The sequence below is a fragment of the Herpailurus yagouaroundi genome, unplaced genomic scaffold (assembly GCF_014898765.1).
Source record: "Herpailurus yagouaroundi ecotype Mexico unplaced genomic scaffold, PumYag 188, whole genome shotgun sequence".
NCBI lineage: Eukaryota > Metazoa > Chordata > Mammalia > Carnivora > Felidae > Herpailurus > Herpailurus yagouaroundi.
This window is the reverse complement of record NW_024412419.1, coordinates 16,664,849-16,733,516: the sequence shown is the minus strand read 5'-3', so window position 1 is coordinate 16,733,516 and position 68,668 is coordinate 16,664,849. Positions and strand designations below refer to the sequence as shown.

Genomic DNA, 68,668 nt, shown 5'->3' with positions numbered 1-68,668 from the left:
CACTGGGTGTTGTATGGAAACCAATTTGACAATAAATTTCATATATAAATAAAAAAAATAAAAAAATAAAAAGCTAAAATCTAAGCTTTCCATCTAAGAATTCCATTTCACATTTAGGAAAAGTATTTCAAATAGTAAGTCACATGAACTTCCCTATTCTGTAATATAGTCAACTAAAAACATCCCAGATAAGTGAATTTTTAAGTCATATGAGATTCATATTTCTGGACTTGACTACATTTGTTGTTCTGGCTAGCTGCTTTCATACTCATAATGTAAACTTCTATGTACAGATAATATTACCAGTAAATTCATGATAAAAAGGTTATACTCCAAACACTGAAAATCTCAGCACACTGTGCAGATTTCTCCTTTGGAGATAAAGTAGATCAAGTTTTCTGACAAAGAATGACCAACATTGTGGCTAATAAAATTCCTGCTGCATGGTATACATTTAAGTCAACACATATTTTTGCTCGACATATTTGTTGAATGTTCACTATATACTGAGCCCTATATTAAGTATTAAAATTTGAGGTGATATTTTTTAAGTATTAGAGATTGATATGATAGTCTCTATCCTTAATAAACATAACTAGGTATACTAATAAATTATATGCATTCTTAGCACTATCTAGAGTGGGGTAGGGTAGGACCTCAATTAATAAATGTTTGCTGAATGAACAGTTAATTGAGTCTCTTTCTTTGGTTTAGGGTGATATTCACAATGTAAAGGAGGAGCCATTTTTATAATCAGGTAGATAATATCCAGCATGGAATTAGGGAACCTTCCCATAATGAGTTTAGTCTGGAGAACAAAGATATAGCAAGCAGATGGTCCTTTTTTTTTTTTTTTTTTTCCCTTGCATTTCTGATCCAAGCAGTCCAGAGATATTTACAGGAAAGCTTACTGGTGCAAAGTCTCCAAATAAAACTTTTATTGTTTCTTTTGTGCCTGCCCCAAAGGTCCAACTTAGTTCAGATTCCCAACAAAAATCTCTTAAGTGGGATATAATGAACAAATTGCAAACATTTTTGCTGACTTTGAGCTATCCCTGAAAATATCCATCACTACACTCTATAAAAAAGAGGAAACCCAGAGCACGTTTATAGTAAGCAAAAATCAGGAGGTCAACAACAGGGGCTACCATAGATACAGAGAAAAGGAACCCTTTTTCATTTTGAGAGTGTAAACTGATACAACGATTGGGAAAGCAATCTGATAATGTTTTCTGAAACTAAGTATGCCCACACTCCTACAACCCCGTTCATGGTCAAATACACTATAGAATGTTAACTTTAAATTAGGACTAAAATAGAACTGCATGATGAAAATCCCAAAGCATAAACAGAAAGTAAAATCCATGTTACATAAAATGAATCCTTTTTGTACAATGTAGTTCACTACCAAGCAGAGGATATTTACAGTGTCCCAAAATGACAAAGAAGTAACATCCATGCCTGCACTAATCCAGTACAGGAGCCACTATTTGCATGTGGCTATTTAAATTTAAACTAATTAAAATTTAAAAGTCAGCTCCACAATCCAGTAGTTACTATGGCTCAATAGCTTACACGTAGCTAGTGATCCTTGTAGTGGAAATACCAGAATAACATTTCCAACATCACAGAAAGTTCTATTGGATATTTCTGATCCCGAGTATACAAGAAACTCCTGCAAATCAGTAGGGGGTAGGGGGGAAACCCAATAGTAAACTAGGAAAAGGACATGTACAGGTTAACAAGAATTTTTTTTAATGCTCAAAAGTAGTAATAACACAACTAAAACCTAAAATACTGTATATCATTATTATACCATTAATACTAAAAAAAAAAAAAAATCAAAGTTGGGCAATGTCAAGTATTGATGAGAATGTGAAGGTACAGGAACAATCATGTAGAAGCGTACACTAGGGAAGCCATTCTGGAAAGCAATCTAACACTTCTCAAATATATGTATTCCTTCTCAGAAATCCTATTCATGACATATACTAAAAATTATCACCAAGATCCATCACTGGAACATGTAGGATTCATTAAAGAACTGTGGAAAAGGAAGAGGAAAAAGGACATATGAGGGAAGGGAGGCAGAGGGATAGAGATAGAGACAGGAAGAGAGATGGATACAGGTATCCATCATCCAAAATGATGACATTTGTCATCAGTGACAAAACTGAATGGCTTGGTTTTAACATCTGAAGAAAGAATTGATGATCAAAAGTCACTACTAGAAATTATCCAGAACACACAAAGAAGTTAAAACCATAGAAGGTGGTTTTTAAAAGAAAAAGGGTCTAGAATGAGAATATCCAATTTGTATCTAAATGAATTTCCTAAAGGAAGAGAGAATGGAGAAGAAATACTGGAAGAGAATATGGTGAGAATTTTTCAGACTTACAAATGACACCAATTTACAGATTCAAGAACACCAATGAATGTAGAAAATAACTGCAATGCAAATTAAGAAGTATTAGTATCCAAGGGTCACTGGGGTGGCTCAGTCAGTTAAGCATCTGACCCTTGATTCTGGCTCAGGTCTTGATCTCACGGGTTCATGAGACTGAGCCCCGCACTGGCCTGCACACTGACAGCAAGGAACTTTCCTGGGATTCTCTCTCTCTCCCTCTCTTTCTCTGCCCCTCCTCCCCTCGCACTCTCTCAAAATAAATGAGTAAGCTTTAAAAAAAAATGTATTAGTATCTAAAATCAATACAGAAAAGACAACAACCCAACTAGAAGGTGGGGGGCAGTGGGGGGAATAAAGGAACAGGGATTTTATTAAGGCAGTAGCATAAATAGGCAATAAGCCAAAGGTGTAACTAATTTATTATCTAAGAAATTGCCCACTAAAACAGTGGGAACACAGCCATGGTGAGAAGATGGAGAGTTGGGCCTTTGTGGCCACCATATCAAAAGAACTCGGGTGGTGAACATGACCTGCTGGTCAAGTGATTGGTTACTTAAAATGGGACTGAACAATTAAGTAAATATACTGAGAATTAGTGGAGGCCGGTATCTCATTACAATTATGAAAAAGGGGAAGGTATAATTAGAGTTCAGTAAAACTTGTGACTTTCAATATTTAGAGAAGATATATGTAGAAGTAGATATGAATGTATATGTAGACATATACATGTTAATACAAATATAACTACCAACTGAAAGGGGTAGAAACAAGACAGACAGTATAAATCAACACACAAAAGTCCAGATCTCAGTTTATAATTATTATTCACTAAAAGATAGCAGGACTCCTTGAAATGGCTGATTCTAAGGTTAAGGTACTCTATGGTAAGGAAGGGTTCAAAGTATTATGGGTACATATTAAAATAGAGCAATCAGTTCAAAGGAGTTCACACTGGCCATTCCTGTGACAATTTAAGGATCAAAATGCATAATGATAGTAATGGATTATAACTTTTAAAATAAAATAGAAATCCATGACTCATTACTGATATGAGTACAGGAATGAATAAGTTAATAATCTGTGTATCTAGAAGGAATGATGGAATTAGAAAATCATTTGGCAACCATTATAGTCATATTTGATTAAACAAGAATTAAGGATTCCAAAACTAGTAGGTGAATGATGAATAAGAGGCTATTTATACAACCTTATAAAATAATTACAACTACTCATTAATCAAACATAAAAATTACAGATAAATCTGGGAGACACTACCCTAGGAAAATGATATTAGGAAAATGATATAAGTTGACATCATCGGTAAGGGGACAAACTAATATTGTGTGCTTCCTCATAGAAGTACAGAAGAACAGAGCATCATTCCTATGGAATTCATGCCATGCCAAAATGCATACCAGAAATCTAATCACAAGAAAACATCAAACCCAAATTCAGAGTCATTCTACAAAAACTGGCCTGTGTTCTTCAAAATTCTCAAAGTCATGAATATCAAGAAAATTGAGAAAGCGCTCCAGAATGAAGAAGACTAAGAAACAGGACTACCAAAGGCGACACATGACTTAGATTTAATCCAAGATCAAAAAAAGAGCAATTATAAAGAACACCATTAGAATAATTGGCAAATTGTGAATGTAGGTCTATGGATTGGATTGTAGGGATTACATGTCCATTTCCTGATTTTATGCAGTGTCCTTGTTTACAGGAAATATACACTGAAGCATTAAAATTAACCATTTGAGAATAGGTTGCATATCTAAGTATATTTATATACATCCATATGCTATATACATACACACAAATCCATATATGTATGTACACATATACATACATACATATACAAACTCAGAAATACAGGGCAAGTATGGTAAATTGAGAAATCTGGGTGAAGATTTAAAAGGAAAAATTTGTAGAAGTATTTAATTTTAAAATTTCAAAATAAATTATGAGATTCATTTTACATCCAAATTAGTAAACATTACATACCTATCAATATTAAGTGTTGGTGAGCATATTAAGAAATACCAATTTTCATAAACTGCTAGTATAATTTTAAAAGTCTGTAAAATAGTCTGGCAGTAACTAGTAAAATTGAACATTGCCACACAGTATGGCTTGGCAGCTAGTCCTAGGAATAAACTCAAGACACTCTTGCATATGTGCAGAGACGTATACAAAAATGTCTTATGGCATCATTTGTAGAACACCAAAACTAGAAAAAATACCAATGTCCAAACAGAAAATTGTGGTATATCCATATAGTAGGGTATCATACAGCAATTAAAATGAATGAGCTCTTCGGCAAATGGTGCTGGGAGAACTGGACAGCAACATGCAGAAGAATGAAACTGGACCACTTTCTTACAACATAAACAAAAATGAACTCAAAATGGATGAAAGACCTAAATGTGAGACAGGAAAGTATCAAAACCCTAGAGGAGAAAACAGGCAACAACCTCTTTGACCTCAGCCACAGCAACTTCTTACTCAACCTGTCTCCAAAGGCAAGGGAAGTAAAGGCAAAAATGAACTATTGGGACCCCTCAAGATAAAGAGCTTCTGAACAGCAAAGGAAACAATCAACAAAATTAACAGGCGACTGATGGAATGAGGAAAGATATTTGAAAACAACATATTAAAGAGTTAGTATCCAAAATCTATAAAGAACTTATTAAACTCAACACCCAAAACCAAATAATCCAGTGAAGAAATGGACAGAAGACATGAATAGACACTTTTCCAAAGAAGACATCCAGATGGCTAACAGACACATGAAAAGATGCTCAACAGCACTCCTCATCAGGGAAATACAAATTAAAACCACAATGAGACACCACCTCACACCTGTCAGAATGGCTAAAATTAACAACTCAGGAAACAACAGATGTTGGCGAAGATGTGGAGAAAAAAGATCTCTTTTGCACTGCTGGTGGGAATGCAAACTGGTATAGCCACTCTAGAAAACAGTATGGAGGTTCCTCAAAAAATTAAAAACAGAACTACCCTACAACTCAGCAATTGCATGACTATTAATCCAAGGGATACAGGTGTGCTATTTCGAAGGGGCACATGCACTCCCATGTTTCTAGCAGCACTATCGACAACAGCCAAAGTATAGAAAGAGTCCAAATGTCCATCGATGAATGAATGGATAAAGAAGATGTGGTATACATGTATGTGTGTGTATATAAGCATATGTGTGTATATATATATGTATGTGTATATATGTATACACACACATATACGTACAATGGAGTATTAGCAATCAAGAATGAAATCTTGCCATTTTCAACTATATGGATGGAACTAGAGGGTATTATGCTAGGCGAAATTAGACAGAAAAAGTAAGTATCATATGACTTCACTCAAGAGGAGTTTAAGATACAAAACAGATGAACATAAGGGAACAGAAGCAAAAATAATATAAAAACGAGGAGGGGGACAAAACATAAGAGACTCTTAAATACAGAAAACAAACTGAGGGTTGCTGAAAGGGTTGTGCGTGGGGGGATGGGCTATGAGTAAGGGGAATTAGGGAGGACACTTGTTGGAAAGAGCACTGGGTGTTATACACAGGAGATGAATCACTGGAATCTACTCCTGAAATCATTATTGCACTATATGCTAACTAACTTGGTTGTAAATAAATAAATAACTTTTAAAGATAAATAAATAAACAAGTGCTTAAGAACAAAACAATGGGATTATGTCAAAGAACACAAGAGGCAAGTGAAAGAGGGTTCAACAGCCAAAGCCAGAACAATTAGAATAATAAAGTACACATCACTGGAATATAACCTACAGTATGAAGTAAATATCCATGAGTCCACACTTATAAAAAGGAATGATGAAATATTTAAAATGGGGGAGAAAGGACAAATATCTTCTACAGAAAAAAACCTTAAAAATTATAACACTTAATATATGAAATACACCTAGAAATGTCTATTTAAAGATGTACAAGATTCTTATGAAAATTATAAAATGTTTTTAAAAGATTTTAAAGAAGCTAAGTTTAAGAACATACCATATTCACAGACTTGAAAATTAAATATTATGAAGCTGTAATTCTTCTCTAAATGATCTAGAGATTGAATGAAATTTCAATAAATATCACAACAGTGTACTTTTATAGAAAATTAAAAAGCTAGGGGCGTCTGGGTGGCTCAGTCGGGTGCATCCCACTTCGGCTCGGGTCATGATCTCCAGGTTCCTGGGTTTGGGCCCCACATGGGGTTTTGTGCTGACAGCTCAGAGCCTGGAGCCTGCTTCAGGTTCTGTGTCTCCCTCTCTGCCCTACCCCTGTTCATGTTCTGTCTCTGCCTCTCAAAAATGAATAAATGTTAAAAAAAATTATTTTAAAAAAGAAAAGATTAAAAAGCTATCATTAAAATGTTTATGGAAATGCAAAAGCCAACAAGGGCTAAGGCAATCTTTAAAAAGCTAGTGAATACAGGCAGCTTTCAAGATTTAGTGTAAGGTTACAGTAATTAAATACAGTAGGGTCCTTAACTTTATGGTATTGTCAATGAAAGAAACACCAAGTCCAGAAACACATCCAGGATAGTAAACACTTGATTTATGTTCAAGAGGATTTATCAGTTCAAAAGAGCATGTACAACCTTTTTCAATAAATGCTATGAAGTCAAATGAATTTCTATATGTAAAAAGTGAATATTGACCACTTTCCCATAACTAACATCAAAAATTTTAAGTGAATTGTAAATTGAACTTAATAAAATTCTTCTAGGAAACTTTTTCATTAATTTGGGATATTTTAAGATTTCTTCAACAGGACACAAAAAGCACTAAATATAAAGGAAAATAAATGTAGAATTAAGAGCTTTGCAATAATCATAAAATATGTACAACCAGGGGCACCTGGGTGGTGCAGTCGGTTGGGCGTCCGACTTCAGCCAGGTCACGATCTCGCGGTCCATGAGTTCGAGCCCCGCGTCAGGCTCTGGGCTGATGGCTCGGAGCCTGGAGCCTGTTTCCGATTCTGTGTCTCCCTCTCTCTCTGCCCCTCCCCTGTTCATGCTCTGTCTCTCTCTGTCCCAAAAATAAATAAACGTTGAAAAAAAAAATATATGTACAACCATAAGAAGTTAAAAAAGAAAAGGATGACCAAAAGTGGAAGACAAAGGGCATGATTCAAAATATATAAAGAATTCCTGCAAATCAATAAGAAAATGTCTGCCTAATAAGAAAGTGGCCCAGAAAGAACAATGAACAATTCTTAATTTAGTGACCACTGGGCATATGAAAAGTTGTTCTACTTTATCAGAAATGGAAACCAAAACTACAGTCAGATACCTGTAACCACCCATAAAGGCAATGCTAAGTGTTGGTGAAGATGTGAAAAGGAATTCTTACTCACTAGTGGAAGAATAAACTGGTACAATGACTTTGGAAAACTTCTGGGACAATAATTACTGACCTACTGAAGCTAGAAATCTACATGTTCTATGAGCCATCAGTTTCTCTCTGAAATATATATCCAACTGAAATATATGCACAAAAGCATCAAGAGTAATGTTCAAGAATGTTCATAGCCATATTCTATGTAGCCATTCACTGAAACAGAAATCCAAATATCCATCAACAGTGGAATAATTACATATTCATACAACGGAATACCACACAGCAAGGAGAACTGCTGCACACCACAATGTAGATAACACTCACCAATGAAATTTTAAGAAGATATTGAATATAAAAAATACATATTGTATTAATTTATATTAAGGTCAATGAGCAAAAAAACTGAACTATGTTTAGGGATCCAGTTTAGGAGGCAAAAATAGGAAGAAAACCAGGAAGGCAATGATCACAGATATCATGACAAGGATATCGAGGATAATGCAGTTTTAATAATTACAAAGAGACAAGAGGGGCACCTGAGTAACTTGTTTAAGCATCTGACTCCTGGTTTGGGCTCAGGTCATGATGTCCTAGTTTGTGGGATCGAGTCCCGCTTTGGGCTCTACAATGACAGCACAGAGCCTGCTTGAGATTGTCTCTCTGTCCAGCTCTCTCTGCCCCTCCCCCACAAGAGCCAACACATGCATGTGTGCTCTCTCTCAAAATAAACAAACTTTAAAAAAAAAAATACAAATTATTCTCAGTGACTGGCTAGTGATTACATGGGTCTGTTTACTTTGTGATAATCCTTTAATACTGTACTTTGCTGTGTATGTGTTATCTTTCAATTTTGAAAAGTTTAATAACTCCAGATGGATTAAGATTTAAACTTAAAACTCAAACAATAAAAACTTTGCAAAGTGAAAAAAAAGCAGGGAAGGAACTTGGAATATACAATCCATGTGTGAGAGAGACTTTAATTACATGCCTAGGAAATTCAGTGCCTAAAACAGATACACCTGTTTAATTGTATGAAGTGTTAAAACTTTGTTGGCTTGTGTACACAATATTTGTAAACTGAGGTGATAAACAAGGGGTTAACATCTTACAATATACAAAGTGCAAGCATTAAAGTCAGAAAACTCAGAAAAATTCAGGATCAACACACATGTAAAGTTGTTCAAATTCTCTAGTAATCAGGAAATTAAAATAATCATTTGACCTTCAAATACAGGCAGAAATGTTTAAAATGCTATAAAATGTATTAATGGTAATGTAGGGAAAAAGGTATTCTCATACACAGTTTTTAAAAGCAATATAGTAACATCTATTCAAACATGTATTCGATTAAAAATATGTTATTTCACCCAGCAATCTCACTACTAAAAAGCTATCTCAGAGAAACAAAGTTACCCCTATATAATGATATACATCCACAGATATGTATCACAGTCATATTCAAGGTGGCAAAAAAATGTCTATCAAAAGAGAAGTTGCTGAAACAAAATTAAAATACATCTGTACTTTTTAAAATCACGCACCCATTTAACAGAACTGCATTACTTAGGTTTTTGATGTGCTAAGAAAAGTAACATGCAGAAAATTACACGTGATCTTTTTTCTAAAACATAACAAAAGCATGTACATTGTGTTTGTTTACATAATTATATTCATTCATTCACTGAATGATATGCACATGAAGAAAACCTAGACTTATGACCTACCTTGGGGCAGGAGTCAGAAATTCTATGGATGGAAAAATAAGGGGAACCCAAGCAAATGAAAATAAAGTGCAGGAAAAACAAAACATACCTAAGAATGAATAACATGGTCATATTTATTCATTTATATTAAATTTATATATATATATATACATATATATATGAGGCTTCTGTAGAATACAATGTTTCTTCAAAAAAATCTATCGTCTCTTTAGGCAGCTGAAATATATTTTTCCTTTAAAAAAAAAAGTCTTAAGTATTGAGAAAATAATCCTAAAAGAGGAGTAGAAATAAAGCTAAAAGGAATTTAAAACCACAGAAATGAATGCCACTAGATGGCAGTAAAACCCTCAAATTATGGAAATATTTTATCTGCTAGAAAAACTTGCTTTTATCTTCATCTCATAAAAGTATTCAAGTTATGTATATATAGATCACGAATAAAGTCCCTTAAAATATAGACTTTAACCCTTATTAATAAAAGAGGTTAACATTAATAATTACCTATATCCTAGGTCATCTATAAGTCATTTTCATTTTTTAAAACTCATGAATAATGCCCTCGAAAAAGTTGACAAAATATTTAATATGTATTCATCTCAAATCTATGTGTAAAATATTGAGGCAAACTGAAGGAATCATATTTATTGAGTTTTAAATCAAGTAGAACACAATGCAAACTAAACGGAACGTTTACAAATAAACTAGTACAGTGGCACATCTACTCTCTGGAATTCAGATAGCCAAAGGACTTAGCATCCCAAAACCAAATAAATGAATAAGCAAGCCATTAGGCAGATAAAATGTGTCAGACTTTTTCACTGAAATTCACTTTACTCATTACCAGGCCTCTACTCTTACTATACACCAAGAGCACTGAGGATTCTTTATAACATGGTTTATAAGTTATCCAGTTGTTCCAGTTACTACCTCAAGGCTTAGTGTATAAAACACAACTATTCTATTAAGTTTATGGGTCCTGAAGCTTAGGAATTTGGATATGAACATGATGGAGCTGGCTTGTCTCTGTACAATACCCATGGCTTCAGCAAGGAAAACTCAAATGGCTGGGGTCTGGAACTGTTGACAGGAGGCCCTACACATTGCCTCCCCACATGGCTTGGGTTTCCTTACAACCTGGATGTGGTATCTGGATTTCTTGCATGATGGTCCAAGACACCAGTTACAAGTGCTCCAGAAAATAAGGTGAAAGCTACGTTACTGTTTGTGAACTACCTTTTTAAGATCACACAGCATCACTTCTACTCTATGCTTTGGTCACAGCACTCATAAGCCTGCACAGATCCAAGGGAAGGATAATTATATTCCCCCTTCTTGATGGGAACAGCTAAGTCAAAGTAGATGAAAGCTTAGAAAATATTACCGAGATAATCTTTGGATAATAAAGTGTGACGCAGTTTGCCCTCTGGCCCCAGTTCATATCATTCCCATATGTAGAATATACTACACCCTCCCCCAAGACCTCCAAAGTCTCAATCCATTATGGCATCAGAACAGTCTCAGACCTCATCATCTAAATCAGGTCCAAGTGTAGATTAGGCTCCCAGAAGTAGTTCCCCAAGGACAATCCTCTTGATCTGAAGACCTATGAAACAAAGTGGCATGTTAGCCCACACACATCCAACATACCACTGTGGGGCAAGCATAGAACAACTTCTATAGGCACACTCATTCAAAACTAAGAATCAGAACACATGCAGTAATTGCTTGGAAATCTCTTGAATTTCCAAATTGCGTGGAAACTAAATCCTCAGTTCATTAGATAGATTTTCATGTTTTCCATACTATGGCAGTGGCAATTTTGCTAGATTTTCTTTAACATATATAACAAAGATTTCCAGTCTCCTTTCCTCCAGCTTTCAACATTTTCCTCAACTTCCTTAAAGCCCTCACTGACAGCCTCCTTGAGGACCTTCAGGCTTCCTTCCAGTTTCTGCCCACTCTTCAGTCCAAAAGCTATAGCAACATCTCATGTCTGGTACCAAAGTCTATTCCATTTATTATTTATTTCCATGTAACAACTTATTCTGAAACCCAGTGATAAAAATAATAATATTATGTCACAGATTCTATGAGACAGAAATTTGGAGAAAACATAGAAAAGTTGGCTTATCTGTGTTCCACAATGTCTGGGCCTTATCTAGGGAGACTCAAATGGTCCTACACTGGAACTATCAAAAAAAAAAAAAAAAAGGATCTAAACATAACCTGTTCATGTAGCTTCAGTTCCCTCAAAGCATGGAGGCCTCAAGGTAATTGGATTACTTACATGGCAATGCAGCATTAAGCATAACTATTCTAGTGAACAAGTCAGAGGTACATAGCCTAATATGTACCTCACAAATCAAGCACCATCACTTCTCCATACTCTTTAAAAAGAGTATGGAGACAGGAGATAGTGTTGTGGCCAAATTCAGAAACTAAAATCCTGTCAGTTTATCTAGAAATGAGTGATGAAAACAAAGTACTACAGACAATACACACAATGACAGGAGGGAACACGAATGCTTGTAACACATGTGTTTTTTCTGTCTCTCAAAATCCTATTAAAATAACATGGAAAAAAATAACATGGGAAAAAAAGCCACTTTGGGTTCCTCATGCACTGAACAAAGAAGAAGAGTTGTAGATATTGACTGAGGCGCCTGATCCAGCTTCTACTAGAGAACTAAGGTAGAAATTAAACAAGAGATGAGAAGACTATTCCCAGAATCCAAATGATTGCCTGTATTACCTTCAAGTGCTTCCTTATTGAATGGTAGAAGTTTAATGACAAACTAGGGAAGTCTTGTCTTGGCTGCAAAAGTAACTGCCCTATGATAAACAACTGGACACAAAACCTAGAGAACATATAAAACTGTTTGCAGGAGTTGCACAGCACCCATGGAAGGGCTACAATCCTTGAGAAAGGTAACATGCGTGATTCGTCCAAAATTATTTGAACCATGGGCAGGAAGTGAGGTCAAGCATGGAGCAGTTTTACTGAATTAAGGATGCAGAAATCAAAGGTCAAGGCTATTTATAGCAACTGGGATTTGTGTGCCACAGTTAGAGCCACAGAGGATGAAACTCAGAAGCCCGCATGGTAATTCTCCAGGTCCTCAGTGAACTCCTAGTCCACAAAGCTACAGGGCAAGACTCCATAGTTAGTGTAGCTATGTTAAGAGGTTGAAAGCTGAGAAGAGATTCTGGAGGCAACAGAGTGCTTGGGAGATTTTGCAGTTTGGGCCAAGCCAGAATAGAAGCACCCTGGAAAAACAACCCAGGCATTCAGCGGAGACCCCAGAAAAGTTATGCCATAGAAGATACAAAAAGCATGAAAACAAAATTAAATAGATGTGCCCTTAAACTAGATACTGATAAAATCCAAGTGATCCATTAGCAATTTAACCACCTACCAGAACAAAAAGTTTAAATCTTAAGAGGATAACATAATCCAAAACTACAATTTACATACACAGTGTCTTCCATGTAATTAAAAACCAGGGAAGAAAGAGGAAAAAGCGACAGATAACCAAGAGAAATTATTAAAGTAGACATTAATGATAAAAACTCTCAAACTTGGACTAGAAAATATCTTCCTCAACCAGATTAAAGGTTAAAACACCTATCACAAATATCATACTTAATGGTGTAAGACAGAAGGCCTTTCTCCTAACATGGATGAGACATGGATGCCTGCTTTCACCACTTCTCAACGTTATACTGGAGTACTCTCCGCCAAGAAAAAAAAAAGGGGGAAAGGATCCAAATGGAAAGGGAAAACTTAAATTTTACTTGCATACAACATTCTATATGCAGAAAATCCAAAGAACTATACTCATACACATATAAATTAGAATAAACAAGTACAGAAAGGTTACAGAATACAAGGTTAAAATTCAAAATCAATTGTGTTCGGGTAAACAATGAATTAGAGAATTAAATCAACAATATATTTCATGCAACAAAGGAAGAAAATATCTAGAAATAAAGAGTAAGAGTTTCAAGACTTGTGCACTAAAACTTACAAACATTGTAGATGGAAATTAAAGATAAACACACAGATATTCCCTGTTCATGGATTGGAAGATTCAATATTGTTAAGATAGCAAGTCTCCCCTAAAGAATCTATAGATTGAATCAACTGCTGTAAAATCTAGTTTTGTTTTTTTTAGAAATAAAAAATGATCATCACATTCATGTGGAAATGTAATAGACCCAAAACAGCAAAAGCAATCCGGAAAAAGAGAGAGAGAGAGAGAGAGAGAGAGAGAGAGAGAGAGAGAGAGAACTTACCCTTTGATTTCAAAAATATTCCAAAGCTATAGTAATCACAACAGTGAAGTACAGGCAAGAGACTAGTTCCATAGATCAACGGAAGAGAATTAAGAGTCCATAAATAAATCATTTTGGGTCAAGTGATTTTGCCAAAGGTTCCACAACAACTCAGTGAACACAGAATAGCCTTTTAAAATAAATGGTGATGCCAAGAAGAATAAATTACCTAGGGATAAATCTAACCAAAGATGTAAAAGATCTGTATGCTGAAAACTATAGAAAACTTATGAAGGAAATTGAAGAAGATATAAAGAAATGGAAAAACAGTCGGTGCTCGTGGATTGGAAGAATAAATATTGTCAAAATGTCAATACTACCCAAAGCTATCTACACATTCAATGCAATCCCAATCAAAAATTGCACCAGCATTCTTCTCAAAGCTAGAACAAGCAATCCTAAAATTCATATGGAACCACAAAAGGCCCCGAATAGCCAAAGTAATTTTGAAGAAGAAGACCAAAGTAGGAGGCATCACAATCCCAGGCTTTAGCCTCTACTACAAAGCTGTCATCATCAAGACAGCATGGTATTGGCACAAAAACAGACACATAGACCAATGGAATAGAATAGAAACCCCAGAACCAGACCCACAAACATATGGCCAACTCATCTTTGACAAAGCAGAAAAGAACATCCAATGGAAAAAAGACAGTCTCTTTAACAAATGGTGCTGGGAGAACTGGACAGCAACATGCGGAAGATTGAAACTAGACCACTTTCTCACACCATTCACAAAAATAAACTTAAAATGGATAAAGGACTTGAATGTGAGACAGGAAACCATCAAAACCCTAGAGGAGAAAGCAGGAAAAGACCTCTCTGACCTCAGCCGTAGCAATTTCTTACTTGACACATCCCCAAAGGCAAGGGAATTAAAAGCAAAAGTGAACTACTGGGACCTTATGAAGATAAAAAGCTTCTGCACAGCAAAGGAAACAACCAACAAAACTAAAAGGCAACCAACGGAATGGGAAAAGATATTTGCAAATGACATATCGGACAAAGGGCTAATATCCAAAATCTATAAAGAGCTCACCAAACTCCACACCCAAAAAACAAATAACCCAGTGAAGAAATGGGCACAAAACACGAATAGACACTTCTCTAAAGAAGACATCCGGATGGCCAAGAGGCACATGAAAAGATGCTCAACGTCGCTCCTCATCAGGGAAATACAAATCAAAACCACACTCATATCACCTCAGGCCGGTCAGAGTGGCCAAAATGAACAAATCAGGAGACTATAGATGCTGGAGAGGATGTGGAGAAACGGGAACCCTCTTGCACTGTTGGTAGGAATGCAAATTGGTGCAGCCACTCTGGAAAGCAGTGTGGAGGTTCCTCAGAAAATTAAAAATAGACCTACCCTATGACCCAGCAGTAGCACTGCTAGGAATTTACCCAAGGGATACAGGAGTACTGATGCATAGGGGCACTTGTATCCCAATGTTTACAGCAGCACTCTCAACAATAGCCAAATTATGGAAAGAGCCTAAATGTCCATCAACTGATGAATGGATAAAGAAATTGTGGTTTATATACACAATGGAGTACTACGTGGCAATGAGAAAGAATGAAATACGGTCCTTAGTAGCAAGATGGATGGAACTGGAGAGTGTTATGCTAAGTGAAATAAGCCACACAGAGAAAGACAGATACCATATGGTTTCACTCTTATGTGGATCCTGAGAAACTTAACAGAAACCCATGGGGGAGGGCAAGGAAAAAAAAAAAAAGAGGTTAGAGTGATAGAGAGCCAAAGCAGAAGAGACTCTTAAAAACTGAGAACAAACTGAGGGTTGATGGGGGGTGGGAGGGAGGGGAGGGTGGGTGATGGGTATTGAGGAGGGCACCTTTTGGGATGAGCACTGGGTGTTGTATGGAAACCAATTTGACAATAAATTTCATATATTGAAAAAATAAATAAAAATGGTGATGTAAAAACTGGAAATCCACCTGCAAAAAAATAAAGTTATATCCCACCTCATACCACATACAAAAATTAACTCAAAATAGATCAGAGACCTAAATATAAGTTAAGATTTTAAAACTCTTAGGAAAAACTTTTATAAATATTCGCCATCTTGGATTAGGTAATGACTTCCTATGTATGACACCAAAAGCAAATGCAAAACCAACAAAAATATGGATACACACTGGACTCCATCAAAATTAAATAATTTGTGTTTCAAAGGGAGATCAAAGTGAAAAGACAACCCAAAGTGGGGGAAAATATTTATAAACCATATACAGGATAAGGGGCCTGTATCCAGAAACAAACTCTTACTACTCAACAAGAAAGAGACAAAAAAAAATATTAATGGTAACAATTTTTGAAAACTTTTATTTAAGGAAGATATACAAATGGCTAAGAAGCACATGGAAAATACTCAATATCATTAGTGAAATACAAACTAAAACCAAAAGATACATTTTCACATCCACTAGGATGGCAAGAATGAAAATGACAGATGAAGAACCAAGAGATGGTTGTTTGAAAATATAAGCAAAACTGATAAATCTTTAGCCAGACTCATCAAGAAAAAAGAGAACTCAAATGAAATGATAAATGGAGAAATAACAAACTACACCACAGAAATAAAAGGTAAGACTATTATGCCAACAAATTGGACAACCTAGAAGAAATGGATAGATTCCTAGAAGCATAACCTTCCAAAATTGAATCAGGAAGCAACAGTAAATTTGAACAGACCAGTTACTAGCAATGAAATAGAATCAGTAGTCAAAAAATCTCCCAACAAACAAAATCCAGGACCAGACAGCTTCACAGGTGAATTCTACTAAACATTTACATGATTTAAAGGATTTAAATTTAAAGAAGAATCAGTACCCATTCCTCTCAAATATTCCAAAAAAACAGAAGAGGAAGAAAGCTTTCAAATTCATTCTAGCAGGGCAACATTACCCTGAGACCAAACCAAACACAAACACTACAAAAAAAGAAAACTACAGGTCAATATCTGTGATAAACATAAAAAATTCCTCAACAAAATATTAGCAAACCAAATATAATACATTAAACAAAATCATTCACATCAAGTGCAATTTATTCCAGATATGCAAAGGTAGCTCAATATTCATAAATATATTCAAAATGATATACCACATTAAGAAGAGAAAAATCTCAACAGATTCAGAAAAAACATGTGATAAAGTACAACATCCATTCATGATAAAAAAATGTTCCACAAAGTCGATGTAGAATGAACACACCTCAACATAATAAAGGCCATATATGAAACATGCACAGCTAACATCATATTCAATGGTGAAAACTGGGACCCTTTCCTCTAAGATCATGAACAAGGATGGTCACTCTCACCATTTTTATTTGACATAGAAGTCTGTGCACAGCATTTAGACAAGAAAAAGAAAAAGCATCCAAATTGGTAATGAAGAAGTAAAACTTTACTATTTGCAGATTATATTAAAATGTGTATAAGAAACCCCTAAAGACTCCAGGAAAAAAAAAAACTACTAGAACTGTTAAATGAATTCAGTAAAGTCACAGGATACAAAATATATAGAAATCTACTTATTATACACTAATAATGAAATAGCACAGGGTAATTAAGAAAACAATCCCACTTACAATTGTACCAAAAATACCTAGGAATAAACTTAACCAAGGAGGTGAAAGATCTATATTCCAAAAACTATAAAATGTTGATGGAAGAAATTGAAGACACAAACAAATGGAAAGATGTTCCATGCTCATGGATTAGAAGAGCCAACATGGTTAAAATGTTCATAGTACCTAAAGCAGCCTATGGATTTACTGCAATCCCTATCAAAATAATCAACATTTTTTACATAACTAGAATAAATAATCCTAAAATGTGTATGGAACCACAAAAGACCCCAAATAGCCAAAGCAATCTTCAGAAAGAACAAAGCTGGAGTATTATAATCCTAGATTTCAATGTATGCTACAAAGCTATAGTAATTAAAACAGTATGGTATTGGCACAAAAACAAACACACAGATCAGTGAAACAGAATAGAGAGCCCAGAAACAGACCCACACTTATATGTTCAATGAATCTACAATGCAGAAGGCAAGAATATATAATGGGGAAAAGACAGTCTCTTCAACAAACGGTGCTGGGAAAACTGGAGAGCTACATGAAAAATAATAAATCTGGGTCATTTTCTTATACCATACAGAAAAATAATCTCAAAATGGATTAAGGACCCAAATGTGAAACTTTGAAACCATAAAACCCCTTGAAGAAAACATAGGCAGTAATTTCTTTAATATCAGCCATAGAAATATTTTTCTAGATAGGTCACCTTGGGCAAGGGCAACAAAAGCAAAATTAAACTAATAGGATTACACCAAAATAAAAAGCTTTTGCACAGCAAAGGAAACCATCACAAAGCAGACCACCGCCTATTTACTGAATGGGAGAAAATATTTATAAATGACATATCTGATAGGGGCTAATAACCTAAATATATAAAGGACTTCTATAACTCAACACCAAAAAACAAACAATCAAATTACAAAGGAGTGGAGGACTTGAATAGAGTTTTTCTAAAGACAACATACAGATGGCCAACACACGAAAAGATGATCAACATCACTAATCAGCTGGGAAATGCAAATTAAAATCACAATGAGATATTACCTCACATCTGTCAGCTAACATCAAAAACGGAATAAATAACAAGTATAAACAAGGATGTGGAGAAAAAGGAACCCTCATGCACTGTTGAAGGGTATGTAAATTGGTTCCACTACTAGGGAAAATAGTATGTAGGTTTCTTACATTAAAAACAGAATTACCATATGATCCAATGATTTCAGTATCAGGTATTTACCCAAAGAAAATAAAAACGCTAATTTGAAAAAGATACATGCACTCCTATGTTTATTTCAGCATGATTTATAATAGCCAAGAAATGGAAGCAACCCAAGAGTCCATCCATAGACGAATGGATGAAGAAAATCTGGTACATGTATCTGCAATGAAGTATCAGTCACTCAAGAAAAAAAAAGTCAGGAATCTTCCCAGGTACACAACACAAATGGACCTAGAGGCTATAATGCTAAGTGAAATAGGTCAGAGATTAAGCCAAAATGAATTTAAAAAAAAAAAAAAAAAAAGACCTTAAATGGAGAGAAACAGTGGTTGCCGGTGCGGGGTGGGTGGATTTTAAAGAAAGACACAACATATTGACAAGGATATAAGGATACAGAGAATCAGCAAAACCTCCATATAGTCAATAGGAATATAAAAATGGTACAGTCACTTTGAAAAACAGTTTGGATTTTTTAAACATTAAACATGACTTTACCAAAAGACCCAGTAATTCCACTCTTAGGTATATATCCAAGAGAAATGAACACATTCACATAAAGGTTTGTACATATATATTTTTAGCAGCATTAATCCTAACAGTCAAAACTTAGAAATATGTATATTTATTCAATGAAATACTATTAAGCAATAAGAAAGGATGAACTACTGATACACACTATGATATGGATGTAGCTCAAAAACATTTTACTCAGTGAAAGAAGCCAGACATAAGAGACCAAATATCACGATTCCATTTATATAAAAAGTCCAGAAAAGAGAAGTGTTAAGGACAGAAATTAATGTTTGCCTGAAACAGGGAGTGGGGGTAGAAAAGGATATGGGAATTAACAGTAAATGTATGTAGGAATATTGAATAATAAGATGTTGTAAAAGTTTTTAATGGGGATAGTTGCACAACTTGTGACAAATACCAAACACTGAATTGTACATCTGAAAAGAGCTTATGAAAAAAGAAAAGAGCTTATCATATGATATGAAAATATGCCTAAAGTTAAAGATATTCAGAGGAAAACAAAAGCTGAGAAAATCACTGTTATTGGATCCAAATTAATATAAATAAAGGGGCATTAAAAAATAACCTAAAAATGGACACACTTCAAAATATATGGGCTGCACCTGAAGAACACTTAAAAAGTTGTTTCTGTGGGTGCCTGGGTGCCCAATTAGTTAAGTGTCCGATGCTTGGTTCTGCCTCAGGTCATGATCTCACGGTTCATGGGTGTGAGCCTGCATCAGGCTCTGTGCTAACAGTACGGAGCCTGCTTGGGATTCTCTCTCTCCCTCTATCTCCACCCCTTCCCTACTCTTCATCCTCTCTCTCACTCTCTCTCTCTCAACATATAAACTTTATAGCAGTTTCTGGCATTAAGCACTTCTATTACAAAAGACAAAGATCTAAAATAATAGCTACTTTAAGAAGCTAGAAAAAGCAAATCAAGCACAGTAAAAGTCAAAGCAGAAATGAAACAGAAAATGGAAGAACCATGGGGAAAAAATGGAATTTCTTTCAAAGGAGAAATATAATCCTACATAAAAACTTTCAGATGATAGAGGAGACCTTTCCCAACTCATTCTGTTCCCCTGATACCAAATCCAGAGAAGACATAACAAAGTGGGGAAAAAAGAACCATAGACCAATATTCCTTATAAACAAAATTCCTTTAATAACACTAGCACCAAATATAGCAAGACATTAAAAAGATTGCATAACATGCCTACATGAGACATCACAGAAATGCAAGGGTGTTTTAACATTCAAAAATCATATTTTGGTCTTCCCAGGAAGGTTTCCTATGACCAGCTGACAGAGGATATTTTAACAATCAAGTATGATCCATAAATTGGTCAACACAGTATGCCATTGCAAGCCAGCATGCACTACTGCCTGACTACATGCCCATTCAGGGACATCCCTGAAGGAACAATGCTAAGAAGAAACTTTCCCTTTGGGCACACCCTACATCCTTTCTGAATGGCAATGGAAGAAACCTAAGGTAATCACATATAGACTGCCACACAGTGGTAACTGGTTAAGTTGGTTGGCTGGGGCTCAGAAGGTACAAGTATGGAAGACAAAGATAAGGAAACCTGCAGAAGAGGCATTTGGATGAGCCAGTGGTAATGACCATGTGAATCTTGGCATATCAATCTTGGTGATTCATCTCAATGCTTATCATAGGCATCCTCCACAGGAGTAACACTCAACCAGATGAAGAGAATTACCCATCCAGAGGGTTTCATCCTACCTCTATTCTCTACCTCTAGTGTACAACGACCCAACAATTCCAGCAATGAAACCCAGACACAGCCAACAGAAATGCACATACATGTTCATGAAATGGCACGCAGTTATTTCCCTTATTATTTGCAATAGTTGAAAACTAGAAAAATTGTCAAGAGTAGAATGAATAAATTTATACCCTACAATAAAAATTATTTATTCAGATATGAAAACGAATGGGGTGCCTGTGTGGCTCAATTGGTTAAGTGTCTGACTCAGTTTCAGCTCAGATCATGATCTCATGGTTCATAAGTTCAAGCCCACATAGGGCTCTGAACTGACAGCACAGAGCCTGCTTGGGATTCTCTCTCTCCACCCCTCCCCTTTTTGTGTTATAAATAAATACATAAATACATAATTTTAAGAAATTAAAATAAATGAACCATAACTACACACACAAAAAAAATGGATAAATCTCATACTTAAAAACTGTGCAAAGAGAAACAAAAACATACTACTGGAGTGCCTGGGTGGCTCAGTTAAGTGTCTAACTCTTGGTTTTGGCTCAGGTAAAAACTTAAATAAAAAAAAAAAAGCATACTATCAGTTCCATATATAACCATTAAAAGAAAAAGACATTATTTCTTGGTTGTTGGCAAAATTAGGTGGTAAAACTACTTTAAAGACACAAAAAAAAGGAACATAGTGCCACAAAAGTCAGGGTAGTAGTTCCTTTGGAGAGGAGGGCATAAATATTTGAGAGGACAGGAGAAGAGCTTCTGGAGTCCTGGTAATGATCCATTTTTGCACTGTGTAGCAGTTACACAGGTGTTTTATCAGAAAGCCTGTAGCTATATATCTTGGTTTTGTACACTTTTAGGTCTACACTTAAAAATAACAAGGTTTAGGGGTGCCTAAGGTGGCTCAGTCGGTTAAGCATCCAACTTGGGCTCGGGTCATGATTTCACGGTTTGTTAGTTTGAGCCCGGTGTCAGGCTCTGAGCTGTCAGCACAGAGGCTCAAAGCCTGGAGCCTGCTTCAGATTCTGTGCCTCTCTATCTCTCTGCCCTCTCCCACTCACACTATGTCTGTCTAACATAAACATTAAAAACATTTAAGAAAATAACAAGGTTTAGGGGTGCCTAGGTGGCTCAGTCAGTTAGGTGTCCAACTTTGGCTCAGGTCATGATCTTACAGTCCATGAATTCAAGCCCCACATCCGGCTCTACACTGACAGCTCAGAGCCTGGTGCCTGCTTCAGATTCTGTCTCCCTCTTTCTCTACCACTCCCCCACTTGCACTCTGTCTCCTGCTCTCTCTCAAAACTAAACATTAAAAAAACTTTTTTTTAAATAACAAAGGTTTAAAAATGCTAATAGCTAGTAATAGCTATTATGACCAATAGCTAATAATGACATGTATAGAATGATCTAGACTAAGGATGCCATTCTCCCCACCCTAGCGATCTCCTTTTTCATTTATTTTTTGGTTCTTGAGGTTTGAGATTTTATTCCCTTTAATTTTGAAATCCCTAAACTAGATATCAGAATTTCATTACATTTCTCTGTTCTTCTCTAAACAGTCTCAAGGAATAGCTTATCGAATTCATAAGCTATACATAAGCTTCATACATGTAATTTTTAAGAAGCTTTACTGAAATATTCAGGGGTCATAAAATTCACCTTGTTCAAGTGTACAGATCAGTAAGTTTTAGTATATTTAAAGAATTGTGTAACTACTGTCACCATTTAACTTCTGAACATTTTCAGAGCCCCAAAGAGAAACTCCACACCCATGAGTAGTCACTTTCTATATTCCCAACTCCCCTCAGGCCTTGGTGATCAAAACAAAATAGGGTGATTTTACTGAGTCAGTTGTACGTGGCTGTACCATGTGGCCTCTAATTTCCTTCCTTGTAGGTCTAAGTTCCCTAGCATATCTTTGAAGAATCAGGCTCACAGGTCATTTTTTAAAATTGTTTTAGTGTATATTTATTTCTGAGAGACAGAGCACAAGCAAAGGAGGAGCAGAGAGAGGAGGAGACACAGAATCTGAAGCAGGCTCCAGGCTCTGAGCTGTCAGCACAGAGCCTGATGTGGGGCTCAAACCCAGGAACTGTGAGATCATGACCAGAGCTGAAGTTGGATGCTTAACCTACTGAGCCACCCAAGCGCCCCATCACAGGTCATATTTTTAAAGTCTTTTTCCAACTGGTCCCCCAATCCCAGGAAGTAAAGTGCACGGTCTTCTGTGGTCCTAAAGCACCTTATTATATACCTTTATTACATACCATGTACCATTCTTTGTTATAATTACTAATCTGCTTCCACCACTATAATGTAAGTATCTTAAAAACCAGAATTTGACTCGTTTTTGTATCTCCTATATCTAACACAGTTTGATGAATGAATGTACCATATAGAAGACTATAACAAGATTATAAAAGATAAGGTTTTAGTACTAAGGAGAAGATTTTCAGAGATTATCAATATGTTCAAGGACACAGAGACAAATATATTATGAAATAGCATTATAACATTAGTCAATAACTGATCACTTTGTGATTAATGAAAAATTATGAGAAAACTAAGAAAATACATTAAAACCATTAAATAAGATGTTAATGTATCATCAAAGGGGAACTTCTATAATAACCTTAAATACTCTTAGTATGGCTATCATGATATAACCTAAGAAAAATTCTAGAAGTCAAATGTAGAAAATAAATATAATGCAGGAGACTCTTAAAAAGTTGAGAAGTATATCCAAATTATAGGCCAAATAAAAAGATATATAATTTTTAAAACTCCAGCATTCCTTCAAAAGTGAAAAAAAATGAAAAATTAAAAACTGTTTTGAGAATTAGAAATACCTTTAAAGAGAAAAAAAATTGTGCCGAGTGTCTGAGTAAGGACTAATTTTGGTTAAAGGACATGTTAAAGTGAATTCAATTTTTCATCACTATATGCACAAGGTATGATTCTGTTAATGCTATATTGCCCTTTTAAAACATACTCATTGAGATTTTAGCAAACTATATTTATAATGTTTTACTGTGAAAAAGTAACTCAAAATACTCAATATACAAAACAAAAATAATTTCCGTTGAGCGTACACAACTAGACCAAAAGAAGTTTTTAAGCAATAGCAGAGTTAAATACACATATAAAAGTCAGAAAAAGTTATAGGGGTGTCCGGGTGGCTCAGCTGTTATTTGATTCCAGCTTAGGTCATGATGTCACAGTTCATGAAGAGTTCGAGCTCCACATCGGGCTTCGCACTGACAGCATGGAACCTGCTTGAGATTCTCTCTGTCCCCCCACCTCTTTCTGCCCCTCCGCCACACTCAAAAGAAATAAAGTTAAAAAAAATAAAAGGGGGGCATCCGGGTAGCTCAGCAGGTTGAGCGTCCCACTTCAGCTCAGGTCACAATCTCGTGGTCTGTGAGTCTGAGCCCCACATCAGGCTCTGTGCTGACAGCTTGGAGCCTGGAGGCCCTTCAGATTCTTTGTCTCCGTCTCTCTCTGCCCCTTCCCCACTCATGCTCTCTCTCACTCTCAAAAATGAATAAATGTTTTAAAAAAATTGAATACACACACATATTTGAATAATGCATACGTGAATATTTTTTAAAAACCAAATCAATTATCATTTCTGAAGAATACTTTTTCTATTCTTATAAAATTTTACATGAGTTCAAAAAATAACATTTTTAAATTTATAGGAGTAAAGCAAAATTACAAATGAATTTAGGGGTGCAGTCAAACATCTGACTGGATCTCAGCTCAGGTCATGATCTCATGGTTCATGGAATCGAGCCCCACACAGGGCTCTATGCTGATATCATGGAGCCTGCTTGGGATCCTCTCTTTCCCTCTTTCTCTTTCTCTATCCCTTCCCTGCTTGAGCATGCACAAGTGCTCTCTCTCAAAATAAACTTAAAAAAAATTATCAAGTATGTTTCTGAGAAAAATTTTAAAAAAATAAATTTAAAAAGTAAAGCTTAGCAATCCTCAACTTTGAAATATTTTAATCTAAAAATGTAAATGTGCTACTTCCCAAATTTTAAATCAATAGTCTATTGCCAACATTCATAAAATAACAGCTTCTACGAACTTAAATTCATACAAGTGTTTTAGAGTAGGAAAAAGCATTATTTTAATATTGACTTATCTGTAAAATCTAATAAAACTTAATCCTAAGAAAATATAAATTTTAAGGTGAATATGCTATTTGTTTTTGCTTGAAAGTACTCTGAATAACTATATTACTATACATCCTCCATGTTGTAATTTTACAGTATAACAAACTAGCTAATGTAGAACAAAAATAATAATGTAGCTCCATAAAAAAGAGGAAAATGGTTTTAAATTAAGCTCTTTATCTTAAAAGGAAACAATTTTAATCCTTTCTTCAGTTACTTTCTAGATTGGGCTTCCGTCTAATAAAAAATCAGTTAGGAATTAACTGAAACGTAGTCTTGTAAAAACATTTTCTACAGTATTTAATAACAAATGCTATAAATAAATTTGTGAAGTTTGTCTATTTCTAAACATAAAATACTGTACCTCAAGACACATAAATGAAATTAACAGAACTCTGAAAAACTGAAGAGGTATGAGGCCCTTCATGATAAAACTGGTACCAAAAAACACCCATTAATACTACTTTATCTTACTTTATTCATTTCTTTTGTTTAATTATCCAAATCATTACTTTGCCATGTTTTATGGTAACAAAACAACAAAAGCAACCCAGTATTAAATAGTCACAGAAGTTGTATAAAGTGAATTCATTTTCTAATAGAAGTACTTTTCTAAATTGCACAAAATAATCTGTGAGATCTGGTGAAGTTTGGAGGAAAATGACACAAAAGTATTCAAAGAAATTCGATTATAAAGAGTAAATATTAAATTCTCTGCTCTAAAATAATCACAAGCCACAGATTAATTTGGAGCGTAAAAATATGAAGCCTCCCTGCACTGAATAAACTTTCAAGATACCCAACTTAAACTCCTATATATTCATAAACAACAGCATTTCTGGAAATTACTTCCTAACCTCAAAAAAATGACAGTATTAATACATTCAATATACATGTACAATGATAAACTGGATTCTCCATACCTAGCTTAGGAAATTTCTAAATTTCCCCAAATATTCTCTAAATCACCAAATCTCTAGTTGTTCAAAACTATTTGGTGGACACTGACTCTTAAGTACATTTGCATGATTTTATGGTTCTATCCTGGCACCAAAACAATACTCTAAATTTGCTCAATAAATGTTTACTTGAAAAATAAATTTAATTCACAGTTAAATACACTGACAAAATATCTACCCCCCCCCAACCAAACAGCAGTGTTCTTGAATGGCACAAATATCTACAACTAATGAACAACCAAAAGTGTAAAACCAAATTTAAAAAAAGGTATGACTGCAAAATAAAATGAAAGAAAAATCCCACTGTATGATCTAAAGAAAGGGAAGAATAGGATTAACTCTGACTTCTCTTCCATATCCTATTAATAAGTGCCAGTCCTAAAAGCACCCATATTTTCCTGGGAATGCAGTCCTTATAGCCTTAACTCTCTATGTATTTTCCATGATTTCAATGATGTCCCTACAAAGCAGCAACTGAAACAAAGGTTTCAGTCAGGAAAGACACTTGAAAAATACAGATAATGGTAAAATATTATCTAATGACTGTGGAAACACAAGCAAAGAATGGTTTATCAAATGTTTAAAATACTTTAGGAGTGAACCACATTTCCTAAGTAATCTTCTACAAACAAATCATCACAATTCCTGGTCACATAGAATTTCTGTAGCATTCTAATCATTGTCTCCTAGGGAAATAATTTGAACAATCTAGATGCCTTGAAGATACCTTTAATATTAGAAATTGTCATATGCTTACCACTTTTATTATATATTTGGAGCATCTACAACAAAACAGTAATTATTCTGTATCCTATGTATTATTTGTTGCCAAACTGATACATAGAGGATCTGAGCTTTCATCTCCCTTCACTGAAACACAAGCAAAAACAGTAATAATTAATATGCTGTAATATAATTTTCCAAGTATTATGGGTCTAATTCATAGTCAAGATTTTATTTTGAAAATACCTTCTATGAACAGAATTTTTTTAGTTAACAATTTCTAAAAGTCACAATTGAAAAAGGTAAAGGAGGAGTGAAGTATGGCATAATCAGATTACACATATACTATAATATATACATATAATTGTACGTAACAACTGAAAAGATCTTTTCTTAAACAATCACTAATATATACCCATTTTGGAAAAAATACATATAGCCTGTTCTAATCTTTATTTAGAACTATAATTATCTCAATCATAAATCCTATCTTCCAAATAGAAATTTAACTGTTAATCTAACCATTGTACTATAGATATAGATATACACACACACACACACACACACACACACACACACACACACTGCCCTACATATTTCAGTTTCTTGCAGAGCAGCATCAACAATTTTTCAAATTGCAATTTCACAAAAGATTTACAAAACAAATACATTAGAGCTTTATTGGGATGGCTGATATTTCTAAAATTTCTGAGCACTTACTCTGCACCAGATACTAGTGAAAAGGTTTTACACATTTCAACGTATTCAGTCCTCACAAGAAGCCAAATGCATAGTTATTATTTCCATATTCCAGATGAAAAAACTGAGGCACAGCCATGTTAGAAAGCTTACCTACAGTTTCACAGTTAAGGGATTAAGCAGGAATTCAAACTCAAGGAGCAAGGGGCCTCACTGACCTTACTTTTAAATACCATGCTACATCCGATGCAAGTGATTCATAAGTGTGTTATCACCTACAAGTCTCGTATTTTCAAAATTCAGTCTAACATTTTACATGCCTGTCAGCCATTCTCCGTGGATATCTAGGTGTATTATTTCAAATGTAAAATGTCAGACAAAATTCTCCTCTAAAGTTGGTTGCCATTCCAAATTTCTTTCAAAGGTGTCCTCCAGTTAAATAAGGAAGCATAGGAAGGTAGCACAAATCAACATAACGCAGTACTTCATTACCAAAGAGTGACTAGATACTTCTGTGCTTTTTGAAGGGTTGTTACATTCTTTAGTTCCCATAATTATCTATTCAAGGACTTCCAGGAAAAACAAACAAGCAACAACAAAAACCTGCAAAAACATCCTGGGAAAAGACTAGTAACTTTTAAGAAAACAATCTGCAAACAAAAATAACTAGTTTGAATATTTTAATACTGATATGTTACAGTAGGGTGAAACTAGGGGAAAGTTAAGCCAATTTTCTAAACATAAGAGGCAGCAACTTCTATAATTAAAACAATACCTGGGCAAGGCAAAATAAATGTATTATACTTTGAGGTCATTTCTAACATCGTGGCATTTTTACTATATTTATTTCAAATTAAGTTTAGCACAGAATTGCTGTAATTCACTATGTATAGTCTGGCCTCCAAATACAGGAGGAATAGATTTTAAGACTTTTCACAAAGTCCAGAATTGTTTTCGCTCACAAAATAATTCAGAAAGTTATCCACAATCGTCTCTAAAACAGTGGTTCTCAACCTTCTCTGTACATTACAATCACCCAGGGGGTTTTTAAATCCTCATGGAGGCGGTAGCCTGACCAATTAAAACAATCTCAAAGTGAGACCCAGGCATCAGAATTTTTTAAAGCTTTCTTTCTTAATGTCAGTGCAAAGTATAAATTCAACAGCATGGCCATTAGAGCCACTTTTCCAGTTTCCTTAATAGGCAACAATTTCAACTATTGCTAACTTCAACCAAGAACTAAAACCATTTTGCCCTAGATTCAAAGCACGTGCAGGCAATAGTAACAAACAGCAGTGGCTACTACACTACGACTGGTGGACAAGTAATCGGGGCTAGGAGTTTGGACAGTACACAAGGCAATGAAACCACTTGATGTTTTCTTATTTTTTTGTTTTACATGGATCATGGCAAGCGTATTAGAAAATTCTTAGTCCATGAAACCATGGTTCTTGTATTTGTCTCACTCAAATTTATGATTTTTCCCTAGTGAAGATTTTTTTAATTTAATGTTTGGTTCTTTGTTTTCATAATAGCTACTTTTACTTAATTCACTTACTGGTTCACTCTGTACTAGGAATGCAGGAGGCAGGATAGAGATGGGGACCAAGAGTGGGTTCTTAAGGAAAAACAAAGATGGTGGAAATAAACACATGTAAAGTAAGAACAGAAGGTATAGAAATGCCAAAGTGTATGGGCTGATGGTCAAAAGCTTATAGAAAACTCTTCCTCAAATATCTAACTCCTTTCCAAAAGGCAGTATCAGTAATTAATAAAAGACTTTGGATGTGGAAACATCAGAGTTGCTAGTAAACAAGGAACTGAGGTTTTTCTCTTTAGAGCCATTGGCAATTTACTTAATTTCCCTGAGCATCATTCATAAAATAGTAATAATAATTTGGGGGAGGGGTGCTTCTTCCCATTCCTGGGGTTTCCTTCCATGTACAAGTATTCACGGGTGAGGTATTCTCCTAGCCTAATACTCTGGTTTGTTCACTCCCTTACTTACACTTGGAGTAGGGCCACGCAGAAGGACAAAGGTATAGGTCAGTTTAGTCTCTTCCTCCTTCCCCCCCTTTCTTTTTTGGACATAAACGCCTCAACCTGTAAGTTTTACATGGGTAGACCCCCAATATGGAGAAATTCGCCTCTGTGGGTAAGTCTAAATTGTTGACTTGGTGTTGGTAAACCCCTTTCCCATTGATACAAACCCACATCCATCAATACTGGTTTGGGGTGGGTTTTTTTAACATTTTATTTTTTGAGAGACAGAGGCAGAGCACGAGCAGGGGAGAGGCAGAGAGAGAGGGAGACACAGAATCCAAAGCAGGCTCCAGGCTCTAAGCTGTCAGCACAGAGCCCAATGTGGGGCTCAAACTCACGAATCGTGAGATCACGACCTGAGCCAAAGTCGGAAGCTGAACTGACTGAGCCACCCAGGTGCCCATTGGCTGTTTTGTTTTGTTTTTAATGTGATATTTTGCTCATCAATGGTTTCTCTCCTTGTCCATCTCTAAAATGGTTTAGAATTCAGGCAAAGAAATGGGTACTAGTTATTGGACTCCATTTAAACCTTAATATCCACCTACTTCATAGAATTTGGTAAGCTTTAAAAGACATCATACATCAAAAAATCTTAGCACAGTACCTAGAACATAGTAAGCACTCTACCATAACTGCTAATAACAAAATACTCAAAAATAAGAGGACCAATTTTAAAGCCTTTATCAATTAACTATAAAACACCTCAATATGAATTCAAATGAAATACTCCTTCTAAAATACATCAATAAAAACAAGATCCCTCCCCTCATTGAAAGAATGTAACCGGCTATAATACTAGAGATAATATGGAATAATAGATTTATAGTCAGAACATTCATTAAAAAAAGGGAACATTTATAGCCTACGAAATCCTCAGTAACTAATCCATACAGAAAATAAAATACAATGTGCATAAGCAAAATCAGATAACATAAAACATTAAAATTTATTATAGAATCAGTTTGACATCTAAAAAATTTAAGAGGAAATATGTTCAAGTCAGTTTATACTATAAATTTAACTTTATTAGCAATATGCTAAAAGTACACTCAAAAAATCTAAATAAAGATATATTTCATCTGATAAACACATAACAGAAAATTGGTTCTCCAAAATGAGCCCAGGAGCTCACTAATAGCAAGATTTATTAACTAGAGATCTATGGGCCTTTAGTTTTGTGAAACCCTTGAAACTATCTATAAAATGTCATGTATGTGTACATGCACATATGGTTAAAAATTCTCTCCACTTTCATTACATTCTCAAAGGTTACCATTCAAAACAGGAAAATATCCTCAAGCATCATTTTATAATTAAGTAATCACTCCCAGTTTATCCATTTATTGATTGTCTAGTGAGCTTCTTGCACTATGATTTTTTCAATTTGGATAATCTTAGCATATAATAAACTTTCAAGGAATAAAAAACAATATACAAAAAAAAGCTGTTTTTTTTTAAATAGGTACCTACCTTTTAAGTGTTCCTCAGATATAATTTTTTCATTAACACGCAGTGCTTTTATCCTTGTTCTCAAATCCACTGTGTTATTTTCTTGTATTTCTTCAGTTGGTAGTTTTTCAAAAATGTTTTCAATGAAATTAGTGTTATTCTTCAAATCATTCAGTAGTTCCCAAAATGAAGCTGCTGTACATGTATCAAATGTGATGGTACTTCGGGGATTATGTTTTCCAATGTCAGCCTTCCTCAGAGTTAAATTTCTAGAATATAATCGCATACTGATATTGCTTTTCCTTAAGTTCTTATAGACCTCCTTCTTTACGGTTTTCTCTTTTAGTTTTTGTTTCTCAGTGCATATACAGCTTGTATTTTCTCTTTTGTAACAATTTTGATCTAACAATGGGAAAACAGGCTTACTCTGTAATTGATACTGGATTTCAGTAGATCCACTAGTACTAACTCCATCATTAAGATGATCTGAATCTTTAGAATATACTGCAAAACCACATACAACCAACATATCTGCCAAACTGTTTTTCTCATGAATGACATCTACTTCCAGTTTTGTTTCAAAATTATACCTCCTCAACTGAAAAACTAAGCCTGGTTTACTTAGCTGATCTTGAAAAAAGCTTTTGGCTTCTTCACTCCAATGCTTCCCCTTAGCAGGTAAGATACCACCTAAGATACAAGGATAACTTAACCTTGGTAAATTCAGAAGTTCCACAGGAACAACTTTGAGATTTTTTGTATCTGAATAAGGTATGTAAACAGAAAATCCATAGTCGATCAACACAAGTAGTAAAGACTGATTAGAGACTTCAGAAATTTCTACTCGATTCCACTGATCTTCCAGTTCATATTTGAACAAACAACTAGCACCAGGAAATATGCACTCTTGAGGCACTGTTTGTAAGTTTTCTGGTAGATCAGAAAGCAACACAAAGAGAGATTTCATTGTGTCAAAGAAATCTTCTAACTGAACACAGAAATCTGATGGATCAGAAATAGCAGTGGCAATACCAGAATACTGCTTTCCATTTTGGAGTTGGGCCCAAGTATATGATCTTATTGTACATGACCCAGGAGACTTAGATTCCATATTAAAAATCGTTCCTGAAGATCTAAGTTTGTTTTCAACATGAACTATATTTAAATTTAAATATTCAAAAAGTAACAGGCCATCTACCAAAATGTCTACTTCCCACACAGAGTCTAAATATTTCAGGAAAAGAATATTTATTTCCAGATGACCAAATAAACACACAATAGACTCAAATGACCTGTTTCTAAAATTTTCAAACCAAATCCATTTACAAGCCACAGCCTGTCTTGGAATATTTCTTATTTCATTACTAAGCACCTTGGTATTACCTAAAGGTACTATTTCATACCTACCACGATCTACTAAAAAAACAAGCACTTTATCATCAACACACTTTTCTACTTTTGATCGATACCATTTCAAGGTTTTTTTAGATTTTGCCAAGCACTCTAGGCCTTTTTTAATAGTTCCCATTGATAAAGGTTTTTTTACTTCTTTAGTGATTAATACTGTTAAATCTGATAAGATTTTTTTATTTTTTGATAACTTCACATAAAATGTCCCACTTTTTGAGACATAAAGTATTTCAGCCTTTTCCAGTTGGCCAGGTTTTAACTCTTCAAAAGGAATATTACCCAGCTGTTGGTAGGGTGGTTGAAGGATCATAGAACCTTCATATTCATTTGATCTTCCTTTCTTAATTTCATTATCCTCACCAGAACTCACTTTTTGAGAGAAAACCGCTGGCATCTGCAATCCTGTTTGCTGAAGTTTTGAACATGCTGTCCATTTCAGTAGTTCATTAATAACAGATGTTCCATCACAAATGATATTTACTTCCCATTTCTGCTCATGCTTTTTCAAAAATTCACATGCAACTGTTTTGTTACTTACTCTTGATGCAAAATAATCCACAGTTTTACTGTCCCATATTTCATCAGGCTCATTCCACTTGACTCCACTAAGAAAAGAATGGATTCCTAGCTGAGGAATTGTTAAGAATTCCCTTTGAAATTCATAAATTTTTGATGTGCTTATTACCGCAGTGTTACCATAGTCAATAAATTCCACTTCAAAAGAATTTCCTGGCAAATTTTTCTTAATGACTGCTCTGTAAATGGCATGGTCACCAGAGTATTCGGCAACTACAAGGTCTCCCACCACAGGCTTAACTGATTTTCTCTCTTTCACTATCTTTGTTCTTCTTTCATTTAGAGCATCTGCAAGTCTGATGATTACATTTTCATTATCAACAAGCTGAATATGGAAACTTGCTGGATTACTGACACTAGAAACATATCCTTTAACTTTGGCATTCAAGTAAATTTTGGGTTGAGGAAGATCCTTGATCTGTGGTCTAGTAAGATTATATGGGTTTTGAAAGTCTGCTTGATTTAATTCTTGGATAAAAGATGGTGATACAACCCTTACTGATTTCTGGCCCACATCATTTTCATCAAGAGTATGTGCAGATCCAGGGACAATTTTTACACCTTTATTTTTGAATCCATCACTCAAAGACTTCACTTTGTTTTTTGACACAGGTTCAATTTTAAAACAGGCCGATGGTTTCAAAAGCTTGGCATATGTACTTTTGGGATTCATTAACTGATCTGTTTTGCTTTCAGAATATGTTACTACGTGAGTCTTATTTATATTATTGGGATAGTGGTTTTCTGTTTTGCCTTTCAAAGAAATAGTAAGTCTCTTATTCTCACTTATTTTATGACCCTTTTCCACACAGCGTGCTTGATCACAATGTTTTTTTCCATAAGCATGAAGCAACATTTTAATTTTCTGATTTATATGTTGATATCCATCATATAATTCTACACCAAGCTGGCCATCTGACTCCCTGGACAATATTATTGCCCTTAATCGTTTTCCCAAAAAATTATCTTTAAACCAGCTATTGATTTCTGCTGGAACATCTACATCTCTAAGATCTGACAAAAAACACTTACTAGCTTGCATAGGTGTGAACAGCAACTCTGGAAACTGATCTGAAATAGCCTTCAATGTACTTCCTTCTACTAATTGCTTATTTCCAAAGTCCACAAAATAGACCAGAAAGTCAGTTAATGAATCTGTTGGCATTGTTAAAGCTCGATAAAAGAGACCATCCTCCACATACTTAGATATGCACAGTCTCATTTTACTAGGATCATATTTTGGACAATTTTTGAGATTACTAATCTCTGTGATTTTTGTTTCTATCATCTCCAGGTCTTTATTATTTCTACTAAGTTGGCAATAAAACCTTCTGGGACTATATATGTGAGATATGTATATTTCTTCCTCACTTCCAATTTTTATGTTAAAGGAAGAATAACAGTAACTGTAAAGACTAACTGAAGATGGGAATGGCTTTGATAATGTAGTATACTGTGCAGAGCCATGATTCATAAGAAATTCTTTTGCACTAGTAAGTGGAGATTGCAAATCCACTAAGTGACATAAAGAGTTTGGATGTGTAAGAACTAAGGCATAAATGGTACAAGTCAATCCTTTAGATGAAGAAATAAAATTCCCAAAGTCTCTGCATGCTTCTCTTGTCCAACTGAATGATTTACAACTAATGGGTTCAACTAAATGATTAAGACTACATCTGAAGGCTTGGCTTTCTAACATAAGAAAATGTGGGTTAATAGCACAAAGATCTTTAATTAAAACTCTTTGCTGGTAACCATAATCAACAAATACTATGTCAAATTCTTTTCGTGATACTCGAGTCAAAACAGCAGCTCTATACCACTTCCCATCTTTGGAATACTTAGCAACACAAGCAATCTGCCCAATCTGATAAGGATCTGAATGAATGCTATAGTAATTCTGAATTTGTTCCATTAGTAATTTTAGGTCTTCTAACTTACATTGAAGCTGGCATGAGAAGTCACCTGGGCCACAATAAGAAGAACACTTAACCTCAAGGACTGTTCCTGGTTTAAACATATATTCTTTATAAGGCCGTGGTGACTCAGTCCCCACAGACAAGGTGAAAGGACTTTTTAAGTCTGAGAAATTAACAGCTGGGGTTTTTACCAAAGACAAGCTACTTTCTTTTAGCTTATTTGAATGGTAAAGTTTAGGTCCTTCAAGAAAGGCAGATAGGACTTTAATATTAACTTTGTTTTTAAATTTTAAATTTAACACTGAATATTCACTTGCAGATTTGGGATAACACTCTGGCTCTACTTCCCAATATTCTGCATATCCAGCTTGTAACATAAGAGGGACAACATCAATAATTTCTGAGGCTTCAATACTCTGAATATTTACAATGTATTTGTCATCTTTTTTTGCTACAACCTGCAGCAAAATTTCTTTGTTCAAGACAATTTTTTTAAAATAGTCAATTGCTGCCTTCACCCATAAATCTTCAATAGGAAATATATGTGCAAGTGAACAGCACATGGCTAAGGCAGGCAACTCACAAAACTCTGGAAGCAAAACTTTTACATCAAAAAATGGTATGGAATCAGTATTTCCATAATCTAAAAAATAAACATTAATCTTACAGCCATTAATTTCAGTGATGACAGCTCTGTAAAAATGTCCATCCTTGCTGTATCTAGCACAACAAAATAATCCAGGTTCTGGATTTCTTAGAATCAGTTCACTATTTTCACACAAATCATAAAATTTGTTTATATTTTTCATTATATCTTGAAGTTCATTCTGATGTTCATTAGTACGTACCCAGAAATTTGATGGGTTTAATACATATACTACAAAAGCTATATAGGCAGCCTCTATCTCCATCTCTACAGTTTTAATAGGAAAACCTACTTTCAAAGAGTTTTTATTTAGATAGTCTATTGACAATTCAGTATTTCCAACAAAACGCTCAACTGCAAAGCCATTTACATCAGCAGCACTATTCTCTTTAAACATACTAGAGATTTTTGATTCAGACACTGGACAGATTACTTGTGTGCCTATAGTCTTCAGCAGACACTTAGAATTAATTGTAGACTCCTGAGTTTGTAGTGTTACATAAAACAAATGTTCATCTTCATTGAACCAATCGATGTGTGCATATACTGTTTGTCCTAACAAGGCTTGTTTAAATACACTCAATTGAGATTTTCTGGCATCTCTATCTGGACTGTTTAAATATGTCAGAGAACATGGAAATGAAAATAATGGTACTAAAATAAAATCCTGTTTAAGTTTCTTTACGTGGATTGAAGGTATAGCCTCAGTACTACCATAATCCATGAACCAAATTTTCACCTGATTATTGGGCAAGAGCTGCTGAAGAATTCCTCTGTACCACTGTCCATTTCTTCTTTTGGCAACACAAAGTAGTCCAAAGTTATCACATGTGGGACTACTTACTTGACCGATAGCATCATAATGCAAAGTCATACACGCTGTTAAATTTTCTAACTCTGGAATCCATTTAATTAGTTGACAATAAAATTTACTTGGGCTCAATGCAGAGGATACCTTTATACTTTCAATACTGCCTACTGACAAAGATGGCTGCAAATTATCCAGAACATGTTGAACATCAACTGGAGGATCATTCTTACTTAACAATTCAGGTCTTCTATGTTGTAGTAAATCGGGCATTTCTTGTGGGAATTCTTTTAACATTTCCACAATAAGACGAAATGAATCCCCATCAATAAGTCTGCCTAATTGTAACTCAAGAACCTGGGATATAATTTTTGGTACTTCTAGAAGAGTCCTTTGAAGAGGCAACACAGCTTGTACACAACCTTTCACTTGTAGTCCAACTAATGACTTAAAATAATTCAAAGCTTTAAGAGGCCATCTTTCCCCATTTGGTAGTATGTTGGCAAAAATACCAAATATTACCCGTGGTGGTAGCTCAAATAAGTTGCCACAGGCTGAAGCAACCTGTGTACTATCAACTCTTAGTTCTTCTCCGTGATCTATGAGGAGCACTGTATAGAGTTCATTTTTCTTTTCCATGACTCTTCCTCTCTGCCATTCTCCAGATACTCTTTCTTCCACCAAACAAAATTCATCAATGTCCACATTAGCTTTTACTTTTGGAATATGCTGAATTTCCCTCTGTAATATGTGGTAGTCAAACTCACATTCAGTATTATTTCTGCCTTGAAATTTCACTAGAACATCCTTAGGAAAACATTCTATATGTGATATTGTCAGATCCATGTCTAAAAACATTGGTAACAGAGATGTGGAATCCATTTTCTAAAAAGCAAATAATAAGTACTAATTAGCTTCTGCACAGGCAACTGTCACAACTAAATGAAATTTGCCACATAGAGACCTGAAACTAGCCTTATATAAATTTGGTATGTAGACATAAACCTTAAAATCATTATATGCCTGTATTTATCAAATTGAACATGTTGGTTAAAAAAAAATTTCGTTAGACAAGATGGAGACAAAACATAACTTCACTGCCTTCTGCTTTTAAAAAAGTCTACTGAAATAACTGAGAACATGAAAAAATAGGAAATATGTATATATATAATATATATTATAAATATATTTATTTTATATATTTTATATGTAATATATAATATACATTATATAGCATACTATATATGCTATGTATATTGTTATATATTTTATATATATTATATATTATATATTATATATTATATACTATATATACATATTATACATATATATACACACACATACATACAATCACTGGAAAAGACATAAAGTGCAATGTTTATTTTCTAGAAACTTAAGTTTCTACTAGATATTGGATAGATGTGGTGTAATAGAAGGAAGCCAAATAAAGTCCTCCTTCTACTCCTGTGAGAAAACTACCTTCCCTCATGCAGACTTCTTCTAAGAACACAGAACTCAAAGGGGTGAATGCCACCAGCAAGGGCAGATGGTGAACCCACAGGACATATGATGTTTGCACTCCCCATTCTATCAATTAGTAACATTTGGACCCTATCAGCATCATTATACAACTCCCGTATACTTCTTTGATGGAGGGCAATAGGCTAAGTCCTAGACACCATTAAAGAAAGCCAGGCCTATTAAGACCCTAAGGCAGGTTAAGTAAATCCAGACCTTTTCCCTGGCATGGCTGGCCACAAAAAGTGTGGAAGGAAAAGAAATCTTTAGCCCAGAGGTAAAGCTGTTAACTATGGCTCCAGCTAATTTTCTCTAGATTGTTACAATTCTAAAAATAGTAAAACAAATATTCAAGGATAAAATATTCCCCAAATTCAGGCAAGAACTAACACTTATTGTGATAGGTCACAGCTCAGTTCAACTTCTACTTGACTTGGAGTTAACACTTCACAACTATCAATTTCTTTCCATGATGAGAAAAACATTGGACCTAACAAAAAAGAGAGCGAGAAAACCACTTAAAAGAAACCAAGGAAATGCTCCCCTAAGGAATAAATATGCTGAAAGAAACAAAAAAATTGCTTTTCAAAAGTCTGGTTTGTTTTCAAAAGGCCAAAAGAGAGCACTACACTTTTATAGGACTAAGTAGTCATTAAGATGCAACAACTGAGATTACAAAGAAATACATGTAAGAAATTTAAGACTGCAATGGGGAAAGTGAACACACAATAAAGATAAATGGACTAGAATTTTGAGAGAAAGCCCAAAACTCAGAGGAAAAAGGTAAAAACATGAAAGAGAAACATATAGGACAAAAGAATAAAACTTATCCAAGTATAAATATGATCTCAAAGATAAACAGAAGCCCTTTCTAACCTTTAAAACCCAAGTCCAAAAATTGAAACAGGCCACTGCAAGGCTAGAGAAAGAGTTAAGATTTAGGAACATCTGGGTACAACTATGGTTTTTATTTCCTCCTAAATAATTAATTTGGAGGTAATCACCACAGTCTGATCTATAAATTATAGCCTATGCTTATTTGATCCTGGAGTGTCTAGGAATAAAAGAATCAATGGGCAATACATTAAAGAGTTTCATTAGAATTAACCAATAACAAGAATGAACTTTGTCTTCAGGACAAGAAAGGCCTTAAACCACCTTAAACCTTTAAAGTCACAGGCCTTTACCCAATTCCCAGACTTAAGTCAATTTATAGGCTTATTATTCCTTACATAAAGGGAAGACCAAGTACTCAAGAAAGGATCCTGTGCTAGAACACAAGAACATTCTTCCTGGCATGCACCCAAAGGGTGATGTGACTACTCACCTGAGAACATAGGAAAAGGAAAAAAAAACTTGTCTTTCAGGAAACATACCACTCTTCAGGTATAAGAAGATTTGCCAGGATGCCTTCATAAATGAAGGCGTATATACAGTATAAGCCAAAGAAAGCCCAAACACACAAAGAAGTTGAATAGAATAAACTACCAGAAGCCTAACCCTCCCTCAAACAATACAAATGGCCTCATGTGGAGTTTCACAGCAGAAGGGAGGAGATAAAAAAAAAAAAAATCTGAGCCTGGTTTGCATATGCTCTCACCCAATGCCAGGAACATCTAGAAACAGATTGCTGAAGCACTTGGGGAGGCCTTGTCTGAGAAACAGATAGTCACAGTTGACAGAACTAACAGTACATCTACTTTGTCTGAAGAAATTGATGGCCATAAGAATCTATGCTAATTCTGCAGGAGAAGACAGGATTTATTATAAAGAAATCTCAAGAGGAAAAAGGTGTTTGGGCCCCAAAGAACTGACACATAAATTCGTAGGTCCTGTGTGATGATTACCAAAGTGCACTACTTTGGGAAAGATTCTTGATCACGTAGACAGAATAACCTGTTCTGGGTGTCAGTCTCTTTCACCTGCCTCTTCAATACTTGCTCAACAGGATCATGAAGAAAGTTTCCAATGTCACGGATAAAGCTCCTACCCTTGTGTTTCTGAAGGTCAAACTCTAACAATTCAGAGAAAATTACATGATTGGTTTTAAACAATGGTTCTATAGAATGGACCTTTAAAGACCTAATTTAAATTAAGAAGTTCTACATCCAACAATCTTTACTCAATATTCTATTCTTTAGACTATTACCATATTCATGGAAAGTACTTTTGCGTATACAAGATTAAGACATCAGGAAAGGAGTTTTATCAGATTCAATTGTGTGAGATTTGGGGAACTGTTTCTTAGAATCATACCAAATCTTTAAAGTGAGAGGGTTGAATTAGGACTTTCAAACTTTTTTTTTGGCAGCAACAGCAGCAAAAATCCTTCTTAACCTAATATAAGATGCAGGAATAGAAAACATAAAACTTCCATAAACTGGATTCATAAGTGGTTTTCTAATAATTTCATAAATTGATACAATTATAAAGCCAACAAATGATAACATTATCACTTGTCTTATAAGGCTATACATACATATAAAATAATTTGCCTTATTATCGTGTTTGATAGCACTGAACTGAGAAAATCAAGCTCAGACATATGTAATAGTTCCACAACATATGATCAGATACAGACAGGCTCAGATAAAGAAATCTACACCTTAAATAATCAAATTTATCTGATGATGCTAATTAGTGCTTGTATCTGCTTTTAAATTTATCATATTTTAATGTTTTCTTTTTTAAAAAGGCTATTTTTAAAAACTAAATTCAAAAGTTCAAACTTCTGAATTAAATTTAAAAATTCACAGCATCACAATTCCCGTAGGGTTTGTGGAAAATACTATCTATAAACACTAAGAAAATAGATATGGAAAGCACTTTCCACACTAGAATTCCCCAATTCTATAGAATAGATCTTACAGATGTCACTCTGACCATTTTGGCAACTGTTTTCTAGGAGTTCACATCCAGAAAGTCTAGACCAGTGGAACCTGATAGAAATATAGTTGATCCATATATGTAACTTTAAATTTTTAAGTTTTAAATCTTCTAAAAGAAATGTAAATGTCTTTCTTTGTATTAATAGCTCCTTATTATAACACTTTAATATTTTTAGAGGTTTTCAGTACATTAGTTTAACCGAGATTGTCACTTTTCATTTCAAAACAGTGAAGTCAACCTGGGTGCCTAGGTGGCTCAATCAGTTGAGCATCTGACTTCAGCTCAGGCCATGATCTCACAGTCTGGGTTCGAGCCCCATGTTGGGCTCTGTGCTCACAGTTTAGAGCCTGGACCCTGTTTTGGATTCTGTCTCCCTCTCTCTCTGCCCCTCTTCAGCTTGCACACGTTCTCTCTCTCTCTCTCTCTCTCTCTCTAAGTAAGTAAACTTAAAAAAAAAAAAAAAACAGTGAAGATAAAAGGGATTCAGGAGCTTGAATTTAGGTTTTGATTCAGTCCAGTTCTCTACGTACACAACTCCCACTGTTTCACACTGCTCTTTCAACTAAATCACATAATTATGTACAAGAACTAAAAGTGAAAGACACAAATGCAAAAACATACAAATAAAAATAGGTAAAGCACCCTTGTGATAGAATCAGCTTACTAATTGTCCCTTTTTCAAAATTTAAGATCATTCTGATAAAACTCTGACTAGTACCCTGGCAAAGTTACCGTGTTGCAAAAGACTGGTTCAGATTAAGCATCTGTGCCGTGGTTCTCCTCCTCTCTTTTCAGATTGATTTCTAGATTCAGGTCTTTTAGGACACAGATGCAGTGGAAACAAAACAGTATTTTTTTAATCTGCATATTTCAAACTCAGAGTTTCCATTTAACATTCTTTATTGAATTAGTCCTCAACCATGGCCCTTTTTTGTCCTACAGTAAATAAACATTTGGCAACGTCTAGAGATAGATTTGCTTGTCATAACTGGGCAGGGATGAGGGCAGGGGTAGCTACTGGCATGTAGCACATGTAAACCAGGTGCTAGGCATTATCACAGAATGCACAGAAGAGCCCCCCACAAAAAAGAACTCAGTTCCAGCCCAAAATGTCAATAGTGGGAAGGCTATGAAACATGGCTTTACTAAAAGCAAAACTACCAGACAGATAAAAGAATTTTTTAAAACTACCTAAAAGAATTAAGAGGAAATAGAAATTTTGTTTTGCTAAAGAAGGCTTTCAAGAGACAAAACCTAAACATGTATAAAGTCACTGGCAAAAAAAATGAAGCTTGAACAAAAGTAAAATCAATATAATCTACCACATGTAAGATTTGCTCAGGCCAACTATCTTCAATCATCCTAGATTCCACTTTTTTGCATCCTACACACAACCCACCAGAAAATCCTACTGGGTTTATGTCCAAAGCACATTTAAAAAAATTATACACACACACACATACACACACACACTTTCTTCCATCTCTGCAGATACAGCCTAGATTCCTAACTTGTCTTCCTGCTTCTATCCTTAACCCTACCCATCCATGATGATTCTCAGTATTGTAACCAGAATGACCTTTTTAAATCACTTAATCCTCACATCAACCCTGTGAGGTAAAGTGACTTTTTTTCTCTTTATTTTTGTTTTGAGAGAAAGGAACACACGAGAGAGCAGGGAAGAGGGGCAGAGGGAAAGAGAGACAGACAATCTTAACCAGGCTACACGCTCAGCGCAGAGCCTGGATGAAGACCTGAGCCGAAATCAAGAGTCAGACATTCAGCTGACTGAGCCACCCAGGTGCCCCTTCCTTTTTAATTTAAGTTCTGGTTAGTTAATATACACTGCAATATTGGTTTCAGGAGAATTTAGTGATTCATCACGTACATACAATACCCAGTGCTCATCACAAGTGCGCTCCTTAGTACCTGTTACCCATCTAGCCCATTTCGCACCCCACTCCCTCCATCAACTCATAGTTTGTTCTCTATCGTTAAAAGTCTCTTGTGGTTTGCTTCCATCCCTTCTCTCCCCCCCCCATATGTTCATCTGTTTTGTTTCTTAAATTCTACATGAGTGGGATCATAGGACCTGTCTAAAATATAGGATGCCGCATGCACTACTATGTTCAAAAACTTCAGTAGCTATTTTCAAAGTGAAAACTAAAGCCATCAGAATGGCTTAGAAGTCCTACAACATGTAACCACTACCACCAGGACTCCCCTTCTCCCTCCACACACGTTTTTCTGTTACCTTATTCCTACTACACTCATTACACCTGTTACAGTGCCTTTCCATTCCCGAGTCTGGGTTTTGGGTTTATTGCTCTCAGAGCTCAGTGTGCTTCCTAACGGCCTTCAAGTTTTTGTCAGAGGTTTCCTTTTAGGTGAAGCATTCCCTGGCCACTCCATTTAAACTATAGCCTTCCCCTAATTTAGAAGTTTCTAGACTCCTCCCTAACCTCTCTTTCTCAAACACCAAAAACAGTTCTATTAAACCAATGGTTTTCAAATATTTGGTCTCAGAATGCTTATACTCCTAAAAATGAGGACCTTCTTACGGACTGAGTTTTTGTGCCCCCCCCCCCAGTTATATTGAAACTCTATCTCCCAGTGTGATGGTATCAGAACATGGGGTCTTTGGGAGATAATCAGGATTAGAGGGCATGAGTATGGAGCCTTTGGGAATGTGATTAATGCCTCTATAGGAGTCATAAGAGAACTTCTCTCTGCCATATGAGGAGATCACAAGAACATGGGCATCTGAGATCTGTTAAGTCAGGAAGTGCTCACCAGATCTGCTAACACCTTGATCTTGGACTTCCCAGCACGCAGGACTGTGAGAAAGAAGTTTCTGGTGTTTACTAGGTCATCCAGCGTAAGGTGTTTTGTTAGAGCTGCCCAAGACAAGACAGACCCCAAAGAGTGTTTATGTAGCTTCTGACAATGTTTACCATATTAAGAAAACATTTTTAACTTAACAGGAACCCATGGGGGAGGGGAAGAAAAAAAAAAAAAAAAGAGTGGAAGAGAGCCAAAGCAGAAGAGTCTCTTAAAAACTGAGAACTGAGGGCTGATGGGGGGTGGGAGGGAGGAGAGAGTGGGTGATGGGCATTGAGGAGGGCACCTTTTGGGATGAGCACTGGGTGTCGTATAGAAACCAATTTGACAATAAATTTCATACATTTAAAAAAAGAAAACATTTTGAAAGTATTCATTTCAAAGCATAATAAACCCATTAAATATTAATGTTTTCATGAAGGATATTTTTCAAAACCAAAAAATATAGTGAGAAGAGGGTCATGCCTTTACAGTTTTTCAAGTCCTGATGTAGGTATAACAGAAAAATAGCTGGATTCTCACAGCTGCTTCTATAATGTGTGTAGCAATAGGCTGCTTTGGGTAAAGTATGTGAATAAAATCTGGCCACATACAGATGCCTAATTAGAGAAGCGAGTAGTATTTTAATAACTTTTTCACATAGCCGAAGAGACTCTTCTTTGATAGTCACAAAAACTCAATGAGGGGTGACTTCTTAGACATTACTTACAGTATGGAAATACAATACAGAAAACGATGTAAGTGAACTTTTTGTAATTTTACTTTAAAATCCTTTAATCTCGGGGGCGCCTGGGTGGCTCAGTCAGTTAAGCATCCTACTTCAGCTCAGGTCACGATCTCACGGTCCGTGAGTTCGAGCCCCGCGTCAGGCTCTGGGCTGATGGCTCAGAGCCTGGAGCCTGCTTCCGATTCTGTGTCTCCCTCCCTCTCTGCCCCTCCCCCGTTCATACTCTGTCTCTGTCTCAAAAATAAATAAACGTTAAAAAAAATTTTTTTTAAATCCTTTAATCTCGAACTTTGAATGGAACTTTCAAACACGAATGATTTTAAAAGTACTACATTGATTTGTTTGAAAATACTGGTTCAGAATTATGCAGAACTTCTGCATACTGACATACCGCAATTACCCAACATTTCAAAAATCAAACATCACAACAAACCTCATCAGAAAACAGATATTGGGAAGCTCTAAAGGTTGCAGTGACAGGCACAAGTTTTCCAAGTTTATAATTTTGGCTTTAAAGCATGAATTTTATCATCAATAAATATTGTCCATTTTCCTTAACATATCAAGCTTGTTTCACTCACTTTTGCAGAAATGTCTCTAAAATACTCAAATCTGAATAACCACAGTTTGTCTCTTATCAAAGTGGAACCATACAATAGTTGTAGGACACACAATGGAAAACAATCACCAATGAAAGGGGACAAAGTATTGATACATGCAACATAGATGAATCTCAAAATAATTATTCTGAGTGAAAGAAACCGGAGAAAGAGAATGTATACTGTATTCCATTTATATGCAATTCTAGAAAATACAAACTATAGTGACAGAAAGCAGAATCAGTGCGCCTAGGGGCAGGGACCAGAAGAAACTGTGGGGGATAACAGAAAGGTTTATCTTCCTGATTACAGTGGTTTCATGAGTACCTGTTTCAAATATCATCAAATTGCATACTTCATGGGTGGTTTGTACCACAATTATACTTCAGTAAAGCTATAAAACACACACACCACACAACCTAAATGTATATTAATGGTGGAATAATTATAGAACACCTCTTATCCTTTCAATTAGTATTTTAAAAATAAATCTACCTTCATTGGCTCTCGTGAATAGGTCTTAGGAATCCTGTAAAGTTGGGGGGGCGGGGAGGAGGGTCAGAGTAACACGTAGAGAATACTAACACGATATCCTACAGGGGTACATGAATAAGTGCTTGCAGGTGCCCAAAAGGCATGAAGGGTAAATGAGGAGAGTGGCATGGAAGAACAGAAGGGGGGGGTTAATTCTACCTTCTACTTAGCTGACACGCTGCAAAGGGTCTGCATTTGTTTTTCAAAATTCCAAAAGGTAAAGTTATTTCTGAATGTGTATTAACGTATTACAATTACGTGACTCTAAAAATAAGCTTCTTCAAGAGAGCACTTCCATGCTCTTGGCGTCTTTCCGGCTCCACAAGTAAAAACCCCTGGCCATAGTCTCAGCCATTATGGAAACGACCCTGAGAGACACCCTCCCTGAAAACGGCATTTTGTCACGGCAAGCTGAACAGCTGACGCCATTAGAGGACAGGGAGGGCAGGGGGGACTGGAGGATCCCCCACAGGAGGCAGGGGGCCACTGCTCACTCCTCTGGGACCAAAGCCCCGACAGTTCGAAGGAAAAAGGTGAGGTGAGTGTCAGCAGGCTAACAATAAAAATGCAGACTTACAAAGAAGCGCCAGCCAGGCCGTTCCTCCCACGGCTCTTAGAGGAGCGCCAGAGCGCAAGATGGCACCAAGCTTGACGCCTGGCGTCCCCCTCCTTATAGGTCTCAGGGAGCATGTGCAGAGCGTGGACGCTACCAGGAGAGGAGGGGTGAGAGACTCACAGGTGGGTACAATTCCTCCTGCCCCAGGGCAAGGCAGAGACTGCTGCGTGGGGCCCAGGAAGGGCAGTGCCCAATCTGAGCTACAAGCTCCACGTGGACGACCTCCCAGCTTTATTTATCTGGGATAGGCTAAAGCCTCCATGACAGCCTTGTAGGGGGTCTCAGAGCCAGAATAAGGTGGTGTAGAGAATGTAAATTTGTCATGAGGGTATGGCACATTGGGGTAGGATCACCCCACTTCTCTAGTTGTGTAAGGACTGTGGAGTACGTGGGCAGACCTACCCTGTGGCTGCCCAAGAAAGACACTCAGGAGCCCCTAATGAATTTACAGATTAGTGAAAGTAATGGCCATTTATTGAGCACCTATTAATCACTTACTTAGGTATATTATTGCATTTAATTATGTATCTCTGTTTTGGAGGAACTTGAATTGGATCTCTGATTAACTAGATAGTAGTATTCTATAGTGTTAATTTCCTGATCTCAATGAATGTATAGGGGTGATGCAAGGAAACATCCTTGCTGGTAACAAATAAATGCTAAAGTATTAGGGGTGATTGGGTTATGATGTCAGCAATACACTTTCAGATTATTGGGTGGGGAGCATGTTCTTTCTATTCTTCTTGTATGTTTTCTGCAAATTTGAAATTATTTCAAAAGAAAAAGAAAAATCTAATTTAAAAAATTATACTAACTTCATAAAATGAGCTATGCAACTGTCACTATTTTTCTGTATTCTGTACCACTTTATATTACACAATAATTAACAGTTCCTTGAAAGAATAGGAACTCAGCTATAAAATCATTTAGGTATGGGTATTTGGGGGAAGACAAAATCTTGAGTTCCGTATAAATTCTTTTCTGCAGGTTTAGTCAAGTTTTCTATTCCTTGCACGAATTTTGTCATTTTATTTTTCTATCAATTTTTCCATTTCCCCTAGATTTTCTAAGTTATTAACACAGTCTTTGAATTTTTTTAATGTTCATTTATTTTTGAGAGAGAGACAGAGAGACAAAGTGAGAGTGGGGGAGGTGCAGAGAGAGAGGGAGACCCGAATTCCAAAGCAGGCTCCAGGCTCAGAGCTGTCAGCACAGAGCCCGTTGAGGGGGCTCGAACCCACGGACTGTGAGATCATAACCTGAGCTGAAGTCAGACGCTCAACCGACTGAGCCACCCAGGCACCCCTAACATATAGTCTTAATAATACAACCACATTATTTTAAAATCTGTGTCTGTCTTTTCTCCAAAGAAGACGTACAGACGGCCAACAGCATATGAAAAGATGCTCATCATCACTTGTATCAAGGGAAATGCCACTCAAAAGTACAATGAGCTATCACCTCACACCTGTCAAAATGGCTAAAATCAACAACACAAGAAACAAGAAGTGTTGGTGGGGATGTGGGGAAAGAGGAACCCTCATGCACTGTTGGTGGGAATGAAAACTGGTGTAGCCCCTGTGGAAGACAGTATGGATGTTCCTCAAAAAAATAAAAATAGAAATATTATATGATCCAGTAATTCCACTACTGGGTATTTACCCAAAGAATACAAAAACCCCAATTCGAAGGGATTACATGGACCCTTATGTGTTCCAGTTATTTAACATACAGTGCGATGAGCACCTTGTGATATATGGAATTGTTGAATCACTATATTACACACCTGAAACTATCATAACGCTGTATGTTAAGTAACTAGAATCAAAATAAAAGCTTTAAAAAAGAGAAAAAATAATAATATAAAATCTGTGTCTGTGACCATTTCCTCTTTTATTCTGTATTTATATCTTCTCACTTTTTTTCTTGACAGATCTTGTTAATCTTTCTTGGATTTTCTAATTATTTTCTAATTATTCTCTAGTTCATATTTCTTTTCTATATCATATTCTTTCCCTTTTAAAAATTTCTTTGAGTTTGTTCTATTAATTATCTTAGCTTCTTGTGTTGAATGTTTAGTGGCTTTATTTTAACCTCTCATTTCCTAAAAAATGTACTTAAGCTATAGAATTTTCCTGTAACAGCTGTTTTAGTTATATCCCTTAAGTTTTTATGGTAATAATATATGGTAATGATAAAATATGATAATTTCATTATTCTGTTTAAAATTTTTCTAATTCCTATTGAGACTTATTTTGTAGTCTATGGGGCAAAGGTACTTTTTTTTTAATTTCTAGATAACATGAGGTATATTGTTATCTTTTTGATATAAATTTATAACTTGTATTAATTGCATTGTGATCAAAGACTATGGTCTATATAATACTGATTACTTAAAATTTCTTGGTACTTGTTTTATGGCCTAGTGTCTGGTCATTTTTAAAACATATATCCATTAGAATAGTTGTTAATTTTGCCCAAGTATAAGGTACAGAAAGTGATTTTTTTTGTCAGCTTCTTGTAAATCTGCCAGTATTTTCTTTCTGTATTTTGAATATATTTTATAAAGTACATAAACGTGTAAAATTTCTTTCTGATGAATCTACCATTTTATCAATTTTAATATACTTCTTCAAGTCCAGAAAGTTTTGCCTTAAAGTTCATTTTGCATGGTATTGATTTAGTCATGCCAGCTTTCATTTAGTTGTTATTGCTTTGGTTTGTTTATTGTTTTCTCTCCTTTTTCCTATTAATCTTCTGTGTCTTATGTTTTAAGTGTCTCTTGTAAATAACATGTAGCCCAATGTTTACTCGTTTTCTGTTTGTTCAATGTTTATTCAGACTTAGAAGCTTCTTTTTACCTTTGGTCTATTGACATTGATTGTGATTTCTAATATTATGTGATTCATGCCTACCATTTTAAGTGTTAAGGTTTTTATACTTTTTCTAGGTTTCTCCATTAATGTTTTCTTTGAGATTGGTTGAAAAAAAAATTAACTTATCCTTCTCTACCCCACCCACACCCACACCTGCCGTTTTCTTCTCTACTACTTTGGCAGTTATTCACTCTGGTACTATCTGTTAGTGTTTGCCCTACATTTTGTAACATTTATTTAATGGAATGAATTCTGAAATGAGTCAATTCCTTCATCCTCCTCTTAAATGATACAAAGACCTGGGGGCATTTTAACTTCAATTATCACCTTTCCCTTTCTAACTTATATGATTTTTCCTGAGATCTGCTGGGAGGAATTTCTGTGAACATCTGACAGACTATCTACCCCCTGTACTTAAATTACTCCTACTCATCCTTCATTTCTCAGCTTCCTCTCAGACTTCCCTGGAGTCTGGGTCAGTAGTCATCAAACTGGATTACTCTGTATTTAGAAATACCCAAAGACCTCCCAAGGGGCACTGTCATAATAGTTTTAGAGGATTCAATTTCTGGATCGTCACCTTTTATATATAGTCTTCCCTAATATTTACCTGCCTGAGAAACAAGCTACGCACAAGCCTGAATCAGATAGTTAGTTCCTATATCTCTATTAAAAAAAAAAGGTATGTCTCTATTACCTTTATTTACCATAGTGTTTGGTTTGGCCCTTGAGTATAAATTCCTCTCAAGGGCACCTGGGTGGCTCGGTTTAAGTATCTGACTTTGGCTCAGGTCATGATCCCACACTTTGTGGGTTCTGGCCCTAATCAGGCTCCATGCTAACAGTGTGGAGCCTGCTTGGGATTCTCTCTCTCTCTCTCTCTCTCTCTCTCTCTCTCTCTCTCTCTCTGCCTCTCCCCCGCCCTACAACTCACGCTTTCTCTCTCAAATATAAATAAACTTTAAAAAAATAAATTCCCCTCAAACACCAGTCAGTAGTTCAAAATATTAGCATCAGTGAAACTTCCATGTTTGTCTTTCCCTGTGTTATTCATATTTTTCTGAAAGGCAAAGCATTAGAAATGGAGTGTTTTGGTGCATGTTATGTTGTTAATAAGCAGATATAATATAGAGTAAAACAAGAGTAGAGTTGCCAGATTTAGGAATTAAAAATACAGAAACCTAGTTACATTTGAATTTCAAATAGCAAAATTTTTTTAATATACAGATTACCCAGATATACTAAAACACTGAAAAATTATTAGTCTCTGAAATTCAAATTTAACCGCATATCCTGTATTTTACCCAACAACTGTAGCTAGTATTAAGAACAACTCTCATTTTTTAGTTCGTCTCTTTGACATTTTTAAATAATACAATGTTCCCAAGAGAGAGTTCTATTAGAGCAAAACCAACCCAAAAATGTAGGTAAGAAGTTTTAAAGCAGAGGCACTTTATTTCAACCAGACTACAAACTCATGGCAAGGGTCTTTTCCTTATTTAGCAATCTGTCTTACAATTAGAATTACAAAGTAAGATGGTTATCATAGTGATGCTTACTAATATGTTGATTTGAAATGAAAAGTAAAGTCAGACTTGTTCTGATGGAAAAGAAGGCAGATTTGGCTAAATGATTTGAAAATGAGAACTCACTTTGGCAACTAGGTTACGTGTGGGAACTTTTCAGATATTGAATTCACCAAATCTTCAACTCCAGGGTTTTATAGAAACTAACACATTATAAAAATAAATGTTATCAAAGATTTCATGGCTACCTGTGTCTTCATGTTAAAAGTTCATTGACCTGGGGTGTCTAGGTGGCTCGTCCAACTTCAGCTCAGCTTATGATTTTGCGGTCCGTGAGTTCAAGCCCCGAGTCAGGCTCTGTGTTAACAGGTCAGATTCCGTGTCTCCCTCCCTCTCTTCCCCTCCCCTGGTCATGTGCGCGCTCTCTCTCTCTCTCTCTCTCTCTCTCTCTCTCTCTCAAAGATAAATAAACATTAAACAAATTTTTTTAAGTTCATTGATCTTTACAATTAAGACAAATGCACTTTATATATGTTATACCTCAATGAAAAAAGAAGAAAAAGCCTTTGGAAAGCAATGTTAACATTAACAATGTATTTTCTAAATATGTTTGCTAAATGGTGTGCCTGGGTGGCTCAGACAGGTGTGTCTGGCTTTTGGTTTAGGCTCAGGTCATGATCTCATGGTTCATGAGTTCGAGCCCCACATTGGGCTCTGCACTGTCAGTTTCTTTCTCCTCCTCTCTCTCTGCTTCTCTCTCAAAGAGAGAGTCTCTCAAAATAAATAAACTTTTTAAAATGTTTTAAATAAAATAAAATAAAAAATAAAAATTTAAAAATATAAAAAATAAATATATCTAAGTCACATTTAAATGAAAGAATAACACATATAATTTGGTAATTTATGATAAGGCCTTTTTGTTAAACTTCCCAGAAATTCAGAAAGTAGATAATTCTGAGAAGGCTAGGTAGGAAATCTTTTTTCAAGTCAAGTGGTCTCTAATTTTAGCACTAAAAATAAAAAGAAGGACAAGGAGGAAGAGGAGGGGAAGGAGACTGAAGAATCTAGTCAGCCCCTCAATCAATCGTTATAGATATGAGAGCATTAAGAATATAAGAGCAATAAAGTTTAAATACCACTAACACCAAGTTATATTTTGTTATAGCAACATGGACTTTTTCCTTTGCTTATCATAATATATGAATATATATTCATTTGTGTGACTATTTGATGTCTGTTTATCCTACAACATCAAGTCTCAGGAGACATACTGAGAAAATTGCTTTTCCTTAGTGAATCTTTTTTTTTAGGTTTATTTATTTTGAGAGAGAGGGTACATGCATGTGCTCAGACACCAGTGAGCAGGGGAGGGGCAGAGAGAGAGGGAGAGAGAATTCCAAGCAGGGCTCAGGGCTCAAACTCACAAACCATGAGATCATGGTCTAAACCGAAATCAAGACTCAGACTAAGGAACTGAGCCACCCAGGCACCCCTTCCTCAGTGAATCTTAAGGGAAAGATTAAATGGGCAAATGCATTACTGTACAGGTGGTATCTGAATTCCCCAGGCGTGGATGTGATTACCCAGAATGTGTGTGCAGAGCAGAGGATGGAACTCTGGAAAACAGAAGTAGGTTAGCAACTCCTTTTAGGGCCACACCTGTGTCATCTGCATTTTCAGCTCTTCCTTGTCCTTTCCTCCTTCATCCCTAATAGGGAGCATAGTGTCTTGCATACAGGAACAATACAAAAGTAAAAATGACCCTGCTTTGCTAAACCAATCTAAGATCCAGAGTAGACAACTACCATTAAGAGCATTCTTTTAGTGAAACAATTACCTTAGAAGACTATGGCACTGGGCAAATTTCTCAATCCCTTTGATCTTTATTGTCTTCACCATCCTATAGGAGAAATGGATGTTAAATGCATAAAATATACGGGCGCCTGGGTGACTCAGTTGGTTGAGCATCCGACTTAGACTCAGGTCATGATCTCTCGGTCTGTGAGTTTGAGCCCCGCATTGGGCTCTGTGCTGACAGCTCAGAGCCTGGAGCCTGTTTCAGACTCTGTGTCTCCCTCTCTCTCTGCCCCTCTCCTGCTCATGCTCTGTCTCTCTCTCTGTCAAAAATAAATAAAACATAAAAAAAAATTTTAATGCATAAAATATAGTAGCTCCCTCCTCCCCTTTAAGGAAGCTGCACAAAATGCCCCCTGAGAACTTGCCATTTATTTTTTTTAATGTTTTATTTATGTTTGAAAGAGAGAGTGCAAGCAGGGAGGAGCAGAGAGGGGGGGGCCATAGGATCCAAAACCAGCTCCACACTGACAGCAGTGAGCTTTTGTGGGGCTCCAGCTCACGAACCACAAGATCCTGACCTGAGCTGAAGTTGGATGCTCAACCAACTGAGCCACCCAGGCACCCCAGCAACTAGCCATTTAAACATTAATTTTCTTCTTCTATCATTCTTTTTAGCAAAGCATCTCTGAGTGCCTCCTGCGCATCAGACCACATGCTATATCATGTGGGTAAGAATTTTCTCCTCTGGTTTCCATATCCTCCAATATCCTAGAGTCAGGTCCATTTTTTTTCTATGTGTCTATTACCCACTTTCTATTACTTTAGCCCTAGATTAATTAACATGATGAGTTGTTCAGATAGTTCAGTTTGACTGGGTTTTTTGCCTTGTCCAGGTCTTTCAGGTGCCACCAGAAGGCAGCACAAACATAGTTAGTGAAGATCTCATATCTATATTCCGCCACTTCTTAAAGGAAGATGTCTTTTCTATTTAATATACAATTAAACCTGACCTTTTTATTTTTCAAATAATACCCAATGTTAATGAGGACATGGGGGGAGGAGACACTGCTAAGTACTTTCAATGGAAGTGATCTTTGGGACGATTTGAAAACTCCATAGTTAAAGTCTTAAAATTGTTAATATCCTTTGCTCTAGCATTCTTTCCCACAACCACTCTCCCACCCCCTGTCATTTCATTTAAGGAGATTATTGTGGCTGGGAGCAATTTTAGCTACCAGGACATTCAGGACAGCATTGCTTAAAATAACATAAACTAGAAACCATGTAAAGGTCTGTCAATAAGGGATTCAGATTGTATAATGGATTACTATATGGCTGTTAAAAAGGATATCGTTGAAATGTTTTCCAAATAAGTGGTATATATATCACAAGATGTGGTACATGGGACAATGTCAATGGTGTGTGGAAGGACACTGTTTCCATTTCGCTGTATCTGCTCCCATTTCCCAGAACCATCCTGGTTCATCATGGCCTCCTCCTAAACAGCTAGAAGGCTAAGAATTCCCACACCAACCCACACTCTTCTTTTCTCCATCATCCTTAGGAGCTCTCTGTCCTGTTCCTGTTCCAAAGCCCAGGTTTCATCCTGCCATCATGGCTCCAGCATCATTTCCTTCCTGCCCAGCCCTTCCTCAGTCTAGCTGCCAGCTCTACCCTCATTGCCTTCAAGTCCCTTTTCACAATATTTCCTGAAGCCTCCACTCTGCCCCTTCTTCTAAGCTCCAGAAGGTGGCAGTGAAGTAAGCCTCAAAGGATAGAGAGGAGTTGGCCTGGCAGAGACAGAGGACATGGAGGTATGTCTGAATAATAGAGACCAGGGCAAAAAAGAGAAACTAGCAGGAAATGCACAGAGAACTAAAATCAGGTCAGTGGCACACAAGAGTAAATTGAGAAGCTTGTTCAGAGATACAGCGTATGGGTAGCAGGGACTTGATTACGAAGGACAGAGCATGATGTTCTATAGAGTTTAAATTTCACCCTGGAACTAAGTTTAAGAACTGATGAAATCAAATCACAAAGTTTTGTAGAAAATGGATTTGTAGGGAGAGAGGTTGTTGAACTAACAGATATGAGACATAAGGGCTTGAGCTAGATTAGAGCAGAGGTAGGAAATAGAGAGGGGTCAGATTCAACATTATGTAGAACATCAAACTGACAGGACCTTGTGACTATGGACTATAGACCCACTGTAGGTTAGGTAAGGACCAGAATCACATCTGTCTCACAGCTGGTATCTCTTGTACCTAATACAGTGTATTGCACACAGGTACTCAATGCATATTTCTTAATGAAGGAGTAATGTCTTAATGAACACTTAATGAAGTGAGCTAAGTTGGCATTACTGTGTATGTAGCAAACTCGTTTTTAAAACACCATCAATTTTAAGACATACTAGTGATTTCCTAACCTTTTGGGGGCAAGTAAGTATCAGAAGAGTTAAAATGCAAAAAGACTGCAGATCTTACCACCAAGTGGGAGAATTTTTTCCCTTCCCCTTAAATATTGGTTGGCCTTGTGATTTGATCCATGTTAGCCAACAGAATTCCTGATACCAGAAGGATTAAATGAGAAGAAAAGAATCTCTGCTAATTCAATAATTAGCATAAATTTAAATAATCACTGATGACACATCTGTGAAATAATATGTAATTGAGGATTCCTCAAAATAAAAGTAGAATACTATTTAAACAAATTGAATGATTATGTAGAATTAACACTGTTGACAATGTCAACATGATTTGGAAGAAAAGATTTAGCATAGCTAAATATGAAGTTAAAATCAATTAAAAGAATTATCTTATTTGGTATAATGAGACTATAAAATTGATTAGTTTCAGACAAAGTAAGAATATATAAGTACAAATAGGTTTATTGACTGATTTAGAATGTAAAGTTACAGACCATAGCTATAGGCAATATAAAAGAATAATATAAAATAAAATCCAGCTATATGAGACTTATAAAATACATACAAAAGGAGCACCATATGCACAGATTGAAATTGAAGAGATAAAAAATATATACCTTGTGAATCATGGGGCCAGCCCTGATTCAAGGAGAAGGAAAATAAACTCTTCCACTTGATGGCTAGATCTTCACAGTCATTTTGCAAAGTGTGTGGTATGGGAACGCATAAAGACAAGAAAGGGTTTTTGTAATTAATCTACCACACCATGAAAATTCTAATTGAAATAAGTAGGTAAATAGGAAGAAAAAAAAAACCAGGAAAATAGGGAGAAAAAAAAACATATGGAACATAAGAAGCAAATAGCAGATGGTTAGATATAAACCTAGCCATATCAATAAACACATTGAGTATAAATGGCCTAAACATTCCAATTAAATGCACAGGTTGTAAGATTGGATAAAAAAACAAGAATCGATTATATGTTGTCTAAGAGAAACCCACTTTAAATATAAAAACGCAGGTTAAAACTGAAGTGGAAAATATATACTATGCTTAACAATCTAAAGAAAACTAAAGTGGCATAGGAATATGAGAGGAATCAGATTTCAGAACAAAGAACGTTACTAAGGATAAAGAGGGTAACTGCGTAATGATATAAGGGTCAATTCGGTAAGAGGACATAATCTTCTTTAATGTGTATGCAAATAACAACAGTGTTTCAAAATACCTGAAGCAAAAACTGTGAGAAATGAAAGGAAAAATGGACAAATTCACAATTTTAGTTGGAGATTTTAACGTTAATAGACAAAGTAAAAAGAAAATCAGTGAAGGTGTAGAATACCTGACCATTATCATCAATCAATTTGACCTATTTGCCATTTAATAAAAATTCCACCTAGCAACAGCAGAATGCAGTATCTTTTCAAGTGCACACAAAACAGTTACCAAGATAAGCCATATTCTAGAACACAAAACAAGTCTCTACAAATTTAAAAGAATAAATCATAAAAAGTATGTGTTATGACCGCAGTAGAATTAAATTAGAAATCAACAAACAGATATTTGGAAAAGCTCTAAGTATTTGGAAATTAAACACATGCTTCCAAATAAGAGTTAAGAAGAAACTATGGGGGAAATTAGAAAATACATTGAACTAAATGAAAATTATGAAGCAGCATATAATATATCATATAATATATATGATATATAGCATATAATATATGTGATATAATATAACACATTATATATGACACATAGCATATTATATATAGCATATAATATAGCATGTATAGCATATAATATATATGATAATAGCATATAATATATCAAAATTTATGAATCAAAGCTACAGCAGTGCTTTGAAGGAAATTTATATCATTAAATGCTTTCAATTTAATATTATAAACTTTTACTTTAAGATAATAAAAAAGTGAATTAAATGAATTAAATTCATAGGTATTAGGAAGGAAATAGTAAACATCAGAGCAGAAATCAATAAAACAGAAAATAAATAACAAAGAATAAGCAGTGAAACTAAAACCTGGTTCATTGAAAAGACCAATAAAACTGACAAAACTCCCACAAGTCTGACTCTTGATCAGACTGATCAAGTATATAAGAAAGAAGATACAAATAAGAAAGGATAAATGAGACAACACTACAAATACTACATAGTTTAAAATAAAGGAATACTAGGAACAATTTGTGCCATTTATATGAAATTGACAAATTCCTTGAAAGACAAACTACCAAAGATCACTCAAGAGAAACTGATAGCATGACTAGCCCTAGGCCATGTAAATAAATTGCATTTGTAGATTAAAACTTCCCCCAAAAGAAAATTCTAGATCCATAAGTTTCCCATGGTGAATGATACCAAACATTTTAGTAAGAAATAATATCAATCTTGGGGTACCTGCGTGGCTCAGCTGGTTAAGCCTCAGACATTGTCTTAGGTCATGATCCCCTGGCTTGTGAGTTCTCTGCTATCAGCAGCAAGCCTCCTTTGGACAGGGGTGTCCTCGTCTCTCTGCCTCTCCCCTGCCCATGCTCACTGTCTCTCTCAAAAATGAATAAACATTAAAAAAAAAAATACCAGTCTTATGTAAAATCTTCCCCCAAATAGAAGAGAATATGCTTAACAACTTATTTTATGAGGTAAGCATTACCTTAATACCAAAATGAGATAAAGCCATTGGAAAACAACTACAAATCCAAATCCCTCACAAACATGAATGCAAAAATCCCTAACAAAATATTAGCATATCAAGTCCAGAAATATATAAAGGGAAACTGCCACATGGGATTTATCTTGGGAATGTACAGTTGGTTTTAAAAGTTAAAAATCTATTGAGGTACCTAGGTGGCTGAGTCAGTTGATTGTCTGGCTCTTGATTGCTGCTCAAGACACAATCTCATGGTTGGTGAGATCGAGCCCCACATTGGGCTCTCTGCTGACAGCCCTGGAGGCTGCTTGAGATTCTCTGTCTCCCTCTCTGCCCCTCCCCCAGTCATGCACATACATGCTCTCTCTCTCTCAAAATAAATAAATAAACATTAAAAATAAGTAAATATCAATGTATTTCACCAAATCAATAAATTAAGGTAGAAAAACCATATAATCATTTTAATAAAGGCAGAAAATCCATTGACAAAATTCACCTCCCATTCATGATGAAAACTCCAAATCAGGAATAGAGTGGAACTTCCTCAATTTGACAAAAAGCATCTGCAGCTAATATCATACTTGATGATAAAAGACTGAATATGTTCTTAATAAGGTCAGAAAAAAAGGCAGAGACATTCATGCTTCCCATTTTTATTCATGATTGTACTGCAGGTTCTACCCAGCTTAATAGAGCAAGAAAAAGAAATAAATGCATCCATATATGGAAAAAAAGAAGTAAAGCTGTCTATGGAATCCACAAATGAACCATTAGAATTTAAAAAATCAAGTTTGGTGCTTCCACCACAGGAGCCATTAAGGACTAGCAACCATGGCTCTGCACTATCCTATGGCCCTGGGCCTCACCAAGGGCCACAAGGTGACCAAGAACGTGAGCAAGCCGAGGCATAGCCATCACCACCAGAGCCTTACCAAGCACTCCAAGTTCCAGCAGCACAGGATCTTAGAGGTGTGCAGCAAGCCCCGTATGAGCAGCCATAGAGCCATGGAGCCATGGCCATGGAGCCATGGCGATCCATGAATCAGCTCAAGGTCTCCAAGGACAGGCTCTCTCTCAAGTTCATCAAGAAAAGGGTGGGGACACACATCCCTGCCAAGAGCAAGAGAGATTTGCTGTGCAAAGTCCTGGTAGCCATGCAGAAAGTTGCAGCTAAGAAGGACTGAACCCCTCCCCTCTGTATGTAATAAAGCCTTTTTGGAAAAAAAAAGAACAATCAAGTTTGGCAAATATCAGAATACAAAGTCAATATAAAAAATAAATTCTGTGTATTAGCACTGAACAATTAGAAACTGAAAATTTAAATATTTATAGTAGCATCAATAATATGAAATACTTAGAGATAAGTTTAACGAAATATATGTAATACCTGTATACTAGAAATTATAAAACTGTTTCTGAAAGAAATTAAAGACCTAAATAAATGATGAGGGGCGCCTGGGTGGCTCAGTTGGTGAAGGGTCTGACTTTTGGTTTTGGCTCAGGTCATGATCTCATGGTTCATGAGATCCAGGCCCGCTGTGCTCTGCACTGACAGTGTGCTCTGTGCTGAGAGCAATCAAAAAGAATGAAATCTTGCCATTTGCAACAACATGGATGAAACTAGAGTGTATTATACTAAGCAAAATAAGTCAAATAGCATATGATTTCACTCATGTGGAATTTAAGAAACACAACAGATGAACACAGGGAAAGGGAACAATAAGAGACTCTTAAACACAGAGAACAAATTGAGGGTTGCTGGAGGGGAGGTTGGGGGGGATGGGCTAAACAGGTGATGAGCATTAAGGAGGACATTTGTTGGGATGAGCACTGGGTAATCTATGTAAGTGATGAATCACTGCGTTCTACTCCTGAAACCAAGACTAAACTGTATGTTAACTAACTTGAATTGAAATGAATTAATTAAAAAAAAAAAAAGAAAAAAAAAAGAGGGTCACTTTTGACAACGGAATACTATTTAGCACTAAAAACAAACTACTGGTAACATGTAATAACATGGGTCATCTTAATTGAAAGCATCATCCTAACTGAAAGCAGACAAGCACACAATATTATATATTGTTTATATTTACATGATTTAGAAGAAGTAGAGCTGTAATAACAGAAAGCAGATGAGTAATTGACAGGGCTTATGGGTAGGAGGGAAGAAATTGACTGCAAAATGTCATGAGAATACTTTTGGGGGTGATAGAAATGTTCTTGATCATGTTTGTGGTTACACCACTGCATGTGTTTGTCAAAATTCATTGAACTATACATTTGAAACCAGTGAATTTTACTGTATGTGAATTGTACTTCAAAAAAACTGACAAAAAAATAAAGATGGAACCTTTTAAGACATTCAAAACTAATAAAGAACAAGAAGTAATGAAATAGAAAATATAAATTGCTACAAATAAATAAATAAATAAATACCTATCTGAAAAAACTAATAATGAGGACAGACCTCTTGCAGGACTGATCTAGAAAAGAAAAGAAAACCCATATAAAGAATATTCCAGGGAAAAGAAACCTAAAGGTGGAATGGATGGATTCCTGTCCAGCAGTGAAAAGGAATGAACTGAAGCTACATATACCTAAATATGTTGAAAAATATAACTTTGAATCAAAATAAGTTGCCAAAGGCTATGTACGATATTGTACACTTATATAAACACTAAACAAAGAACAGTATATATTGTTTATTCATGCCTACATATATAGAAAACTTTCAATTTTTCAGCTAAAAATTTTATTTTAAATTCTCATTTAATACATGAGAATTAGAATGCTAATTGATCAGCTTCAAGTTATTGGTCTCCTTGGGCAGGAAGAAAGCCTGAGGGAATGGGGGGGGGGGGGGGTGCAAGGGGAGACTTTAGCTATGTCTTTAATGTTTTATTTCATTTATGTCCCAGAGAAAATGACAGAGACGGAACTGAAGGCAAAAAAAAAAAAAAAAAAAAAATGTTGTGATCTTTTAGGCATTATAGGGAGTATCTATAGGTATCTGTTATATTAATTTCAGTACTTTTGATGTTTGAAATGTTTTATAATTTCATATTATTTTGACATTGAATAAAGCCAGCACTACAGAGTGTCCGATATGGTAATCATATTCCTGAAATTATCTCACAATTGACACAGATTTCAGATTTACAGACAAGTCAATACATATTAGTTCTCTCAGAAACTTCATCAGAAGTATTAACAAACTGAGGATCAGTTCATTAGTTTTTTTGTTTTTTTTTTTTTTCATTTCAGAGAAAGAGAGAGAGAGAGAGAGATTGAGAGAGTGTGAGCAGGGGACAGGAACAGAGGGAGAGAGATAATCCCAAGCAGGCTCCACACTAAGTGTGGAGCCTGATGTAGGGCTCCATCTGAGAACACAGGGATCATGACCTGGGTTGAAACCAAGAGTTGGACCCTTAACCGACTGAGCCACCCAGCACCCAGGTCAGTAGTTTCTTAATTACACTTCTTTACTGATTCCTTGGAGGATGCCAGTCAACCCTAGTGATCCACCAGATCCTGGCAGAATGTTATTAAATATCTGCTGCTGCGTGATTAAATTATCACTGAGGGTGAGTGAGCGCCCTATGATACTGGCCTTGCAAGTGAGGTCAGAGATATGTCTGTGCTTAGAAAGGAGGATTCAGTGTGATAAAAATCCAACCCATAATTAATTGTACCGTGTCCTTCCTTAACACTGATCACTTGGAATCATCATCACCTGTCTGTATGTTTGGCTCACAGTAGGGACACAATAAATAATTGTTGGCTGACTTATTAGCCTCCAGGAAATGAAACTCCATAAACAGACGGATTGTGCCTACTTATCCCTAGCTCTTAATATGGTGGACCCAGCATGAGGTAGGAATCCACAAACATATTGAATAAGTGAAGGGAAAGCTAAAGGTGCTGCTACTTCCATGAAAACTCCCCAGCTCTCTCCAGCCAGAAGGATCTCTTCCTCTCAAACTTGTATCCTCTTACAATATTTAACATCTATTCTTACAGATACTTGTGCTGATGTTTCATTTTCTTTTTTTTTTTATATATATGAAATTTATTGTCAAATTGGTTTCCATACAACACCCAGTGCTCATCCCAAAAGGTGCCCTCCTCAATACCCATCACCCACCCTCTCCTCCCTCCCACCCCCCATCAACCCTCAGTTTGCTCTCAGTTTTCAACAGTCTCTTATGCTTTGGCTCTCTCCCACTCTAACCTCTTTTTTTTTTTTTTTCCTTCCCCTCCCCCATGGGTTCCTGTTAAGTTTCTCAGGATCCACATAAGAGTGAAACCATATGGTATCTGTCTTTCTCTGTATGGCTTATTTCACTTAGCATCACACTCTCCAGTTCCATCCATGTTGCTACAAAAGGCCATATTTCATTTTTTCTCATTGCCACATAGTATTCCATAGTGTATATAAACCACAATTTCTTTATCCATTCATCAGTTGATGGACATTTAGGCTCTTTCCATAATTTGGCTATTGTTGAGAGTGCTGCTATGAACATTGGGGTACAAGTGCCCCTATGCATCAGTACTCCTGTGTCCCTTGGATAAATTCCTAGCAGTGCTATTGCTGGGTCATAGGGTAGGTCTATTTTTAATTTTCTGAGGAACCTCCACACTGCTTTCCAGAGCGGCTGCACCAATTTGCATTCCCACCAACAGTGCAGGAGGGTTCCCGTTTCTCCACATCCTCTCCAGCATCTAGACTCTCCTGATTTGTTCATTTTGGCCACTCTGACTGGCATGAGGTGATACCTGAGTGTGGTTTTGATTTGTATTTCCCTGATAAGGAGCGACGCTGAACATCTTTTCATGTGCCTGTTGGCCATCCGGATGTCTTCTTTAGAGAAGTGTCTATTCATGTTTTCTGCCCATTTCTTCACTGGGTTATTTGCTTTTCGGGTGTGGAGTTTGGTGAGCTCTTTATAGATTTTGGATACTAGCCCTTTGTCCGATATGTCATTTGCAAATATCTTTTCCCATTCCGTTGGTTGCCTTTTAGTTTTGTTGGTTGTTTCCTTTGCTGTGCAGAAGCTTTTTATCTTCATAAGGTCCCAGTAATTCACTTTTGCTTTTAATTCCCTTGCCTTTGGGGATGTGTCGAGTAAGAGATTGCTACGGCTGAGGTCAGAGAGGTCTTTTCCTGCTTTCTCCTCTAGGGTTTTGATGGTTTCCTGTCTCACATTCAGGTCCTTTATCCATTTTGAGTTTATTTTTGTGAATGGTGTGAGAAAGTGGTCTAGTTTCAATCTTCTGCATGTTGCTGTCCAGTTCTCCCAGCACCATTTGTTAAAGAGACTGTCTTTTTTCCATTGGATGTTCTTTCCTGCTTTGTCAAAGATGAGTTGGCCATACGTTTGTGGGTCTAGTTCTGGGGTTTCTATTCTATTCCATTGGTCTATGTGTCTGTTTTTGTGCCAATACCATGCTGTCTTGATGATGACAGCTTTGTAGTAGAGGCTAAAGTCTGGGATTGTGATGCCTCCTGCTTTGGTCGTCTTCTTCAAAATTACTTTGGCTATTCAGGGCCTTTTGTGGTTCCATATGAATTTTAGGATTGCTTGTTCTAGTTTTGAGAAGAATGCTGGTGCAATTTTGATTGGGATTGCATTGAATGTGTAGATAGCTTTGGGTAGTAGTGACATTTTGACAATATTTATTCTTCCAATCCATGAGCAGGGAATGTCTTTCCATTTCTTTAAATCTTCTTCAATTACCTTCATAAGCTTTCTATAGGTTTCAGCATACAGATCCTTTACATCTTTGGTTAGATTTATTCCTAGGTATTTTATGCTTCTTGGTGCAATTGTGAATGGGATCAGTTTCCTTATTTGTCTTTCTGTTACTTCATTGTTAGTGTATAAGAATGCAACTGATTTCTGTACATTGATTTTGTATCCTGCAACTTTGCTGAATTCATGGATCAGTTCTAGCAGACTTTTGGTGGAGTCTGTCGGATTTTCCATGTATAATACCATGTCATCTGCAAAAAGCGAAAGCTTGACTTCATCTTTGCCAATTTTGATGCCTTTGATTTCCTTTTGTTGTCTGATTGCTGATGCTAGAACTTCCAGCACTATGTTAAACAACAGCGGTGAGAGTGGGCATCCCTGTCGTGTTCCTGATCTCAGGGAAAAAGCTCTCAGTTTTTCCCCGTTGAGGATGATGTTAGCTGTGGGCTTTTCATAAATGGCTTTTATGATCTTTAAGTATGTTCCTTCTATCCCGACTTTCTCAAGGGTTTTTATTAAGAAAGGGTGCTGGATTTTGTCAAAGGCCTTTTCTGCATCGATTGACAGGATCATATGGTTTTTCTCTTTTTTTTTGTTAATGTGATGTATCACGTTGATTGATTTGCGAATGTTGAACCAGCCCTGCATCCCAGGAATGAATCCCACTTGATCATGGTGAACAATTCTTTTTATATGCCGTTGAATTCGATTTGCTAGTATCTTATTGAGAATTTTGGCATCCATATTCATCAGGGATATTGGCCTGTAGTTCTCTTTTTTTATTGGGTCTCTGTCTGGTTTAGGAATCAAAGTAATACTGGCTTCATAGAATGAGTCTGGAAGTTTTCCTTCCCTTTCTATTTCTTGGAATAGCTTGAGAAGGATAGGTATTATCTCTGCTTTAAACGTCTGGTAGAACTCCCCTGGGAAGCCATCTGGTCCTGGACTCTTATTTGTTGGGAGATTTTTGATAACCGATTCAATTTCTTCGCTGGTGATGGGTCTGTTCAAGCTTTCTATTTCCTCCTGATTGAGTTTTGGAAGTGTGTGGGTGTTCAGGAATTTGTCCATTTCTTCCAGGTTGTCCAATTTGTTGGCATATAATTTTTCATAGTATTCCCTGATAATTGTTTGTATCTCTGAGGGATTGGTTGTAATCATTCCATTTTCATTCATGATTTTATCTATTTGGGTCATCTCCCTTTTCTTTTTGAGAAGCCTGGCTAGAGGTTTGTCAATTTTGTTTATTTTTTCAAAAAACCAACTCTTGGTTTCGTTGATCTGCTCTACAGTTTTTTTAGATTCTATATTGTTTATTTCTGCTCTGATCTTTATAATTTCTCTTCTTCTGCTGGGTTTAGGCTGCCTTTGCTGTTCTGCTTCTATTTCCTTTAGGTGTGCTGTTAGATTTTGTATTTGGGATTTTTCTTGTTTCTTGAGATAGGCCTGGATTGCAATGTATTTTCCTCTCAGGACTGCCTTCGCTGCGTCCCAAAGTGTTTGGATTGTTGTATTTTCATTTTCGTTTGTTTCCATATATTTTTTAATTTCTTCTCGAATTGCCTGGTTGACCCACTCATTCGTTAGTAGGGTGTTCTTTAACCTCCATGCTTTTGGAGGTTTTCCAGACTTTTTTCTGTGGTTGATTTCAAGCTTCATAGCATTGTGGTCTGAAAGTATGCATGGTATGATTTCAATTCTTGTAAACTTATGAAGGGCTGTTTTGTGACCCAGTATATGATCTATCTTGGAGAATGTTCCATGTGCACTCGAGAAGAAAGTATATTCTGTTGCTTTGGGATGCAGAGTTCTAAATATATCTGTCAAGTCCATCGGATCCAATGTCTCATTCAGGGCCCTTGTTTCTTTATTGACCGTGTGTCTAGATGATCTATCCATTTCTGTAAGTGGGGTGTTAAAGTCCCCTGCAATTACCACATTCTTATCAATAAGGTTGCTTGTGTTTATGAGTAATTGTTTTATATATTTGGGCGCTCCGGTATTCGGCGCATAGACATTTATAATTGTTAGCTCTTCCTGATGGATAGACCCTGTCACTATTATATAATGTCCTTCTTCATCTCTTGTTACAGCCTTTAATTTAAAGTCTAGTTTGTCTGATATAAGTATGGCTACTCCAGCTTACTTTTGGCTTCCAGTAGCATGATAAATAGTTCTCCATCCCCTCACTCTCAATCTAAAGGTGTCCTCAGGTCTAAAATGAGTCTCTTGTAGACAGCAAATAGATGGGTCTTGTTTTTTTATCCATTCTGATACCCTATGTCTTTTGGTTGGCGCATTTAATCCATTTACATTCAGTGTTATTATAGAAAGATATGGGTTTAGAGTCATTGTGATGTCTGTATGTTTTATGCTTGTAGTGATGTCTCTGATACTTTGTCTCACAGGGTCCCCCTTAGGATCTCTTGTAGGGCTGGTTTAGTGGTGACAAATTCCTTCAGTTTTTGTTTGTTTGGGAAGACCTTTATCTCTCCTTCTATTCTAAATGACAGGCTTGCTGGATAAAGGATTCTCGGCTGCATATTTTTTCTGTCTAGCAAACTGAAAATCTCGTGCCAACTCTTTCTGGCCTGCCAAGTTTCAAAAGAGAGATCAGTCACGAGTCTTATAGGTCTCCCTTTATATGTGAGGGCACGTTTACCCCTTGCTGCTTTCAGAATTTTCTCTTTATCCTTGTATTTTGCCAGTTTCACTATGATATGTCGTGCAGAAGATCGATTCAAGTTACGTCTGAAGGGAGTTCTCTGTGCCTCTTGGATTTCAATGCCTTTTTCCTTCCCCACTTCAGGGAAGTTCTCAGCTATTATTTCTTCAAGTACCCCTTCAGCACCTTTCCCTCTCTCTTCCTCCTCTGGGATACCAATGATGTGTATATTATTTCTTTTTAGTGTATCACTTAGTTCTCTAATTTTCCCCTCATACTCCTGGATTTTTTTATCTCTCTTTTTCTCAGCTTCCTCTTTTTCCATAACTTTATCTTCTAGTTCACCTATTCTCTCCTCTGCCTCTTCAATCCGAGCTGTGGTGGTTTCCATTTTGTTATGCATTTCATTTAAAGCGTTTTTCAGCTCCTCGTGACTGTTCCTTAGTCCCTTGATCTCTGTAGCAAGAGATTCTCTGCTGTCAGCTATACTGTTTTCAAGCCCAGCGATTAATTTGATGACTATTATTCTAAATTCACTTTCTGTTATATTATTTAAGTCCTTTTTGATCAGCTCATTAGCTGTTGTTATTTCCTGGAGATTCTTCTGAGGGGAATTCTTCCGCTTGGTCATTTTGGATAGTCCCTGGCGTGGTGAGGACCTGCAGGGCACTTCCCCTGTGCTGTGGTGTATAACTGGAGTTGGTGGGCGGAGCCGCAGTCAGACCTGATGTCTGCCCCCAGCCCACCGCTGGGGCCACAGTCAGACTGGTGTGTGCCTTCTCTTCCCCTCTCCTAGGGGCGGGATTCACTGTGGGGTGGGGTGGCCTGTCTGGGCTACTTGCACACTGCCAGGCTTGTGAAGCTGGGGATCTGGCGTCTTAGCTGGGGTGGGTAGGCAAGGTGCACAGGGGCAGGAGGGGCAGGCTTAGCTTGCTTCTCCTTAGGTGATCCACTTCAGGAGGGGCCCTGTGGCAGCAGCAGGGAGTCAGATCCGCTGCCGGAGGTTTGGCTCCGCAGAAGCGCAGAGTTGGGTGTTTGCGCGGAGCGAGCAAGTTCCCTGGCAGGAACTGGTTCTCTTTGGGATTTTGGCTGGGGGATGGGCGGGGAAGATGGCGCTGGCGAGCGCCTTTGTTCCCCACCAAACTGAGCTCTGTCGTCCGGGGGCTCAGCAGCTTTCCTTCCCTTTGTCCTCCAGCCTTCCCGCTTTCTGAGCAGAGCTGTTAACTTATGACCTCCCAGCCGCTAAGTCGCGCTTGCTGTCGGAACACAGTCCGTCAGGCCCCTCCGCTTTTTGCAAGCCAGACTTGGGGGCTCTGCTTGGCCGGCGAGCCGCCCCACCGCCCCGGCTCCCTCCCGCCAGTCCGTGGAGCGCGCAGCGCCTCGCCGCCCTTCCTACCCTCTTCCGTGGGCCTCTCGTCTGCACTTGGCTCCGGCGACTCCGTTCTGCTAATCCTCTGGTGGTTTTCTGGGTTATTTAGGCAGGTGTAGGTGGATCTAAGTGATCAGCAGGACGCGCGGTGAGCCCAGCGTCCTCCTACGCCGCCATCTTGTCTCTGTCCCTGATGTTTCATTTTCATTGCTACCTTTTAGGTTTAAGAGCAAGGACTGTTCCCTTTTTGTAATTTATTACAGAATGATGGAAAATAGAAAAAAAAAAGTCTTACAACTAAAATTAATTTATTTTTATACTTTTCTAAGTTCAGCAGAATTATATTGACCTTAAAGTATACCACTTCAAACTGTTTAAAATGAAACCCCACTTCCATGTATTTAGTCAGTTGGTAGCAAAGCAATGGGCCATGACACATTGCGCCGGACCGCCTACACGGCCAGTGTGCGTGTTTGCTCAGCTATTTTCCATTAAACACCAGTGAACAAAGACAGCTGCCAAACATTTTCTAGGTCATTTGTTCTGTTTGTAAACAGAAAGTGTACAATAATTAACAAGATGTAATCATTTGCAACCTGGATTTGCACAGAATGAAGGAATTTTTTTAAAGAAGGGAAATTAATGCAAGTCTTAAGTGCTTAATGACCCCATTAATTGAGAGATAGGTAATTGAAGAAATTAAACAGAAGAGGTAATGGCCTTGGAGCCATTAATCTATTCTGGGAGTATTGCTAATGTTTACCAGGTGATTTTCATCTGAACTAAGAGCTGAGAGCCAGTCTACTTTCACGCAATGGTTCTTGGATCTGGCCAATCAGAAGAATCACTTGGAAAGCTTTGAACAACACAGATCCCTGGATTCTCTTCATACATCCTTAATCAGAATCTTAGGGGTTCAGCTCATGCACATGGATTTCTTAAAAGCTAAACAGGTACTTCTTTTGATTACTTTTATAAAAGGGCTAGCCAAGTTTGAATGTACGGTGCAGAATAGAGTTTCTCAACCTAGACACTACCGATATTTGTGGAAGGTTAATTGTTGTGGATGCTGCCCTTAGCATTATAGGATACTTAGCATTATCCCTGGCCTCTACTCAGTAGATACCAGTCACACCCTCCCTTCCATAAGTTGTAAAATAACCATATGTCTCCAGAAATTGCCATATTTCTCTGGGGGCTGAAATCACCATCCATTTAAGAACCACTGCTTTAGAATAGCCCTGTCTAATAGAACTTTCTACAATGAGAGAACCATCCAAGATGGTAGCCACAAGCCACATGTGGTTATTGAGTACTTGAAATGTGGCTGGTACAACTAAGGACCTGAATTTTAAGTGTTATTTTATTTTAACTAATGTAATTATAAAAGCCACATATAACCACATTGGACAGCACAACTTTACAAGATTCAGATCTACTCTGGGCAGTAAAATCTATATACAATGTCACCCTAAGTGCTTCTAAAACATACCATGTAGAAATAATT

The 68,668-nt window shown here is 36.3% G+C and overlaps 1 protein-coding gene across 1 annotated transcript; it reads right to left on the bottom strand.

The window, feature by feature from the left end:
- Positions 1-9,761: 9,761 nt before the first annotated feature.
- TDRD15 (tudor domain containing 15) lies at positions 9,762-37,236 on the bottom strand. Its single transcript, XM_040496158.1, has 3 exons — positions 31,017-37,236; positions 26,839-26,951; positions 9,762-11,116 (listed from the first exon to the last, which is right to left on the bottom strand). The coding sequence occupies exons 1-2, from the start codon at positions 37,234-37,236 to the stop codon at positions 26,893-26,895; spliced, it is 6,279 nt and encodes a 2,092-aa protein (XP_040352092.1). The 3' UTR covers positions 9,762-11,116; positions 26,839-26,892.
- Between the last annotated feature and the right edge of the window lie 31,432 nt (positions 37,237-68,668).

Excerpts from the sequence above, each read along its gene's own strand:
- TDRD15 (XM_040496158.1), bottom strand. The coding sequence starts at position 37,236 with ATGGATTCCACATCTCTGTTACCAATGTTTTTAGACATGGATCTGACA. Across the intron at positions 26,952-31,016 it reads ATCTGAGGAACACTTAAAAG|TGAAGGGAGATGAAAGCTCA; the intron begins GTAGGTACCTAT and ends CTTGTGTTTCAG.